Genomic DNA, 72089 nt, shown 5'->3' on the forward strand with positions numbered 1-72089 from the left:
TCAATAGCCCTAGCTCCATTGAGCGGCACCTGCAGCATGCGCATCATTGCCCTTCCTGAATCTGTGCCAACAACACCGAGCAGCAGTCAGCAGCATACCTATCTGTGATTAGGATACTTGGAGTGGACTGGGAGGGGGGGGGGGGGTGGCATCACAGACTAAATAGGTCTGGACTGTCCTCAGATTCCAGTAAAGTGGTAAATACAGTACACTGGAGTGGGAGGGTGGTGCAGCAGGTTGGCTGGAGGAGGTGGGTAAATCAGCACCTTGGTTGGAGGAGGTGGGCAGTGGAGCACTTTGGTAGGAGGCGGTGGGGGGAGCACTTTGGTAGGAGGAGTAGACCAGTTTGGTAGGAGGGGGTGGGTGTTGTAGCATGTTGGTAGGAGGAGGTTGGTGGGGGAGCTGGTTGGTAGGAGGTGGGTTGTGGTGCAGGTTGGTAGGAGGGGGTTGGGGGGGATCTGGTTGGTAGGGGGAGGTTGGGGGAGTAGGTTGGTAGGAGGTGGTGGGGGAGGAGATTGGTTGGCGGAAGTGGGTGAGGGAGCAGGCTGATAGGAGTGGGCTGGTTGGAAAGCTGGTTGGTAGGAGGTGGGTGTGTAGTCGGGCATTGGTGGTAAGTATGTCTAGAGGTATGCTTGGGTGGAATAGTAGGGGGGTGATGGGGCGAGTGATGGGGCGAGTAGTGGAGCTGGGGGAGGAACAGCGGGTTTGGATGTGATGCTTATCTCTATGGTCAGGAGACAGTTGCATACTTTAAAAATGCGTTTCGATGTGAGGCACTCAAATAGCAACCACTGTTGACTGTCCATGGCTCTATGAGCATTGCTCATATATAGACCAAAATAGTCACTTTCTAGTATCTAGTGCCCACTTTTGGCCATTAAGTGGGCACTAGATACCTTGAGATATTACCTCTTGGGTAGACAATTCAGACTAGTGACAGACCATGCCCCTTTAAAATGGATGTATGTAAATAGAGGCAAGAATGCTCGTGTAACTAGATGGTTTCTAGCATTGCAGGATTTTAAGTTTACTGTCGAACATAGACCGGGTACACAATTGGCCAACGCAGATGCATTGTCCCGCATCTTCTGTTTGGGGGCTACAAGTGTTCTGGCCCCTAGGTCGAAACAGGGGAGGGGGATATGTGACAAGAACACTGGAATAGTGTTTGAGGGCAGGTATGTTTGTCCCAGGTTCTTGTCTTACATGTATTAGGAAAATGTTTTGTTTTGTCAGAACCTTTTCAGTTTATTGGAAAAGCTGGATAAGGGCCCTGAAAGAGAGATAGGGCAAGTTCCAGACATTGGGTCCAGTTTGGGTCTTTGTCCTCACAGAGGGCTAATCAGGGTTTCAGCTGTGTAAGTGGGTTATAGGGCTGCTAGCCTGATTAGTGTGTGCAGACTGCCTGGGAAGACTACAGGATCTCTGTGAGAGAAATACGCTTCCTTACACAAGTGAGCCATACAGTGTTGGTTGGAAAACTCTGTGTTTTTGTTTAGAGACAGTTAGGAACGTCTTATGTTTAGTTAGTGCCGGACAGGCAAGGTATTTTCTTTTGATACAAAAAGTAGACTTAAGGTGATATATCCCTGCGCAAATAAATGGAGGCAGCCCTGTATAGCAAAGATCAAAAGAAGTGTCTCTTCAAACCGCTTATACAGTACAGGAAAATGTGTAGTACAACGGATTTATTACAGTAAATACAGATAAAATAACATAAAACATTGGAATGTCCCACAGCAATGCCCCTGAGGGACTGAACAATTACCAGAACAGGTGGAGAACTAATGGTAAGCAGTTCTCAAATGCGTTCTTATTACTTATCCAAAAAGAGCAAACCACCCGGGTAGGCAAACTCAGGATAAGGACCATACTGGTTTTCGCTCAGAATCCTCTGGGACAGCCACGGGAATTCAGGTCCGCTAACACAAACAGCCAACGCGTTTCAACCCTTCTAATGGGGTCTTTATCAAGGCAATGTGTTAGCACATCCTCCCAGAATCCTTTTAAAGTCTCCATTAGCCAATCACCAAACTCCGCTTGGCGCGTCACTTTCCCGCTTTTTTCCTCCGCTTACATCATATTAAGTTGTCCAGACTGGCTCCACCACGCGGTTCGTCACTTTTAGTCGTCCCCTCCAGGAACTGCATCATCAAACATGGCCGCTGATCTCAACCGGAAGTCGCTCACGGACTCCGCCGTCACGTACTTCCGCACTATGAATGTCCTGGCGGAAGTGCGTCTCACAACGGGATAGACGGCCGGGCGGAAGTGGTGAATGTAAACAACATTTTACACTTATAAGTAGGCACATTGAGTCCTTTAATATAAACCTGATAAAAACGTTAAAAACAAGTGACGATTAAGAACAATGTAATAGCAGCATAAATAAAAAGTGCAACAATACAAAATAGCAACATAACAAATAGGAGTTCACAGAAATGACTAAAGGAACCATTTCAGTTCGAAATCACTGTTCAAACCATATGGTTGTAAGGTGTTACATTCATATATTAGCTGCATCTCACTCTTAGCCAGACATGAGGCAATGTCTCGCTGGCGTAGATTACACTTTAACAGTTTGATTCCTGCAAACCTAATTATATGCTTAGTGGAACAGTTGTGGAATTTTTTGAAATGGGACAACAAGGCATGGGTATCGAGTCCCCTTTTTATATTGCGACAGTGTTCCCCTACTCTCACTTTAAGGGCTCGTGAAGTACGGCCGATATAAAATAAGTGGCATGTGCATTCGATACAGTAAACAATATTACTTGTATTACACGTAATAAAATCCTTGATCAAGATATTTTTATCATTGATCTGGATTTTCTCCAATTTCTTGGTGCCGTCACTTTTAATCTCCCCGCAACCAATGCACATACCACATCGATGGAATCCTTTTGTGATGATCCTTGGTTCCCGTCTTATAGGTGGTAAATAGCTATTTACTGGCGCATTTTTTAAGTTTGGGGCTTTTTTATAAATAAAAATGGGGCGTTCTGGAATCTTGTCCCCCAATACAGGATCTTTTTTTAAAATGTTCCAGTTTTTCCTAATTGATTTCTCCAAAAATTTGTGTTGAGAACTATAACTGGTAATAAAGGCCCACTCAAACTTGTCATTTTTAGTTTGTCCTAAGGGTTTATTGTCTAAAAGATCATTTCTGTTCACTTCATTGGCTCTTCATACTGCCGATTCTATAATCTCTTTCCTATACCCACATTTTTCAAATCTATTTTGAAGTTCACACGCTTGTTGTTTTTAGGTATCCTCATTGGTACAGTTCCTTTTAGTGCGTTTGAACTGACCAAGGGGGATGGAGTTAAGCCAATTTACATGATGGCAGCTACTATATTCAATATAAGACCTAGAATCTGTTTGGTGAATGTTTTCGTATGAATCTGGTTATTATCCACAAATACAGTTATATCTAAAAAGTCGATCTTCTGTGTATCAATATTAAATGTAAATTCATTATTTAAAACATTATCATTCAGATACAAACAGAATTGATCAAGAACTTCACGACTTCCCTTCCATATAAAAAACACGTCGTCGATATAGCGTTTCCAGGACACCAGGCTCGCTCCGAACGGATTGTTATGCCAAACAACCGACTCCTCCCATTGACCCATGAAAATATTGGCATAGCTCAGAGCGAACCTGGTGCCCATTGCCGTACCGACCTTTTGCAAATAATAGCTTCCATTACAGATAATGTTCCAGTTTTTCCTAATTGATTTCTCCAAAAATTTGTGTTGAGAACTATAACTGGTAATAAAGGCCCACTCAAACTTGTCATTTTTAGTTTGTCCTAAGGGTTTATTGTCTAAAAGATCATTTCTGTTCACTTCATTGGCTCTTCGTACTGCCGATTCTATAATCTCTTTCCTATACCCACATTTTTCAAATCTATTTTGAAGTTCACACGCTTGTTGTTTTTAGGTATCCTCATTGGTACAGTTCCTTTTAGTGCGTTTGAACTGACCAAGGAGGATGGAGTTAAGCCAATTTACATGATGGCAGCTACTATATTCAATATAAGACCTAGGGGTATATTTACTAAGGTCCCGATTTTGACCGAGATGCCGTTTTTTCATCAAAGTGTCATCTCGGTAATTTACTAAGCAAAAATCACGGCAGTGATGAGGGCATTCGTATTCTTATTACGGCTGTGTAGTAAAAGTACGAATGAATACACCATCGGTCAAACGCGGCTGATTAGATATAGAACTCGGTCATTTACTAAGCATTCGTATTTGTATTTTAGACCATGAAAATGGTTTTGCGGTCGTAAACTTTTACTATTCGTACAAAATTCCTAAAAAAAAGTAGACCTGGTTTTGAGAAGTGTGTTTACATGTGTTGTCAATTCTACATTACTCACACCTGACGTTTTTGACCTTTAAAAGGGGCTAAAACACATTTCTCAACACTCTCAATCTGAAATGGCTGCTACTGTGTGTAGTACTGCTGTCTTGTTTGCTGGGGGATACCTGACACTGCTCCATGAAGCTACAATAATCCCAGGCCAGGAAAAACAACAGGGTCAGCAGGTTGTACATGTTCTGCGTAGGCTGGCCATGCTTTTATTATTTATTGGCCGTTTAAACTATAACTAACTTGCTGATGCCCATGTTATACAGATGCTCAGACTAAATGTTTTAAGTTATTTTACTCTGTATGATTTGGTCAAGCTGACCCTAGACCCTGAGACAGCACGCTCTCGCCCTGTCTCAATACTTATCTGGCCCTATACACTAATGTTTTTTGTTTTTTTTTGTAAATTAAGCAATACACATATTTCTGGTTAACAATTTATTGTAAACAGACCAATGTAGTCATAACACATATGTTCAAATTTGAAATGGCCACCATATTGTGGACACTACATATTATTATTATTTTTTTTGGGTGCTGGGTGCAGAGGCTAGTGGTGGCTCGTGGGTGCGGCTTCGACTTGAACGTCGAACTGGTGATTGTACTGGGGTTTGGCTAGGGGTTGTTGTGCCTGAGCTTGAGGTCACATGGTGTTGGCCCATCACACTTAAATTTTGGCTCAAAATATTTTGACTTGCCGTAAGCTGTGTATATGCGGCAGTATTGTTGGCAATGATGCGAGAAAGATTGTCATTTATTACTTGATTGTGCTGGATCATCTGGATCAGTGTTTGGTGTTGCCGCTGTTGCTCATCCATGATGCGCTGAAGGTTCGCCTGCATTTGTGTGTTGTCTGCCCTCATCTGCTCCATAGTGTTTGCTATACGCACCACCTGCACTATGAGTCTGGCTGAGTTGCGACTCACTTTTGGCAAATGATGGGGCAGACTAGACAGGTGTTGTGTTTGGGTGGTGACTGTGAGGCACGCGGAGTGGTGTGCTTGTTGTGATGCCCAACCTGACCAAAACTCTTGGTCCGTTTGTATTTGCCCTGGTGTTGAGCTCATTTGTTGACTTTGAGAAGCTTGAGGTTGTTGTGGAATGTCCTGAGCCATGTTTGCCTGTGTTGTGTCGATGGGCTGCAGGTGGAGTGTAAATGTCTCCTGGGCACGGTCCTGCTGGCCATCGTCGCTCATGAAGGCTGGGTCTGTATGGGTTTGAACACAGGCAATAGGTAGTACATATGTTGCATTGGTCTTACAAGACTTTTTCAGCAACATGCATTACTTCATTATATTAATGTAATGGATAAATTGATTATTGCATACACTTAACTATGTTGGTTACCTTTTAGTTAATTGATGTGGCTCAAAACGTATAATACTCATTTGTGTTTTTCTTGTTCAAATTGTAGGATTCAGAGTCATAGTTACTGTATACACTCCATGTACTCTTAACAATTTGAACTACTACATTGTTATTTGGATTCGGAAGGTTCCTTTGGACCAACACACAAAATTTAAAAAATGTGTTCAACAATACAATCAGACATTGGTTATGGCAGTCAGTGGTGTTTTTTCAAAGTTTAATAATATAGTGGTATAAAATGTACACATTAACAATGTTAATTTATTTATTAATGTGCCCTATGTTTCGAAGTGGATTGTAGGAACATGTTTTGTAATGTATTTAAATTTTTAATTTTGTGGTTTTCAGTTTTGTTGGCCATAAATTTAATACGAAATGTGTGTATATGGACCTCCTCTAATTTTGCAAATAACATCATAACATTATGCTAACAGCATCTGCTTGCAGTAGATTATTTAAGCATGTTTGAGTGGTCATTTTTTCATTAGAATTTACAGTACTAACAGTGGTGCAGATGTATAAGCCTGGAGAAGGCATAAGTAAGTGATAAACCTGTGATATGTGCAAGGTGCTAAAGGCACAAGGCAAGCATCTCCAAAATGTGCAATATTATTTTTTCAAAATTTTGTACTGCTGCCTTTATCATCTTGTACATAACAGTGGGTTTGCACTTCCTTATGCCTTCACCTGGTTATTAAATGAACTACACTGGTTTTTTAAAATTAATTTAAATTACATAAAACATTACTCACCAGACAACTGTGGGGATTGCGGATTATCACTTTGGGGGCTCGACAAAAGTGCCAGTGGTGGCACGGCAGCCACTGCAGAGATGCGCCTTCGGGGGTGTGATGCTGGTGCAGGAGCAGGAGCAGAAGCCTGAACACGGGGCCTCTTGGGTGGCCTTGTAGCCACAGTAATGCTGCCCTGTGATGTGCGCCTTAGTGGACGCGGAACAGACGAAGAACCTGTGTGATAGTATCCTCATTAGATTTCATATGTAAAATGTGTTTGTCGAAGATGTGGTTACAGTAAAATCTTACCAGCATTCCCACCATCATCAGCTCTAGGCAGGGTTGGCTGTGGCCTGGATGTGCTGCTTCTCTGGAGTACTGTAGAAAGAAGAAGAATGTCGATATGAACATACTCTTTGGTTGTTAATTTTTTTTATTTTCATTTTTTTAGTTTTAATACATATGTGTTAGCTGCTGTGACTTAAAGTAAGCGATGCTTAGCCTTGCATGCATGACTACATTGGCTGTGTATACTTTCAATGTATTAAATTATTTTATTAAAAAAACATACTGAAATTATAATAATGAGCAAGATTATACTACTTAAAACACATACGTCGTTGCTTTACCAAGCCACAATATTGCATGCTCTTTTGAATTTTTTAAACACAAAAATAATAAAAAAAAAAACAAATATCTGCACATAAAAAAATAAAAATATTTTAAAAAATGCATGTCTTAAAAAAACAACCAAACCAATAACAAACCAAAACCCCAAAAAAATATATCCGTGGTAAATTATAAAAAAAAAAAAAAAACAGTCATCACACTTCATTAATAAACTCAAAATAACATTTACTTTGTAAAGCAGACAGCAGAAAATGACCAACACAAGAAAAAACAATCACAATACATAATGGCAAAAAAAGCATAATTAAGACACACAATACACCATCCCGGCACAACCTGTGTCTCTCCAGATGTAGTGCAACTACACATCCCAGCATGCCCACCAACACATTTGTCATTCACTAAGTCTAAAAATGTGGTAAGGCATGATGGGACTTGTAGTTTGACAACAGCTGGAGAACCACAGGGTGGCCTGGCCTGCACTACATCACCAACCCATTTGGGGTGCAACACAAAAAAATAAAAAAAAACTATGGACAAAGCACAGATGTTACAAATCAAGTCATAAATATAAAAAAACTCACCATCCGCCCTTGGGCGGTCCGAATCACGGACATGAAGGGCAGAAACCACCTCTGGCGGAATCAGCGAACGCATTGGCTCCTCCCAATCTTTATAAGACGCTCGGAAGGGGTGTCCACCCCCGGTTTGACGGGCAGATTTTGCCTCCTTAGCCATCTTTGCCTTCACACGGCGCTTGATGTCATAGAAGCGTTTCCTACAGGTGTCCTCGGTCCGCCTCACCACACCCTCACTGTTCACAGCAGCAACAACCTTCCCCCATAGGACAGTCTTCCTGCGGGTCGACACCTTTGCTGCATCAGACCCAAACAACTGGCGATGATGCCTCATCAGCTCCCGCACCAGAGCCATGTTTTCTGAGTAACTAAACTTAACATTGCGGCCCGTCTTTGTAGTGGTGCGTGGCTGCGGAGCCACAACACCATCACCATCACTATCACTTGAAAACGCAGCCGCAACCTCCCCCTCCTCCTCACTAACCTCCTCCCTCTCACTCACCTCCTCCCTCTCACTCACCTCCTCCCTCTCACTCACCTCCTCCCTCTCACTCACCTCCTCCACCACACTCACCTCTGACTGTGACATAATCAGAACAAACCACAAAAAACAGAGAAAAAAAAAACAAATAACACTCCTCCACTACCACTACACACCACACACACACACACTCACAAACAGTGACAATAGACTTAACTAAAAAACAAAATACAAAAAAATAGACAGACTTTTAAATAACACCACAACAAGTATAACAAGACTACTTACACACACAGTACAGCACTCAACAATCACAAAACTCCGCCTCAAAACCTCCACAAACTCCACAAAACTCACCAACTCCAAATACACCTTCCTCTCTCCTCACCACTAGCTAAACCCACGAGGTGCGGCCGGTTTGGGGCGTTTTTATAGTAATGTGCACAGACACTCCTCCATCACGAATCCAACCAATCACGGACGAGTGACAAAAACGAAACTTAGGAAAAAAACGCGCCATTGAACGGACAAACACTGCCGTAACCGAAATGTGACGCACATTCGTAACAAAACCACAGAACACGGCCGACAAACAGCAAAATCGGCCGCATTATACCTTCAAAAAGCACGAATGACATCGACATCGGAAAACAGAAAAAATACAAATACGAAAGCTTAGTAAATGAGGCGTAACAAATTCAAAAAGTTGCACAAATACACTTTCGATGTCATTCGTGATGATTCTCACACCAAATCGGTACTAACACGAATCTTAGTAAATTTACCCCCTAGAATCTGTTTGTTTGGTGAATGTTTTCGTATGAATCTGGTTATTATCCACAAATACAGTTATATCTAAAAAGTCGATCTTCTGTGTATCAATATTAAATGTAAATTCGATATTTAAAACATTATCATTCAGATACAAACAGAATTAATCAAGAACTTCACGACTTCCCTTCCATATAAAAAACACGTCGTCGATATAGCGTTTCCAGGACACCAGGCTCGCTCCGAACGGATTGTTATGCCAAACAACCGACTCCTCCCATTGACCCATGAAAATATTGGCATAGCTCAGAGCGAACCTGGTGCCCATTGCCGTACCGACCTTTTGCAAATAATAGCTTCCATTACAGATAAAATAATTATTAGATAAAATAAATAAAATGCCTTCTCTGATAAAATCCTTAACCTGTTACTCCAAGGCGCTTTTTCTTAAATGCGTTGTGACCGCCTGTAAACCTGCCTCGTGCTGAATGATAGAATACAAAGATTTGACATCCGCTGTAACTAAAAACATATTCTCCTCCCATTGTACTGTGGAGAGAAAATTTAAGAAATCTTTAGTGTCCTTTAGATGTGAAGAATTTTGTAACACTAATGGTTGCAGGAAGAAGTCGATATATTCCGACAGATTGGCAGTGGCAGAATCTACTCCAGACACAATAGGTTTTCCTGGGGGATGTGAAGCATTTTTATGAATCTTTGGGAGAAGATAAAGTGCTGGTGTAACAGGTTTGGCAGTGAACAAAAAGTTAGCTTCCCTTTCTTCTAAGACTCCTAAATCCTGGTATCTTTTAATTAGTGACTGTAATTCTGTAATTACTTTATCAGTTGGATCTGATTTAAGTCTGAGGTAGGTATCTTTATCGTTCACATGTTCCTCTATCTCTTTATTATACCAACCCTTATCCATCACTACAACCCCCCCACCCTGCCCTTATCGGCGGGTTTAATGACAAGTTCTGAGTTATTTTTCAAATCCTTCGGAGCTACTCGCTCTTTGAAAGTTAAATTAAAATTAATTCCTGAGAGCTTGATGTCTCTAAGATCTTCCTTGACAATTTCACAGAAAGTATCGATGAAATTGCCTTTTATATGGGCGGGGAAAAAGATAGACTTAGGTTTAAAAGGTGTCTTTTCAGGAATTGGTGGTTCATCATTTATAACTTAATCTCTACTCCAAAAGAATTTTTTTAAGCAGAGTTTCCGCTCAAATTTTGAGATATCTATGAACGTCTGAAATTTATTGATAGCCGTGGACGGGGCATATTTTAATCCCTTTTCTAATACCTTCTTTTCATCTATAGTCAATATGTGGGAGCTAATATTGAAGATTTTCACCCCTTCCTCAATTATATCTTTGCTGTCTTCACTTATAATCATATTTTTCTTTCTCTTTTTCTTTACTCTTGTTTTCTTCTTTCTTTTCGGAACCTTTTTAGACAGTCCGCCTCTTTTTCCCCTTCTGGTGCAGAGTTTTATCTCCGCCTCATATTCTGTCTCCCCCCTCCTAAAAAACGAGTGGTATCCTCTCTGCCGTTGAAAACCTCAAACCTATTTCTTGTCTCCAAAGGGGTGTGATCCCTATTTCTACGCACTTTTTTCGTTCCCAGTCATTCCATTCTTCCTCCCTTCTATTGTTCATATATTCTCTATCTCTCTTATTACCTTCATTCCTCCAGCCCCATTGTCTATATTCTCTATCTTCCTTTCTGTCATCATTCCTCCAACCCCATTGTCTAGAACCTCTTAGATTGAAATTATCCTGCTCTCTATACCTATGGTTAGTTTTATTGTTATACTGCCCACTCTGAAATGTTCTTTGGGGGGATATTTGACTTCTATTTTGATCCTCCCTATAGTTTTTAGATTTGTCTAATTGAAATGTCTGTTTTCTTTCTTTCCCACCATCTCTAATAACTTCTTTTTTTGGAGTTTCCCTAATCTCATCACATGTTTCTCCTGACTCTTTTTTATCTCTAATACATTTTCTCATCTTTCTTTCAACTAGCACTTTTTCATTCTTTTTAATATTCATCTCTATTCTTTCCTCCAACATTTTGTAATCAGATATATCCGCAAACGGAACAATTAAATCTTTACATTTCTTTACCTCATCATCCAAATGTGTGAGTTCTCTTCTTCTTTCATTAACAATGAGATTCATCAGTGAGAATGAACATTCACTAATGATTCGCTCCAATTCGTCCTTGAAAGAGTCAGATGCTGAATCAAATGAGGGTTTTTTATTTTTATTTTGAGCCCACGTGGGATGATCTCATGTGTTATGTACTTTTCTAAAGTAACCATTTCCCACCATATTTTGTTCTCTTTTAGTAAGGTATTTTCTAATTTTTTCATTATATTCTCTAAGCTGACATCGAGTAATTCTATATGCTCCCCCTCATCTTTGAATAAGTTTTCCAATATTGTTTTCCTTTGGTCTCTGTATTTGAACATATTTAATGCAGCAATTAATCAACCACCAAAAGAAAGAAGAGATGGGTGAACAAGTACACAAAAAGTAGACTTAAGGTGATATATCCCTGCGCAAATAAATGGAGGCAGCCCTGTATAGCAAAGATCAAAAGAAGTGTCTCTTCAAACCACTTATACAGTACAGGAAAATGTGAGGGTATGATCCCATTAGTGTTACAAAATTCTTCACATCTAAAGGACACTAAAGATTTCTTAAATTTTCTCTCCACAGTACAATGGGAGGAGAATATGTTTTTAGTTACAGCGGATGTCAAATCTTTGTATTCTATCATTCAGCATGAAGCAGGTTTACAGGCGGTCACAACGCATTTAAGAAAAGCACCTTGGAGGAACAGGTTCAGGATTTTATCAGAGGAGGCATTTTATTAATTTTATCTAATAATTATTTATCTGTAATGGAAGCTATTATTTGCAAAAGGTCGGTACGGCAATGGGCACCAGGTTCGCTCCGAGCTATGCCAATATTTTCATGGGTCAATGGGAGGAGTCGGTTGTTTGGCATAACAATCCGTTCGGAGCGAGCCTGGTGTCCTGGAAACGCTATATCGATGACGTGTTTTTTATATGGAAGGGAAGTCGTGAAGTTCTTGATCACTTCTGTTTGTATCTGAATGATAATGTTTTAAATATCAAATTTACATTTAATATTGATACACAGAAGATCGACTTTTTAGATATAACTGTATTTGTGGATAATAACCAGATTCTAGGTCTTATATTGAATATAGTAGCTGCCATCATGTAAATTGTCTTAACTCCATCCCCCTTGGTCAGTTCAAACACACTAAAAGGAACTGTACCAATGAGGATACCTACAAACAACAAGCGTGTGAACTTCAAAATAGATTTGAAAAATGTGGGTATAGGAAAGAGATTATAGAATCGGCAGTACGAAGAGCCAATGAAGTGAACAGAAATGATCTTTTAGACAATAAACCCTTAGGACAAACTAAAAATGACAAGTTTGAGTGGGCCTTTATTACCAGTTATAGTTCTCAACACAAATTTTTGGAGAAATCAATTAGGAAAAACTGGAACATTTAAAAAAAAGATCCTGTATTGGGGGACAAGATTCCAGAACGCCCCATTTTTATTTATAAAAAAGCCCCAAACTTAAAAAATGCAGTCTAAAGCGCATGTGCAGGTCTCTGGAAAAATGGCCACCGCACCATTTTCCCGGACACCTGGGCAAGCGCTGCTGTCTCTGGCACTATGCCAGAGTCTCTCGAAGGCTCAGTGCACTAACTGCGCTGCCGGCTACGGAGGAGGAGAGGGCCCACACGCGGAGACTGCACACGGGTCCCATCCTCCGTAGATACGCCCCTGGAGCAGCCCTTGCTTGTATAAGCAGTGGGTCCCCTTCTTGTGTGTTTTTCTTTTTCTGGCGCTGCTTCTTGGGCGGGGGGGAAGTTAAAGTCATTGAGGGACTCAGTTCAGGCATGCTGGGAATGATAGGTGTCTGTTAAAAGAGAAAAAACACAAATGCATGCATTAATATATATTTTTTTCTTGTCTCTTACGTCCTAGAGGATGGTGGGGTCCACATTAGTACCATGGGGTATATAGACGGGTCCACCAGGAGCCATTGGCACTTTAAGAGTTTTAGAGTGTGGGCTGGCTGCTCCCTCTATGCCCCTCCTACCAGACTCAGTTTGGAAAATGTGCCCGGAGGAGCCGGTCACAGCTAGGGGAGCTCTCCAGAGTTTCCTTATTAAAAGTTATTTTTTAGAGTTTATTGTTTTACAGGGAGGCTGCTGGCAACAGCCTCCCTGTAGCGAGGGACTTAGGGGGGGAGCAATGTCCACCCTGCGGGGTCTGAGCCACTGTCTCCGCTGACTGGACACTGAGCTCCAGAGGGGATAGATCGTTCCCCGCCACAGGGGATCGCTCACCCCAGCAGCATGCCGCCACCCCCTTGCAGAGCTGAAGATTGTGGCGAGTGAGACACCGACCCCCCTAGCAAGCGGGGGGTCGGTGTGAAGATAGCGGCATCAGGGTAGGAGCGCAGTATTAACTGCGCTCCAGGAAGCTCAGCGGTACACTGTGCGGCACTGTGAGGGGCGCCCTGAGCCAGCGCGACACCCTACACTGGTCACACAGCCTGTCGGGGCCCCAGGATCTCAGCCAGCATCAAACCTCAGGCCAGTATAATCTTATGAAGAGCAGGAAGACAGCGCCATTATGGGGGCGGAGCTTCTCCTCAGAGTGGACCCAGCAGCGTTCAGCGCCATCTTCCTGCCTGCACAGCGCTGTCCAGGAAGAAGCAAGTCCCTCCACAGCAACTCCAGCTATCTCTCACGGTACCAGGGGGTTGTAGAAGGGGGGGAGGCTGCAAAACGACTGTGTAACCTATTAAGGTGCACAGTCAGCGCTGACAAGGGGTCTCCCTTTGTGTTAAAAGCGCTGTGTGTGGGTTGGCTCCATTCTCTGTGTCTCCCTTGCCATTCTTGGGGGTGAAACTCTGTCTGCCCTTGTGTGTGTGTGTGTGTGTGTGTGTGTGTGTGTGGAGTGTCTGTGGTCTCCATTAAGCAATGTCCAGGGTCTCTGTGTAATATGCTGCAGAGGATTTGTCCTCTCCGGATGATCCCATTCTATGTAATCAGGATGGCACTGGTTTAGCATAGATACCAGCAAGGGAGCCTGAGTGTTTTTTCCTCTATCGAATTTGTGATTTCTCAGACTTCTAATAGAGCTGCACAATCTGAATTTGCACCTCAGGCTTTACAGGACTCTTTGTCAATCTGGCCCAGTTCTGTCGCCTCAGGGCCCTCCTCTGTATGTTCCCAAACACGTGTTCTTGCACAGATTAGGCAGGTTGACACAGGTACCGTTTCTGACACTGCGGACGGTGATGGGGATATGTTTGGGGGACTGCATATCTTACACAAGTGCAGTTAATGATAGAGGCCATTAGAGATATGTTTAATATTTCTGATACAACGCCTGAGCAGGATGAGGAGGCTTCCTTTACTGATAAGGGAACCTCGCTAACCTTCCCTGCGTCAAAGGCTTTATATACTATGTTTGAAAAAGCATGGATTAATCCTGCGGAAAATTCCAGATCCCTAAGAGGATCCAGGTGGTTTTTCCTTTCACTGTGGAGGAAAGGACTGAGTGGGAAACCCGACCAGTGTTGCGGCCGGCTGACCGTAAGATTGATAATACGCTCAGATCAGTGTGCACGGCTTCAGGGGCAATGTCAAGTCCCACTATTGCCAGTACATGTATTGCCAAGTCCTTGGTAAAGTGGTCAGGCACATTACTTGAGGATTTGGATAAAATGGACAAAAATTATGTTAAATTGTTTTTGCGTAACATTCAGGGTTCGGCAGGTTTTCTGGCTGAATCCATGAAGGACCTGGGTTCCATGTCTGCAGGAATTTCTTCCATGTTTGTCTCAGCTCGTCGTGGACTGTGGCTACGTCAGTGATCTGCCGATGCAGAATCTTGGAGAAGTGTACCCTACACAGGTCAGGCTCTCTTTGGGGAAGCGCTAGATGCGTGGATCTCCACGGCTACAGCAGGTAAGTCACCTTTTCTTCCCTCAGATACGCCTGCCCTGAAGAAACCCTTTTCTTCAACTGCATCACAGCCCTGTGGGGCTGCCAAACCAGAGAAGCCAGGCCATCCAACGCCTCCTTTCGGGGAGGTAGGCCCAAGTCCAGAAAACCTGCTGCTGCAGTTTCCCGGGAACAGAAGACTGCTTCAGGTGCACTAAAGTCCTCCGCATGACAGTTTACTGCGTGCCCCGGTGGAGGGGCTGGTGGGAGCGCAGCTCAGACGTTTCAGTCATGTCTGGGTGTCGTCCGGCCTGGATCCCTGGGTGCAATATACTGTGTCCCAGGGATACAGGCTGGTATTTCATTTCTCTCCTCACCGATTTTCAATTCAGACAGGACTGTCCGGCAGGACGCCGTCCAGGCATTGGTGGAGGCACAGGTTCTTGTGCCAGTATCACCTTAAATGCAAAACAAAGGTTTCTATTCGAACCTTTTCGTATACCGAAACCGGATGGTTCGGTCAGACCCATTCTAAACTTAAAAAAAAAAAAAAAAATTTTCTTCTGAGGGAGTGCAAGTTCAAAATGGAATCTCTCAGGGTGGTAATATCGGGAGAAGGGGTTTTCCTGGTATCCCTGGATATCGAGGATGCATAACCCCACATTCCATTTTGGCCGCCGCATCAAGCAATTCTCTGATTTGCTCTGTTGAACTGTCGTTTCCAGTTCCAGCACCTGCAATTCGGCATCTCCACAGCACCGAGGGTATTCACCAAGGTGATGGCAAAGATGATGGTTCTCCTCCGCACACAAGGGGTGAACATGATTCCATATCTGGACGTTCTGCTGATAAAGGCATCGTCCAAGGAGAAGCTGTTGTGGTCCATGGCTCTCACGACCCATCTACTCACAGTCCACGTTTGGATTCTGAACATTCCAAAATCACTTTGGAACCATCCAGGAGGTTGTCCTTTCTGGGATTGATCCTCGACATGGAAATGTTGAGGGTGTTTCTTCCATGAGAAACAGCATTGGTAATGCAAACATCAATCCAATATGTCCTGAAGACTGCCCGGGTGTCGGTTCGTCACAGCAATTGCCTTCTGGGGAAGATGGTGGCCTCTTACGAGGCCCTCCAGTACGGAAGTTTTCATGCTAGGTTTTTCCTGCTGGATCTCCTGGACAAGTGGTCAGGATCTCATCTGCATGCACCTGCGAATTCGTCTGTCGCCAAAAGCCAGGATTTCACTCATCTGGTGGCACCGATTAAGTCACCTTCTGGAGGGCAGCAGGTTTGGGATTCAGGACTGGATCCTTCTAACCACGGATGCAAGCCTCCGGGGCTGGGGTGCAGTCACTCAAGGGGAGACCTTCTAAGGAAGGTTGTCAATTCTGGAAGTCGGCCTACCGATCAACATTCTGGAATTAGAAGCTGTTTACAACGGTCTTCTTCAGGCGACCCATCTTCTAAAAATCAAGCCATTCAAGTGCAGTCGGACAATGTAACAACAGTGTCTTACGTGAACAGACAGGGCGGAATGAAGAACAGAGCTGCAATGTTAGAGGTGGCAAGAATCCTCCTCTGGACAGAAGAACATGCGTTGGCGTGGTCAGCAATCTTCATTCCAGGAGTGGACAACTGGGAGCAGACTTCCTCAGCAGACACGATCTCCATCCAGGGGAGTGGGGTCTCCATCCGGAGGTGTTCAAAGAAATAACAGACCTTTGGAGATTACCCCAAATAGACATGATGGCCTCTCGTTTCAACAAGAAGCTTCAGCGTTATTGTTCCAGGTCGAGGGACCCACAGGCAGTGGCAGTGGATGCCCTGGTGTCTCCGTGGGTGTTCCAGTCAGTTTACATGTTTCCACCACTCCCACTCATCCCAAGAATCCTAGAGCTCATAAAGAGAACAAGGGTTCAAGCGATCCTCATTGCTCTAGACTGGCCGAGAAGGGCTTGGTACGCGGACCTTCTGGATCTACTACGAGAAGGACCTTCTGCAGCAGGGGCCATTCACCTATCAAGACTTACCACGGCTACGTTTGACGGCATGGAGGTTGAACGCCTGATACTAGCTCGGAATTCCGAACAAGGTTATTCCTACCATGATACAGGCTAGGAAAGGAGTAACTTCTAAACATTACCATTGTATTTGGAAAAAATATGTGTCTTGGTTTGAGTCCAAGAAGTTTCCTAAAGTGGAGTTTCAACTGGGACGGTTTCTCCTCTTCCTGCAAGCAGGTGTGGATATGAACCCGAGGTTGGGATCAGTAAAGGTCCAGATTTCGTCACTATGCATTTTCTTCCAGGAACAATTGGCTTCCCTCCCTGAGGTTCAGACCTTTTTGAAAGGAGTCCTGCACATCCAGCCTCCCTTTGTACCGCCTACGGCACCATGGGATCTTAACGTGGTGTTGCAGTTTCTCCAATCTGATTGGTTTGAACCTCTACAAGAGGTAGAGGTCAAGTTTCTTACGTGGAAGGCTGTCCCTTTGTTGGCCTTAGCTTCTATTAGACGTGTGTCGGAGTTGGGGGCTTTCTCATGTAAAAGCCCATACTTGATCTTCCATGAAGATAGAGCTGAGCTTCGGACGCGTCAGCAGTTACTTCCGAAGCTTGTGTTGGCATTTCATGTCAACCAACCTATCGTGGTGCCAGTTGCTACTGACTCCTCAAATTCTTCAAAGTCCTTGGATGTTGTAAGGGCTCTGAAGATCTATGTGATGAGGACTACTTGTCACAGAATATCAGATCCCAAGAAAATTGGGTGTCCTGCTTCTAAGCAGGCGATCTCTCCCTGGATCAGATTCACTATTCAGCATGCTTATTCTATGGCTGGATTGCCGTGTCCAAAATCTGTTAAGGCCCACTCTACTCGTAAGGTGGGGTCTTCCTGGGTGGCTGCCCGGGGTGTCTCGGCGTTACAACTTTGCCGAGCGGCAACTTGGTCTGGGTCGAACACGTTTGCGAAGTTCTACAAGTTCGATACTTTGGCCTCTGATTATCTGAAGTTCAGTCAATCAGTTCTGCAGGAGCCTCCACACTCTCCCTTTCATTCTGGGTGCTTTCGTACATCCCCATGGTACTGATGTGGACCCCAGCATCCTCTAGGACACATGTTCTCAAACTCGGTCCTCAGGACCCCACACAGTGCATGTTTTGCAGGTAACCCAGCAGGTGCACAGGTGTATTAATTACTCACTGACACATTGTAAAAGGTCCACAGGTGGAGCTAATTATTTCACTTGCGATTCTGTGAGGAGACCTGCAAAACATGCACCGTGTGGGGTCCTGAGGACCGAGTTTAAGAACCTATGCTCTAGGACGTAAGAGAAAATAGGATTTTGGTTACCTACCGGTTAATCCTTTTCTCGTAGTCTGTAGAGGATGCTGGGCGCTCGCCCAGTGCTTCGTTTTCCTGCAATCGTTATCTGGTTAAGTACAACTTTGTTTAGTTATGTACTGCATTGTTACTTGGTAAGTAATGTTTCAGCAGTTGCTGAGTTTTTCAAGCTAGTTAGCTTGATGTGCCTTGTATGTGTGAGCTGGTGTGAATCTCGAAAGAAGGTTGGTAGAGTCTGCACAGGATCACTCTATCTAAATGTTTAATGTTTACAATAATATAATTAAAGCTATAGCTCTAGTATAAACCAACATCTGGCCAAGTTTATAAAACAAATAATTGGTATTAGGCGCTGGGTTGGTGGTGCTCCCAGAAATAGTTCAGTAAACTATTTGTAAAAATGGTTCCCGTATAGTACCGGAGCCAAGGAGAAAAAAGAGAAAGACTATGTGTCTCTTCTGGGGCACACTTTTATTGAAAATTATGTAATGTGTTCTGTTTAAAATATAACTTTTATTTGCAACCCTCTTAAAATAATGGCTATGAGGCAAAAAGAAAAAAAGAAGAAATACTAACAATTAAAGATAACATTATCAATCCAGGTAAACATCACATGATATAATCTAAGTTTGGCTTAATGGCTCTGTGAACGAAAATATGTATGTGTCTCCAATATTGAAAATTATATATATTTTATATGTATGTATAATGTCTTCTTCCTGAAATTGTGACAGTATAACCTATAATAGGGATATACCAGGAAGAAGAAAAATCTACAGTATGATATGTACCGGGCTCCACCCTAATCCCTGAATGGATATAAATTACACAAAAATATAGATATGAAATTATGAGTGGTTCTAGGTCCTGTGTCCTTGGTTCGGAGAAAAATACTTGCAGTACCCGGTATTCCCTGGTGGTCTCCCAACCAGGTACTGACCTGGCCCACAGTGATTGGCTTCCAAGATCAGACGAGGTTGGGCATACTCAGTATGGTTTGACCGCAGGTAGATATATCACACCTGATGACACCAGGAACCTTGTGTTGTGGACTCTGAGAGAAATCCCAAAAGTTTCTTGTAGAAATCCAAAGTTTCTTGTAGGATTATTGATTGCTCCCAAATTAAGAAACCAGTGATGCTTGGTATTCTCTGATGGTCTCCCAGACCTGGTACTGAAATGGCCCACTTGGTCTTGGCTTCAAAAAATCTGATGAAGTGAGGCCTCTTTCGTGTTGTAGACCTTGGGTGGATAAATCACATCTAATAATTGCTGGAAGTCCTATAGAAACCAAGACAGTAGGGGGCTATAATCTGGAGGTGTGTGATGGGGCTCCCCAGGTTTGTAGAAGTCCTGAAGGAATGATGGTGTGACCCTGCTGTGATATAGGTGAGTTATAAAGTAAAAAGGGGGGAGATATAGAAAAAGTATCAGAAAAAAAAGAGGGAGGAAAAAGGGGATCAGGTTTTGTTGCTCACCACTTCTGCTTTTTAATCATCTGCCTGGGCATCGAATGAAAAAATGAGAGGGTGGTGAGAGACAACACTGATACCGAAGAAAGATAGGTAAACACTTCTACTGTCCTGTTTTATAACATGATAGTGCTCTGTTTACATATTGCCTTGCAGAGCCACCCAAATTGTTTAAACAGAATGAGAGGGTGTTCCAGAAATTTCATATGATTTGAAAAAGTGTTGCTTTATAGGAAAATACTCAGGTAATAATCTGTGGTGAATCACATGTTTGATCCAAAATAATTAGATGATAATCTCTGATAAATCACGTGCAATCCACAACTGCTCAAAACAGTCCGCAACCTATTTCAAATTCGCAGTTTATCCAAAAATCCCCTATTAAGAACCATAAAATTGGTAATTGGTAGGTATTAACAAATTAATAGTATATCCTGGACAATGATGCGGCTTGCTGAAAAATGTAGTATATTCCCATTATTAAACATATTTCCCTGGTTAATGTAAGAGATATGTATATCTCCCTTTTACTTATCAATTTATCAAAAAGGATGTATCAAAAAAAAATATATATATACATGTGATCCCACAAGTGGTTAATGAAGCTGTCAATGAATGAAACAAAAAACAGATTACCAGGGAAAACTGAGTCCGATGTAAAGTCAGGAATGCCCAGAGACCTACTATTCAGTGGAGGAGTAGAATACCCCCACAGGTTGCTGGACGCCGCTCCTGAATGTCCGTTGAGAGGGGTGAGCCTGGCAGGGAGACGCCGGTGTCCGCGGTCCGCCGACCGGAAGTTCGGAACACTGGAACCGGAAGTGACATGTGTTTCGCTCAGGAGAGCTTGTTCACTGGATGCCTGTTCCCCGGCTCCCTTGCGCTGGCTTATAAAGACATAGTGGGTCCAATTAATTGGTAGTAAATTGGTAATAAACTAGTTGAATCATTAATCAAGTCCCCTATATTGAACTGAAACACTAATAGACGTAGAGAATATGTAGATTACGGCATTAAATAGGAATTAGGCTATATTTGAAAATATATATAGATTTAGACTGGATCCAATTGATTGGAAAATACACTTACTGGGACCCGATAGATAATTAGTTTAAATTGAACACAGAATAATGGAACTTACTATTTGTTGGAGGGAGTGGATATGACAGAAAGGGATGGAATTGAATATAATTGGAGAAGAACTTAATTGTAGTAAAGGTGTATAAAAATTGTCAAAAAATGAATGAAAAGAATTGATTAGGGGTGGGAATCGGAGGGATTAATATTGCTGAATCGATATATTAGTGCAATGAATAATAAATGAATAAAATATAATGAAAAATGAATAATGAGTAATGAAAATAAAATAAAATAAATGAAAAAATGATAAAAATGATAAAATATAAATCTAAAAATAAATATAAATAATAAATATATAAAAAAAAATGAAAATAATAAATATAAAAAAAAAAAAATAAGTGTAAATATAAAAATAAATCAATAAATATAATAATAAATAAATAGAGAACAAAAAGAAGAGAAGAGAGGACTGAGGTGTGGGGGAGGGCTAGGATAATCAATGTGTCAGAGTGAAACGGGGATAAAGAAGCGATGAGTGACAGTGAAGAAGGAAAAAATGGGGGGGAAACTTGAAGTTCAGATAGAACCTCTGAGAAAATGAATGACCGTGAGAAAACAATTAGTGTGAGAATAATATAAACTGTGACCAAAATGCATTGGTTCTAGGATAAGAAAAAGCTTATTATAAAAAAGGTTGATTGTGAAAGTGTGTGATTATGCAAATGTGGGATAGTGAGACCAAGTGGAGGTTCCTGGCAATAGAAATGAATAAAAATAAATAAATAAAGGGGGTCTGGGACCTATAATAAATGAGTGAAATTTGGACTCTAAGAGGTACCTAGAAGTTTCTTAAAATTAATTATTTCTGGGTGTGATGGTATTTATAAAAAGACATTGTAACTGATGTATTGGTTGAATCCATTGGAGGCTAATGTATCTAATCTGAAAGTCCATTTGCTTTCATTTTTAAGGAGTGTAGCCATAATGTCTCCCCCTCTGATTTCCATTTTAACTTGTTCCAAACCGCATATTTTTAAATCCTGTGAGGAACAGGAATGTTTCTGTAAAAAGTGTCTGGAGACCGTGGTTAATTGCTTCATTCTTTGTTGGTCCCTGCTTGCATTCCTGATGTTACTCATATGCTCAAGGGCCCTGTGCTTCAACATGCGTGTAGTAATTCCTATATATTTAAGATTGCATGGGCATGAGATGCAGTAAACTACATTGGTACTCTTGCAATTAAAGAAATCCTTGATTTTAATGGTGTCCCCATATTTGTCCATCGTTGCTTGCAGATTAACTATATGCTCACAGATTTTGCCACTTCCACATGGGTAACTTCCTATTAGGACAGGGTCTCGTGCCGGTCTTGATATAAAGTGACTTTTGACAAAATGGTCTCTCAGATTTGGAGAGCGTCTCCAGCTGAGATCTATTGTGTTGTTGAGTTTTTGTGATAAGTCATTATCAGACAGCAAAATGGACCAATGTCGTTGTAGGATGGATTTAATTTCTTTCCACTCTTCACAGAAATCACCCACGAATCAAATTGTCATATTGTCATTAGTGGTCTTTGGTTCCTGGAAAATTAATGACTCTCTCGAGGTCTGGAAAACGATCTTTTTAGCTTTTTTGATGGACCTGGAGCTATAACCTCATTCTTTTAATCTGTGTACCAGTTCTTTGCTACGAGTAGCAAATATTTCATCATTGGAACAATTTCTTCGTAGGCATAAAAATTCCCCTTTGGGAATGTTGGTAATTGTAGGGGGAAAATGCGAGCTAGTTTGATGTAGTAGAGTGTTAGTAGAGGTGCTCTTGCGAAAAATATCAGTTGAAAGCAGATTTTGTTCATCTCTGTAGATTTGAAGATCCAGAAAGGAAATACTATTTGCGTTGCATTCAAAAGTAAACTTAATATTTAAGTCATTGTTGTTCAGATGATTGATGAAAATCCCAAGTTCCTCAGTTGTTCCACTCCAAATCAAAAGGATATCGTCAATATAGCGGGTCCACAACGTGACATGTTTGATATGTTCCTCCATTCTGTCCGTGAATACAAACTCCCTCTCCCACCACCCCAGGAAGAGGTTCACATATGTGGGGGCACAAGCTGCCCCCATTGCTGTAACCCTCTTCTGGGTGTAGAAGAGGTTGTTAAAAGTAAAATAGTTATGATGTAATACAAATTGTAAGAGTTGGAGCAAAAAAAGATGGAATTCGGTCATTTCTTACATTTTAAGAAAATATTCAACCGCCCGTATACCCAATTCATGTCGGATACATATGTATAGAGCCTCCACATCTAAGCTGACGAAAAGATGAGTTTCTTCCAATTCTATGGTGTTAATTTTCCGAAGGACATCGGTAGTGTCCTTGGTATAGGATGGAAGGCTCATTACATGATCTCTCAAATGTGTATCTAAGAAGATACAGGCTTTCTCAAATAATCCTCCATTGACTGATACAATTGGCCATCCTGGAGGATTAAGCAGGTTTTTATGTACCTTCGGTAGGAGGTAAAACATTGGAATTCTGGAGTTAGTGACAGACAGATATTCATGTTCTATTTTGGTTATGGTACCTGATTGGAAAGCTTGATCTACAATTCACATATACTGTTGCGTATAGTTAGCTGTGGGATCAAACAAACATTTTTTGTAGCAGGATTGATCGTCAAGTTGTTTGTTTGCTTCTATCAAATACATTTCCACTGGCCAAATCACCACATTCTCCCCTTTATCCGAGGGTTTAATCAGAATGCGATTCCATGCTTGGATTTCTCTGATAGCTTTCCTTTCATTTTTGGATAAGTTACCTACTGGCTTGGAAAATTTTCTTTTTCGGTATAGTTTATCCAGATCCCGGGAGACCAGGTTGGTGAATACCTTAACCTCCGGGCAAGTGTTTTCATTAGGAAAAAAAGTAGATTTTTTCTTTAATGTAGTCCTTTTTGATTGTATAGGTATTGTGGTATCCATAAGTTCTTCCAAGGCTTCCAAAGCTTCTTGTTCCTGAGATGACATCATGGCCGTAGGTGACTGGTCAGAATCAGACTCCCCTAAGAATGGTTGTTTGGAAAAATATTTAGCCAGTAATAATTTACGACCAAAGAGTTACAGATTCACCTGCCATTGGAATCTGTTGAATTTGGCTGTGGGTGAAAAACTGAGGCCTTTCCCAAGTACCCTTTTTTGATCTTCCATCAGGAACTGTTTGGATAAATTAACAATCTGCAATTGAATCGGATCATAGTTTATTTCTGATTCCTGCGGTTTGGGTATCTGTTGGGAGATGGGGACCCCCATTTTTCCCGGCTTCTTCTTCTTACTCCGCCTTGTTTTTCTCTGACGTCCTAAGTGGATGCTGGGACTCTGTAAGGACCATGGGGAATAGCGGCTCCGCAGGAGACTGGGCACAACTAAAGAAAGCTTTAGGACTACCTGGTGTGCACTGGCTCCTCCCTCTATGACCCTCCTCCAGACCTTAGTTAGAATCTTGTGCCCGGCTGAGCTGGATGCACACTAGGGGCTCTCCTGAGCTCCTAGAAAAAGAAAGTTTAATTTAGTTTTTTATTTTCAGTGAGATCTGCTGGCAACAGACTCACTGCTACGAGGGACTAAGGGGAGAAGAAGCGAACCTACCTGCTTGCAGCTAGCTTGGGCTTCTTAGGCTACTGGACACCATTAGCTCCAGAGGGATCGAACACAGGGCCCGACCTCGATCGTCCGGTCCCGGAGCCGCGCCGCCTTCCCCCTTACAGAGCCAGAAGCAAGAAGACGGTCCTGGAAATCGGCGGCAGAAGACTTCGGTCTTCATCAAGGTAGCGCACAGCACTGCAGTTGTGCGCCATTGCTTCCCATGCACACCTCACACTCCGGTCACTGATGGGTGCAGGGCGCTGGGGGGGGGGGGGGCGCCCTGGGCTGCAATATTAAGTACCTTGGCTGGCAAAACTACACATAATATAGTCATAGAGACTATATATGTGTAAAATCCCCTGCCAGATATACCTACAAAAAAGCGGGAGAAGTCTGCCGAAAAAGGGGCGGGGCTATCTCCCTCAGCACACTGGCGCCATTTTCCCTCACAGCTCCGCTGGAAGGATCGCTCCCAGGCTCTCCCCTGCAGTTTCCAGACTACATAGGGTAAAAAAGAGAGGGGGGGCACTAAATTTAGGCGCAATATTGTGTATACAAGCAGCTATTGGGAAAATCACTCAGTTACAGTGTTAATCCCTGTGTATATATAGCGCTCTGGTGTGTGCTGGCATACTCTCTCTCTGTCTCCCCAAAGGGCTTTGTGGGGTCCTGTCCTCAGTCAGAGCATTCCCTGTGTGTGTGCGGTGTGTCGGTACAGCTGTGTCGACATGTTTGATGAGGAGGCTTATGTGGAGGCGGAGCAGATGCCGATAAATGTGATGTCACCCCCTGTGGGGCCGACACCTGAGTGGATGGATAGGTGGAAGGTATTAACCGACAGTGTCAACTCCTTACATAAAAGGCTGGATGACGTAACAGCTGTGGGACAGCCAGCTTCTCAGCCCGCGCCTGCCCAGGCGTCTCAAAGGCCATCAGGGGCTCAAAAACGCCCGCTACCTCAGATGGCAGACACAGATGTCGACACGGAGTCTGACTCCAGTGTCGACGAGGTTGAGACATATACACAATCCACTAGGTACATCTGTTGCATGATCTCGGCAATGAAAAATGTGTTACACAGTTCTGACATTAACCCAAGTACCACAAAAAAGGGGTTTTATGTTTGGGGAGAAAAAGCAGCCAGTGTTTTGTTCCCCCATCAGATGAGTGAATGAAGTGTGTGAAGAAGCGTGGGTTCCCCCGATAAGAAACTGGTAATTTCTAAAAAGTTACTGATGGCGTACCCTTTCCCGCCAGAGGATAGGTCACGTTGGGAGATATCCCCTAGGGTGGATAAGGCGCTCACACATTTGTCAAAAAAGGTGGCACTGCCGTCTTAGGATACGGCCACTTTGAAGGAGCCTGCTGATAAAAAGCAGGAGGCTATCCTGAAGTCTGTATATACACACTCAGGTACTATATTGAGACCTGCAATTGCCTCAGCATGGATAGTGCTGCTACAGCATGGTCTATTACCCTGTCAGGACAGGGATACTATTTTGCTAACCATAGAGCATATTAAAGACGTCGTCTTATATATGGTGGATGCACAGAGGGATATTTGTCGGCTGGCATCCAGAATTAATGCAATGTCCATTCTGCCAGGAGGGTATTAGGGACCCGGCAGTTGACAGGCGATGCTGACTTTAGAAGGCACATGAAGATTCTGCCTTATAAGGGTGAGGAATTGTTTGGGGATGGTCTCTGGGACCTCGTATCCACAGCAACAGCTGGGAAAGAATTTTTTTTACCTCAGGTTTCCTCACAGCCTAAGAAAGCACCGTATTATCAGGTACAGTCCTTTCGGCTTCAGAAAAGCAAGCGGGTTAAAGGCGCTTCCTTTCTGCACAGAGACAAGGGAAGAGGGAAAAAGCTGCACCAGACAGCCAGTTCCCAGGATCAAAAATCTTCCCCCGCTTCCTCTGAGTCCACCACATGACGCTGGGGCTCCACAGGTGGAGCCAGGTGCAGTGGGGGCGCGTCTCGGGAACTTCAGCGACCAGTGGGCTTGCTCACAGGTGGATCCCTGGGTTCTGCAAGTAGTATCACTGGGATACAAGCTGGAGTTCGAGGCGACTCCCCCTCGCCGTTACCTCAAATCAGCCTTGCCTGCTGCCCTCGAGGGGAGGTAGCACTGGCGGCAATTCACAAGCTGTACTCCAGCAGGTGATAATCAAGGTACCCCTCCTTCAACAAGGCCGGGTTTACTATTCCACAATGGTTGTGGTACCGAAACCAGACGGTTCGGTGAGACCCATTCTAAAATTGAAATCCTTGAACACTTATATACGAAGGTTCAAGTTCAAAATGGAATCGCTCAGGGCGGTTATTGCAAGCCTGGACGAAGGGGATTACATGGTATCACTGGACATCAAGGATGCTTACCTGCATGTCCCCATTTACCCTCCTCACCAGGAGTACCTCAAAATTGTGGTACAGGACTGTCATTACCAATTCCAGACGTTGCCGTTGGTCTGTCCCCGGCACCGAGGGTATTTACCAAAGTAATGGCCGAAATGATGATACTCCTTCGAAAAAGGGAGTTATAATTATCCCGTACTTGGACGATCTCCTTATAAAGGCGAGGTCCAGGGAGCAGTTGTTGGTCGGAGTAGCACTATCTCATGAAGTGCTACAACAGCACGGCTGGATTCTGAATATTCCAAAGTCGCAGCTGGTTCCTACGACGCGTCTACTGTTCCTGGGTATGGTTCTGGACACAGAACAGGAAAAAGTGTTTCTCCCGGAGAAGGCCAAGGAGTTGTCATCTCTAGTCAGAGACCTCCTAAAACAAATACAGGTGTCGGTGCATCAATGCACGCGAGTCCTGGGGAAGATGGTAGCTTCTTACGAAGAAATTCCATTCGGCAGGTTCCATGCAAGGATCTTCCAGTGGGATCTGTTGGACAAGTGGTCCGGGTCGCATCTTCAGATGCATCGGCTGATAACCCTGTCTCCAAGGGCCAGGGTGTCGCTGTTGTGGTGGCTGCAGAGTGCTCATCTTCTAGAGACTGGGTCCTGGTGACCACGGATGCCAGCCTTCAAGGCTGGGAGGCAGTCACACAGGGAAGAAACTTCCAAGGACTATGGTCGAGTCAGGAGACTTCCCTACACATAAATATTCTGGAACTAAGGGCCATTCACAATGCCCTAAGTCAGGCTAGACCCCTGCTTCAACACCAGCTGGTGCTGATCCAGTCAGACAACATCACGGCGGTCGCCCATGTAAACCAACAGGGCAGCACAAGAAGCAGGATGGCGATGGCAGAAGCCACAAGGATTTTCCGATGGGCGGAAAATCATGTGTTAGCACTGTCAGCAGTGTTCATTCCCGGAGTGGACAACTGGGAAGCAGACTTTCTCAGCAGGCACGACCTCCACCCGGGAGAGGGGGGACTTCATCCAGAAGTCTTCCAAATGATTGTACACCATTGGGAAAGGCCACAGGTGGACATGATGGCGTCCCGCCTCAACAAAAAGCTAAAAAGATATTGCGCCAGGTCAAGGGACCCTCAGGCGATAGCTGTGGACGCTCTGGTAACACAGTGGGGGTACCAGTCGGTGTATGTGTTCCCTCCTCTGCCTCTCATACCCGAGGTACTGAGAATAATAAGAAGGAGAGGAGTAAGAACTATTCTCGTGGTTCCGGATTGGCCAAGAAGAGCTTGGTACCCAGAACTTTAAAAAAAAATGATCTCAGAGGACCCATGGCCTCTGCCGCTCAGACAGGACCTGCTGCAGCAGGGGCCCTGTCTGTTCCAAGACTTACTGCGGCTGCGTTTGACGGCATGGCGGTTGAACGCCGGATCCTGAAGGAAAAGGGCATTCCGGAGGAAGTCATCCCTACGCTGATTAAAGCTAGGAAAGAAGTGACCGCAAACCATTATCATCGCATATGGCGAAAATATGTTGCGTGGTGTGAGGCCAGGAAGGCCCAACGGAGGAATTTCAGTTGGGCCGTTTTCTGCACTTCCTACAGTCAGGGGTGACTATGGGCCTAAAATTGGGTTCCATTAAGGTCCAGATTTCGGCTCTGTCGATTTTCTTCCAGAAAGAACTGGCTTCACTGCCTGATGTTCAGACATTTGTTAAGGGAGTGCTGCATATTCAGCCCCCTTTTGTGCCTCCAGTGGCACCTTGGGATCACAACGTGGTGTTGGATTTCCTAAAGTCACATTGGTTTGAGCCACTAAAAACTGTGGATTTGAAATATCTCACGTGGAAAGTGGTCATGCTGTTGGCCTTGGCTTCGGCCAGGCGTGTGTCAGAATTGGCGGCTTTGTCATATAAAAGCCCTTATCTGATTTTCCATATGGATAGGGCAGAATTGAGGACTCGTCCCCAGTTTATCCCGAAGGTGGTATCAGCTTTTCATTTGAACCAACCTATTGTAGTGCCTGCGGCTACTAAAGACTTGGAGGATTCCAAGTTGTTGGACGTAGTCAGGACCCTGAAAATTTATGTTTCCAGGGCAGCTAGTGTCAGGAAAACTGACTCGCTATTTATCCTGTATGCACCCAACAAGCTGGGTGCTCCTGCTTCAAAGCAGACTATTGCTCGCTGGATTTGTAGTACGATTCAGCTTGCACATTCTGCGGCTGGACTGCCGCATCCTAGATCAGTGAAAGCCCATTCCACGAGGAAGGTGGGCTCTTCTTGGGCGGCTGCCCGAGGGGTCTCGGCTTTACAACTTTGCCGAGCAGCTACTTGGTCGGGGTCAAACACATTTGCTAAATTTTACAAGTTTGATACCCTGGCTGAGGAGGACCTAGAGTTTGCTCATTCAGTGCTGCAGAGTCATCCGCACTCTCCCGCCCGTTTGGGAGCTTTGGTATAATCCCCATGGTCCTTACGGAGTCCCAGCATCCACTTAGGACGTCAGAGAAAATAAGATTTTACTCACCGGTAAATCTATTTCTCGTAGTCCGTAGTGGATGCTGGGCGCCCATCCCAAGTGCGGATTGTCTGCAATACTTGTATATAGTTATGGTTAACTAAAGGGTTATTGTTGAGCCATCCGTTGAGAGGCTCAGTTATATTTCATACTGTTAACTGGGTATAGTATCACGAGTTATACGGTGTGATTGGTGTGGCTGGTATGAGTCTTACCCGGGATTCAAAATCCTTCCTTATTGTGTCAGCTCTTCCGGGCACAGTATCCTAACTGAGGTCTGGAGGAGGGTCATAGAGGGAGGAGCCAGTGCACACCAGGTAGTCCTAAAGCTTTCTTTAGTTGTGCCCAGTCTCCTGCGGAGCCGCTATTCCCCATGGTCCTTACGGAGTCCCAGCATCCACTACGGACTACGAGAAATAGATTTACCGGTGAGTAAAATCTTATTTTCTTTTCTTTTTGTGTTGAAATCCTGTGCACCTCGGGTTTGTTCTAAAAAACCGGATACTGTACTGTTTTCTCGTCTGAAGGTCATGTTAATCCTGGAGTCCCGCACCTGGTTATCGTATTCGTCTATACTTGAGAGTTCCGTTTCCGAAGATGATGGAGTATGAGGATATCCTGAAAAACACCCTTTCCTGGTGGGTCTGGTCCAATAAAAGACCCTGTTGTTAATGAAATCCCTTTTGTCCCTTGAAAACTTGCTCTTTTTACGATCTTTTATGGTCTGCTCATAGACCTGCAAGTCTTTCTTGATGTTCTCAAATTTACTCTGGAACTTGGAGTTTTGTTCTGTTCCAAATTCTTGCCTAATTTATCAATTTCTTTTGAGCAGTCGTCTAGGACAAAATTATTATGTTTAATTAGGATACAAATCAAATCTTGTGAACATTTCAACAATGTTGTTTCCCACTCCTGTTTCAAATTGTCTGTAAATAATTCATATGAAGGGAAGAGTTTTGGTCTAAGACCTCTTGGTACTAATTTCTGTTTGTGGTAATTTTCCAGGCTCATTAGATCCCAATTGACTCTGGTTTGGCGTTGTAATAAGTATTTAAGTTTTTGACAATCTTCCTCCCAGTTCTGATCTACAGTGTCAGAATTAATGTCAGTAGGAAAAATATTTTCTAAATCTTCCGTTCTACGTCTAGTGCTAAGTTCATTTTTGAGACTGAAGCTGGTCATATTAAGCAAGGGAGTTGCAGAGAGTAAAAAAGAAAGAAGGGGATTTATGATCACAATGGATCCGTGTCAGACTCAAGAAAACTGAGATCAAACTGAGTATACAAAGTACACCGAAAGAAGGTTGGTAGAGTCTGCACAGGATCACTCTATCTAAATGTTTAATGTTTAAGATAATATCATTAAAGCTATAGCTCTAGTATAAACCAACATCTGGCCAAGTATATAAAACAAATAATTGGTATTAGGCACTGGGTTGGTGGTGCTCCCAGAAATAGTTCAGTAAACTATTTGTAAAGAATGGTTCCCATATAGTACCGGAGCCAAGGAGAAAAAAGAGAAAGACTATGTGTCTCTTCTGGGGCACACTTTTATTGAAAATTATGTAATGTGTTCTGTTTAAAATATAACTTTTATTTGCAACCCTCTTAAAATAAATGCTATGAGGCAAAAAGAAAAAAAGAAGAAATACTAACAATTAAAGATAACATTATCATTCCAGGTAAACATCACATGATGTAATTTAAGTTTGGCTTAATGGCTCTGTGAACGAAAATATGTATGTGTCTCCAATATTGAAAATTATATATATTTTATATGTATGTATAATGTCTTCTTCCTGAAATTGTGACAGTATAACCTATAATAGGGATATACCAGGAAGAAGAAAAATCTACAGTATGACATGTACCGGGCTCCACCCTAATCCCTGAATGGATATAAATTACACAAAAATATGGATATGAAATTATGAGTGGTTCTAGGTCCTGTGTCCTTGGTTCGAATAAAAATACCTGCAGTACCCGGTATTCCCTGGTGGTCTCCCAACCAGGTACTGACCTGGCCCACAGTGCTTGGCTTCCAAGATCAGACGAGTTTGGGCATACTCTGTATGGTTTGACCGCAGGTAGATATATCACACCTGATGACACCAGGGACCTTGTGTTGTGGACTCTGAGAGAAATCCCAAAAGTTTCTTGTAGAAATCCAAAGTTTCTTGTAGGATTATTGATTGCTCCCAAATCAAGAAACCAGAGATGCCTGGTATTCTCTGATGGTCTCCCAGACCTGGTACTGAAATGGCCCACTTGGTCTTGGCTTCAAAAAATCTGATGAAGTGAGGCCTCTTTCGTGTTGTAGACCTTGGGTGGATAAATCACATCTAATAATTGCTGGAAGTCCTATAGAAACCAAGACAGTAGGGGGCTATAATCTGGAGGTGTGTGATGGGGCTCCCCAGCTTTGTAGAAGTCCTGAAGGAATGATGGTGTGACCCTGCTGTGATATAGGTGAGGTATAAAGGAAAAAGGGGAGAGATATAGAAAAAGTATCAGAAAGAAAAAGAGGGAGGAAAAGGGGGATCAGGTTTTGTTTCTCACCACTTCTGCTTTTTAATCATCTGCCTGGGCATCGAATGAAAAAATGAGAGGGTGGTGAGAGACAACACTGATACCGAAGAAAGATAGGGAAACACTTCTACTGTCCTGTTTTATAATATGATGGTGCTCTGTTTACATATTGCCTTGCAGAGCCACCCAAATTGTTTAAACAGAATGAGAGGGTGTTCCAGAAATTTCATATGATTTGAAAAAGTGTTGCTTTATAGGAAAATACTCAGGTAATAATCTGTGGTGAATCACGTGTTTGATCCAAAATAATTAGATAATAATCTCTGATAAATCACGTGCAATCCACAACTGCTCAAAACAGTCCGCAACCTATTTCAAATTCGCAGTGTATCCAAAAATCCCCTATTAAGAACCATAAAATTGGTAATTGGTAGGTATTAACAAATTAATAGTATATCCTGGACAATGATGCGGCTTGTTGAAAAATGTAGTATATTCCCATTATTAAACATATTTCCCTGGTTAATGTAAGAGATGTGTATATCTCCCTATTACTGATAAATTTATCAAAAAGGATGTATCAAAAAAATATATATATACATGTGATCCCACAAGTGGTTAATGAAGCTGTCAATGAATGAAACAAAAAACAGATTACCAGGGAAAACTGAGTCCGATGTAAAGTCAGGAATGCCCAGAGACCTACTATTCAGTGGAGGAGTAGAATACCCCCACAGGTCGCTGGATGCCGCTCCTGAACGTCCTAAGTGGATGCTGGGGACTCCGTAAGGACCATGGGGAATAGCGGCTCCGCAGGAGACTGGGCACAAAAGTAAAGCTTTAGAACTACCTGGTGTGCACTGGCTCCTCCCCCTATGACCCTCCTCCAAGCCCCAGTTAGATTTTTTTGCCCGAACGAGAAGGGTGCACACTAGGTGGCTCTCCTGAGCTGCTTAGTGAAAAGTTTAGTTTTAGGTTTTTTATTTTCAGTGAGACCTGCTGGCAACAGGCTCACTGCATCGAGGGACTAAGGGGAGAAGAAGCGAACTCACCTGCGTGCAGAGTGGATTGGGCTTCTTAGGCTACTGGACATTAGCTCCAGAGGGACGATCACAGGCCCAGCCATGGATGGGTCCCAGAGCCGCGCCGCCGGCCCCCTTACAGAGCCAGAAGACAGAAGAGGTCCGGAAAATCGGCGGCAGAAGACGTCCTGTCTTCAACAAGGTAGCGCACAGCACTGCAGCTGTGCGCCATTGCTCTCAGCACACTTCACACTCCGGTCACTGAGGGTGCAGGGCGCTGGGGGGGGGGGCGCCCTGAGACGCAATAAAAACACCTTGGATGGCAAAAAATGCATCACATATAGCTCCTGGGCTATATGGATGAATTTAACCCCTGCCAGAATACATAGAAAAACGGGAGATAAGGCCGCCGATAAGGGGGCGGAGCCTATCTCCTTAGCACACTGGCGCCATTTTCCCTCACAGCTCCGTTGGAGGGAAGCTCCCTGGCTCTCCCCTGCAGTCACTACACTACAGAAAGGGTTAAAAAAAGAGAGGGGGGCACTAATTACGCGCAGTATTAAAAGATACAGCAGCTATAAGGGGAAAAACACTTATATAAGGTTATCCCTGTATATATATATAGCGCTCTGGTGTGTGCTGGCAAACTCTCCCTCTGTCTCCCCAAAGGGCTAGTGGGGTCCTGTCCTCTATCAGAGCATTCCCTGTGTGTGTGCTGTATGTCGGTACGTTTGTGTCGACATGTATGAGGAGAAAAATGATGAGGAGACGGAGCAGATTGCCTGTAATAGTGATGTCACCCCCTAGGGGGTCGACACCTGAGTGGATGAACTGTTGGAAGGAATTACGTGACAGTGTCAGCTCTGTATAAAAGACAGTGGTTGACATGAGACAGCCGGCTACTCAGCTTGTGCCTGTCCAGACGTCTCATAGGCCGTCAGGGGCTCTAAAACGCCCGTTACCTCAGATGGCAGATATAGACGCCGACACGGATACTGACTCCAGTGTCGACGGTGAAGAGACAAATGTGACTTCCAGTAGGGCCACACGTTACATGATTGAGGCAATGAAAAATGTTTTACACATTTCTGATAATACGAGTACCACCAAAAAGGGGTATTATGTTCGGTGAGGAAAAACTACCTGTAGTTTTCCTGAATCTGAGAAATTAAATGAGGTGTGTGATGAAGCGTGGGTTTCCCCTGATAACAACTGATAATTTCTAAAATGTTATTGGCATTATATCCTTTCCCGCCAGAGGTTAGGGTGCGTTGGGAAACACCCCCTAGGGTGGATAAAGCGCTCACACGCTTGTAAGAATAAGGGCTCTACCCTCTCCTGAGATGGCCGCCCTTAAGGTTCCTGCTGATAGAAAGCAGGAGGGTATCCTAAAATGTATTTACACACATACTGGTGTTATACTGCGACCAGCAATCGCCTCAGCCTGGATGTGCAGTGCTGGGTTGGCGTGGTCGGATTCCCTGACTGAAAATATTGATATATCATTGCCTATAGAGCATTTAATAGATGCATTTCTATATATGCGTGATGCACAGCGGAATATTTGCCGACTGGCATCAAGTCTAAGTGCGTTGTCCATTTCTGCCAGTAGAGGGTTATGGACACGACAATGGTCAGGTGATGCGGATTCCAAACGGCATTTGGAAGTATTGCCTTATTAAGGGGAGGAGTTATTTGGGGTCGGTCTTTCAGACCTGGTGGCCACGGCAACAGCTGGGAAATCCACGTTTGTACCCCAGGTCGCCTCTCAACATAAGAAGACGCCGTATTATCAGGCGCAGTCTTTTCGTGGGCAAGCGGGCGAAAGGTTCCTCATTTCTGCCCCGTGACAGAGGGAGAGGAAAAAGGCTGCAGAAATCAGCCAGTTCCCAGGAACAGAAGCCCTCTCCCGCCTCTGCCAAGCCCTCAGTATGACGCTGGGGCTTTACAAGCAGAACCAGGCACGGTGGGGGCCCGTCTCAATGAATTTCAGCGCGCAGTGGGCTCACTCGCAAGTAGACCCCTGGATCCTTCAGGTGATATCTCAGGGGTACAAATTGGAATTCGAGACGTCTCCCCCTCGCCGTTTCCTAAAGTCGGCTTTACCGATGTCTCCTTCTGACAGGGAGGCAGTTTTGGAAGCCATTCACAAGCTGTATTCCCAGCAGGTGATAATCAAGATACCCCTCCTGCAACAGGGAACGGGGTATTATTCCACACGGTTGTGGTACCGAAGCCAGACGGCTCGGTGAGACCGATTCTAAATCTAAAATCTTGAACACTTACATACGGAGGTTCAAATTCAAGATTGAGTCACTCAGAGCAGTGATTGCGAACCTGGAAGAAGGGGACTACATGATGTCTCGGGACATCAAGGATGCTTACCTTCATGTCCCAATTTACCCTTCTCACCAAGGGTACCTCAGGTTTATGGTACAGAACTGTCACTATCAGTTTCAGACGCTGCCGTATGGATGGTCCACGGCACCCCGGGTCTTTACCAAGGTAATGGCCGAAATGATACTCCTTCGAAGGAAGGGAATTTTAGTTATCCCTTACTTGGACGATTCCCTGATAAGGGTAAGATCCAGGGAACACTTGGAGGTCGGTGTAGCACTATCTCAGGTAGTGTTGCGGCAGCACGATTGGATTCTCAATATTCCAAAATCGCAGCTGATTCCGACGACTCGTCATCTGTTCCTAGGGATGATCCTGGACACAGTCCAGAAAAAGGTGTTTCTCCCGGAGGAGAAAGTCAGGGAGTTATCCGAGCTAGTCGGGAACCTCCTATAACCGAGCCAAGTCTCAGTACATCAATGAAATGGTTCTGGGAAAAATGGTGGCTTCCTATGAAGCAATCCCATTCGGCAGATTCCACGCAAGAACTTTCCAGTGGGACCAGCTAGACAAATGGTCCGGGTCGCATCTTCAAATGCATCAGCGGATAACCCTGGCACCAAGCACAAGGGTGTCTCTCCTGTGGTGGTTGCAGAGTGCTCATCTTCTAGAGGGCCGCACATTCAGGACTGGGTCCTGGTGACCACGGATGCCAGCCTGCGAGGCTGGGGAGCAGTCACACAGGGAAGGAATTTCCAGAGCTTATGATCAAGCCTGGAGACATCACTTCACATAAATATCCTGAAGCTAAGGGCCATTTACAATGCTCTAAGCTCAGCAAGACCTCTGCTTCAAGGTCACCCGGAGTTGATCCATTCGGACAACATCACGGCAGTCACCCACGTAAACAGACAGGGTGACACAAGAAGCAGGAGGGCAATGGCAGAAGCTGCAAGGATTCTTCGCTGGGCGAAAAATCATGTGATAGCACTGTCAGCAATATTCATTCCGGGAGTGGACATCTGGGAAGCAGACTTCCTCAGCAGATACGACCTCCACCCGGGAGAGTGGGGACTTCACCCAGAAGTCTTCCACATGTTTATAAAACTCGACAAGTATTGCGCCAGGTCAAGGGACCCTCAGGCAATAGCTGTAGACGCTCTGGTAACACAGTGGGTGTACCGGTCAGTGTATGTGTTCCCTCCTCTGCCTCTCATACCCAAGGTACTGAGAATTATAAGATGGAGAGGAGTAAGCACTATATTCGTGGTTCCGAATTGGCCAAGATGGACTTGGTAACCGGAACTTCAAGAGATGCTCACGAAAGATCCGTGGCCTCTGCCTCTAAGAAGGGACCTGCTCCAGCAAGGACCCTGTCTGTTCCAAGACTTACCGCGGCTGCGTTTGACGGCATGGCGGTTGAATGCCGGATCCTGAAGGAGAAAGGCATTCCGGATGAAGTCATTCCTATCCTGATCAAAGCCAGGAAAGATATAACCGCAAAACATTACCACCGCATTTGGCGAAAATATGTTGCGTGGTGCGAGGCCAGTAAGGCCCCGACGGAGGAATTTTCAACTAGGTCGATTCCTACATTTCCTGCAAACAGGAGTGTCTATGGGCCTGAAATGGGGGTCCATTAAGGTTCAAATTTCGGCCCTGTCAATTTTCTTCCAAAAAGAACTAGCTTCAGTCCCTGAAGTTCAGACGTTGTGAAAGGGGTACTGTATATACAGCCTCCTTTTGTGCCTCCAGTGGCACCTTGGGATCTAAATGTAGTTTTTGGGTTCCAAAAGTCACATTGGTTTGAACCACTTAAATATGTGGAGTTAAAATATCTCACATGGAAAGTGGTCATGCTGTTGGCCCTGGCCTGGGCCAGGTGCGTGTCAAAATTGGCGGCTTTATCCTGTAAAAGCCCTCATCTGATTTTCCATTCGGACAGGGCGGAATTGAGGACTTGTCCTCAGTTTCTCCCTAAGGTGGTTTTCAGCGTTTCACCTGAATCAACCTATTGTGGTGCCTGCGGCTACTAGGGACTTGGAGGACTCCAAGTTGCTAGACGTTGTCAGAGCCCTGGAAATATAGGTTTCCAGGACGGCTGGAGTCAGAAAATCTGACTCGTTGTTTATTCTGTATGCGCCCAACAAGCTGGGTGCTCCTGCTTCTAAGCAGACTATTGCTCGTTGGATTTGTAGTACAATTCAGCTTGCACATTCTGTGGCAGGCCTGCCACAGCCAAAATCTGTAAAAGCCCATTCCACAAGGAAGGTGGGCTTATCTTGGGCGGCTGCCCGAGGGGTCTCGGCTTTACAACTTTGCCGAGCAGCTACTTGGTCAGGAGCAAATACGTTTGTAAAATTCTACAAATTTGATACCCTGGCTGAGGAGGACCTGGAGTTCTCTCATTTGGTGCTGCAGAGTCATCCGCACTCTCCCGCCCGTTTGGGAGCTTTGGTATAAACCCCATGGTCCTTACGGAGTCCCCAGCATCCACTTAGGACGTTAGAGAAAATAAGAATTTACTTACCGATAATTCTATTTCTCGTAGTCCGTAGTGGATGCTGGGCGCCCATCCCAAGTGCGGATTGTCTGCAATACTGGTACATAGTTATTGTTACCAAAAAAATCGGGTTATTGCTGTAGTGAGCCATCTTTTCTAGAGGCTCCTCTGTTATCATGCTGTTAACTGGGTTTAGATCACAAGTTATATGGTGTGATTGGTGTGGCTGGTATGAGTCTTACCCGGGATTCAAAATCCTTCCTTATTGTGTACGCTCGTCCGGGCACAGTATCCTAACTGAGGCTTGGAGGAGGGTCATAGGGGGAGGAGCCAGTGCACACCAGGTAGTTCTAAAGCTTTACTTTTGTGCCCAGTCTCCTGCGGAGCCGCTATTCCCCATGGTCCTTACGGAGTCCCCAGCATCCACTACGGACTACGAGAAATAGAATTATCGGTAAGTAAATTCTTATTTTTCCTATAAAGCAACACTTTTTCAAATCATATGAAATTTCTGGAACACCCTCTCATTCTGTTTAAACAATTTGGGTGGCTCTGCAAGGCAATATGTAAACAGAGCACCATCATGTTATAAAACAGGACAGTAGAAGTGTTTCCCTATCTTTCTTCAGTATCAGTGTTGTCTCTCACCACCCTCTCATTTTTTCATTCGATGCCCAGGCAGATGATTAAAAGTCAGAAGTGGTGAGCAACAAAACCTGATCCCCTTTTTCCTCCCTCTTTTTCTTTCTGATACTTTTTCTATATCTCCCCCCTTTTTCCTTTATACCTCACCTATATCACAGCAGGATCACACCATCAGTATATCTGTAACTTCAGCCATGCACAGCTGTGCATGTCAGCTGTGCGTTCCAATACTCAAAGCGTTCCTTCTCTAAGCGTCTTGAAAATGAACAGTTAAAAAAACAGTTCCTGCATTGGACTGAACTTAACCATCTTCCTTTTTCTTCTCATCCTCAGGTATGTTCATATCTCCCCATGTAATCTGGCTATTGCTATCTGCACCTATGCAAAACATCCATATTCCAAATGTATGTTCATATCTCCCCATGTAATCTGGCTATTGCTATCTGCACCTATGCAAAACATCCATATTCCAAATGTATGTTCATATCTCCCCATGTAATCTGGCTATTGCTATCTGCACCTATGCAAAACATCCATTTTCCAAATGTATGTTCATATCTCCCCATGTAATCTGGCTATTGCTATCTGCACCTATGCAAAACATCCATATTCCAAATGTATGTTCATATCTCCCCATGTAATCTGGCTATTGCTATCTGCACCTATGCAAAACATCCATATTCCAAATGTATGTTCAAATCATTTGTTAGACAGTTTTGTGATTTTTGCTTTGGTTTGTAATGTAAAATACCTGCGTTTCAAAGCTTGGTCAGTGCCGCATATTTAATTAAGGCTCACTGGGCTGGTGTTTGTTTAGTCAATCACTGTGTAATGTAACACCTTTGATTAGTGGAACATTTGCCTCAGCTGTAGTTGGGTCAATTTCCCATAGTATATCTGTAACTTCAACCATGCACAGCTGTGCATGTCAGCTGTGCGTTCCAATACTCAAAGCGTTCCTTCTCTAAGCGTCTTGAAAATGAACAGTTAAAAAAACAGTTCCTGCATTGGACTGAACTTAACCATCTTCCTTTTTCTTCTCATCCTCAGGTATGTTCATATCTCCCCATGTAATCTGGCTATTGCTATCTGCACCTATGCAAAACATCCATATTCCAAATGTATGTTCATATCTCCCCATGTAATCTGGCTATTGCTATCTGCACCTATGCAAAACATCCATATTCCAAATGTATGTTCATATCTCCCCATGTAATCTGGCTATTGCTATCTGCACCTATGCAAAACATCCATATTCCAAATGTATGTTCATATCTCCCCATGTAATCTGGCTATTGCTATCTGCACCTATGCAAAACATCCATATTCCAAATGTATGTTCATATCTCCCCATGTAATCTGGCTATTGCTATCTGCACCTATGCAAAACATCCATATTCCAAATGTATGTTCAAATCATTTGTTAGACAGTTTTGTGATTTTTGCTTTTGTTTGTAATGTAAAATACCTGCGTTTCAAAGCTTGGTCAGTGCCGCATATTTAATTAAGGCTCACTGGGCTGGTGTTTGTTTAGTCAATCACTGTGTAATGTAACACCTTTGATTAGTGGAACATTTGCCTCAGCTGTAGTTGGGTCAATTTCCCATAGTATATCTGTAACTTCAACCATGCACAGCTGTGCATGTCAGCTGTGCGTTCCAATACTCAAAGCGTTCCTTCTCTAAGCGTCTTGAAAATGAACAGTTAAAAAAACAGTTCCTGCATTGGACTGAACTTAACCATCTTCCTTTTTCTTCTCATCCTCAGGTATGTTCATATCTCCCCATGTAATCTGGCTATTGCTATCTGCACCTATGCAAAACATCCATATTCCAAATGTATGTTCATATCTCCCCATGTAATCTGGCTATTGCTATCTGCACCTATGCAAAACATCCATATTCCAAATGTATGTTCATATCTCCCCATGTAATCTGGCTATTGCTATCTGCACCTATGCAAAACATCCATATTCCAAATGTATGTTCATATCTCCCCATGTAATCTGGCTATTGCTATCTGCACCTATGCAAAACATGCATATTCCAAATGTATGTTCATATCTCCCCATGTAATCTGGCTATTGCTATCTGCACCTATGCAAAACATCCATATTCCAAATGTATGTTCATATCTCCCCATGTAATCTGGCTATTGCTATCTGCACCTATGCAAAACATCCATATTCCAAATGTATGTTCAAATCATTTGTTAGACAGTTTTGTGATTTTTGCTTTTGTTTGTAATGTAAAATACCTGCGTTTCAAAGCTTGGTCAGTGCCGCATATTTAATTAAGGCTCACTGGGCTGGTGTTTGTTTAGTCAATCACTGTGTAATGTAACACCTTTGATTAGTGGAACATTTGCCTCAGCTGTAGTTGGGTCAATTTCCCATAGTATATCTGTAACTTCAACCATGCACAGCTGTGCATGTCAGCTGTGCGTTCCAATACTCAAAGCGTTCCTTCTCTAAGCGTCTTGAAAATGAACAGTTAAAAAAACAGTTCCTGCATTGGACTGAACTTAACCATCTTCCTTTTTCTTCTCATCCTCAGGTATGTTCATATCTCCCCATGTAATCTGGCTATTGCTATCTGCACCTATGCAAAACATCCATATTCCAAATGTATGTTCATATCTCCCCATGTAATCTGGCTATTGCTATCTGCACCTATGCAAAACATCCATATTCCAAATGTATGTTCATATCTCCCCATGTAATCTGGCTATTGCTATCTGCACCTATGCAAAACATCCATATTCCAAATGTATGTTCAAATCATTTGTTAGACAGTTTTGTGATTTTTGCTTTTGTTTGTAATGTAAAATACCTGCGTTTCAAAGCTTGGCCAGTGCCGCATATTTAATTAAGGCTCACTGGGCTGGTGTTTGTTTAGTCAATCACTGTGTAATGTAACACCTTTGATTAGTGGAACATTTGCCTCAGCTGTAGTTGGGTCAATTTCCCATAGTATATCTGTAACTTCAACCATGCACAGCTGTGCATGTCAGCTGTGCGTTCCAATACTCAAAGCGTTCCTTCTCTAAGCGTCTTGAAAATGAACAGTTAAAAAAACAGTTCCTGCATTGGACTGAACTTAACCATCTTCCTTTTTCTTCTCATCCTCAGGTATGTTCATATCTCCCCATGTAATCTGGCTATTGCTATCTGCACCTATGCAAAACATCCATATTCCAAATGTATGTTCATATCTCCCCATGTAATCTGGCTATTGCTATCTGCACCTATGCAAAACATCCATATTCCAAATGTATGTTCAAATCATTTGTTAGACAGTTTTGTGATTTTTGCTTTTGTTTGTAATGTAAAATACCTGCGTTTCAAAGCTTGGTCAGTGCCGCATATTTAATTAAGGCTCACTGGGCTGGTGTTTGTTTAGTCAATCACTGTGTAATGTAACACCTTTGATTAGTGGAACATTTGCCTCAGCTGTAGTTGGGTCAATTTCCCATAGTATATCTGTAACTTCAACCATGCACAGCTGTGCATGTCAGCTGTGCGTTCCAATACTCAAAGCGTTCCTTCTCTAAGCGTCTTGAAAATGAACAGTTAAAAAAACAGTTCCTGCATTGGACTGAACTTAACCATCTTCCTTTTTCTTCTCATCCTCAGGTATGTTCATATCTCCCCATGTAATCTGGCTATTGCTATCTGCACCTATGCAAAACATCCATATTCCAAATGTATGTTCATATCTCCCCATGTAATCTGGCTATTGCTATCTGCACCTATGCAAAACATCCATATTCCAAATGTATGTTCATATCTCCCCATGTAATCTGGCTATTGCTATCTGCACCTATGCAAAACATCCATATTCCAAATGTATGTTCATATCTCCCCATGTAATCTGGCTATTGCTATCTGCACCTATGCAAAACATCCATTTTCCAAATGTATGTTCATATCTCCCCATGTAATCTGGCTATTGCTATCTGCACCTATGCAAAACATCCATATTCCAAATGTATGTTCATATCTCCCCATGTAATCTGGCTATTGCTATCTGCACCTATGCAAAACATCCATATTCCAAATGTATGTTCAAATCATTTGTTAGACAGTTTTGTGATTTTTGCTTTTGTTTGTAATGTAAAATACCTGCGTTTCAAAGCTTGGTCAGTGCCGCATATTTAATTAAGGCTCACTGGGCTGGTGTTTGTTTAGTCAATCACTGTGTAATGTAACACCTTTGATTAGTGGAACATTTGCCTCAGCTGTAGTTGGGTCAATTTCCCATAGTATATCTGTAACTTCAACCATGCACAGCTGTGCATGTCAGCTGTGCGTTCCAATACTCAAAGCGTTCCTTCTCTAAGCGTCTTGAAAATGAACAGTTAAAAAAACAGTTCCTGCATTGGACTGAACTTAACCATCTTCCTTTTTCTTCTCATCCTCAGGTATGTTCATATCTCCCCATGTAATCTGGCTATTGCTATCTGCACCTATGCAAAACATCCATATTCCAAATGTATGTTCATATCTCCCCATGTAATCTGGCTATTGCTATCTGCACCTATGCAAAACATCCATATTCCAAATGTATGTTCATATCTCCCCATGTAATCTGGCTATTGCTATCTGCACCTATGCAAAACATCCATATTCCAAATGTATGTTCAAATCATTTGTTAGACAGTTTTGTGATTTTTGCTTTTGTTTGTAATGTAAAATACCTGCGTTTCAAAGCTTGGTCAGTGCCGCATATTTAATTAAGGCTCACTGGGCTGGTGTTTGTTTAGTCAATCACTGTGTAATGTAACACCTTTGATTAGTGGAACATTTGCCTCAGCTGTAGTTGGGTCAATTTCCCATAGTATATCTGTAACTTCAACCATGCACAGCTGTGCATGTCAGCTGTGCGTTCCAATACTCAAAGCGTTCCTTCTCTAAGCGTCTTGAAAATGAACAGTTAAAAAAACAGTTCCTGCATTGGACTGAACTTAACCATCTTCCTTTTTCTTCTCATCCTCAGGTATGTTCATATCTCCCCATGTAATCTGGCTATTGCTATCTGCACCTATGCAAAACATCCATATTCCAAATGTATGTTCATATCTCCCCATGTAATCTGGCTATTGCTATCTGCACCTATGCAAAACATCCATATTCCAAATGTATGTTCATATCTCCCCATGTAATCTGGCTATTGCTATCTGCACCTATGCAAAACATCCATATTCCAAATGTATGTTCATATCTCCCCATGTAATCTGGCTATTGCTATCTGCACCTATGCAAAACATCCATATTCCAAATGTATGTTCAAATCATTTGTTAGACAGTTTTGTGATTTTTGCTTTTGTTTGTAATGTAAAATACCTGCGTTTCAAAGCTTGGTCAGTGCCGCATATTTAATTAAGGCTCACTGGGCTGGTGTTTGTTTAGTCAATCACTGTGTAATGTAACACCTTTGATTAGTGGAACATTTGCCTCAGCTGTAGTTGGGTCAATTTCCCATAGTATATCTGTAACTTCAACCATGCACAGCTGTGCATGTCAGCTGTGCGTTCCAATACTCAAAGCGTTCCTTCTCTAAGCGTCTTGAAAATGAACAGTTAAAAAAACAGTTCCTGCATTGGACTGAACTTAACCATCTTCCTTTTTCTTCTCATCCTCAGGTATGTTCATATCTCCCCATGTAATCTGGCTATTGCTATCTGCACCTATGCAAAACATCCATATTCCAAATGTATGTTCATATCTCCCCATGTAATCTGGCTATTGCTATCTGCACCTATGCAAAACATCCATATTCCAAATGTATGTTCATATCTCCCCATGTAATCTGGCTATTGCTATCTGCACCTATGCAAAACATCCATATTCCAAATGTATGTTCAAATCATTTGTTAGACAGTTTTGTGATTTTTGCTTTTGTTTGTAATGTAAAATACCTGCGTTTCAAAGCTTGGTCAGTGCCGCATATTTAATTAAGGCTCACTGGGCTGGTGTTTGTTTAGTCAATCACTGTGTAATGTAACACCTTTGATTAGTGGAACATTTGCCTCAGCTGTAGTTGGGTCAATTTCCCATAGTATATCTGTAACTTCAACCATGCACAGCTGTGCATGTCAGCTGTGCGTTCCAATACTCAAAGCGTTCCTTCTCTAAGCGTCTTGAAAATGAACAGTTAAAAAAACAGTTCCTGCATTGGACTGAACTTAACCATCTTCCTTTTTCTTCTCATCCTCAGGTATGTTCATATCTCCCCATGTAATCTGGCTATTGCTATCTGCACCTATGCAAAACATCCATATTCCAAATGTATGTTCATATCTCCCCATGTAATCTGGCTATTGCTATCTGCACCTATGCAAAACATCCATATTCCAAATGTATGTTCATATCTCCCCATGTAATCTGGCTATTGCTATCTGCACCTATGCAAAACATCCATATTCCAAATGTATGTTCATATCTCCCCATGTAATCTGGCTATTGCTATCTGCACCTATGCAAAACATCCATATTCCAAATGTATGTTCAAATCATTTGTTAGACAGTTTTGTGATTTTTGCTTTTGTTTGTAATGTAAAATACCTGCGTTTCAAAGCTTGGTCAGTGCCGCATATTTAATTAAGGCTCACTGGGCTGGTGTTTGTTTAGTCAATCACTGTGTAATGTAACACCTTTGATTAGTGGAACATTTGATTCAGCTGTAGTTGGGTCAATTTCCCATAGTATATCTGTAACTTCAACCATGCACAGCTGTGCATGTCAGCTGTGCGTTCCAATACTCAAAGCGTTCCTTCTCTAAGCGTCTTGAAAATGAACAGTTAAAAAAACAGTTCCTGCATTGGACTGAACTTAACCATCTTCCTTTTTCTTCTCATCCTCAGGTATGTTCATATCTCCCCATGTAATCTGGCTATTGCTATCTGCACCTATGCAAAACATCCATATTCCAAATGTATGTTCATATCTCCCCATGTAATCTGGCTATTGCTATCTGCACCTATGCAAAACATCCATATTCCAAATGTATGTTCATATCTCCCCATGTAATCTGGCTATTGCTATCTGCACCTATGCAAAACATCCATATTCCAAATGTATGTTCAAATCATTTGTTAGACAGTTTTGTGATTTTTGCTTTTGTTTGTAATGTAAAATACCTGCGTTTCAAAGCTTGGTCAGTGCCGCATATTTAATTAAGGCTCACTGGGCTGGTGTTTGTTTAGTCAATCACTGTGTAATGTAACACCTTTGATTAGTGGAACATTTGCCTCAGCTGTAGTTGGGTCAATTTCCCATAGTATATCTGTAACTTCAACCATGCAAAGCTGTGCATGTCAGCTGTGCGTTCCAATACTCAAAGCGTTCCTTCTCTAAGCGTCTTGAAAATGAACAGTTAAAAAAACAGTTCCTGCATTGGACTGAACTTAACCATCTTCCTTTTTCTTCTCATCCTCAGGTATGTTCATATCTCCCCATGTAATCTGGCTATTGCTATCTGCACCTATGCAAAACATCCATATTCCAAATGTATGTTCATATCTCCCCATGTAATCTGGCTATTGCTATCTGCACCTATGCAAAACATCCATATTCCAAATGTATGTTCATATCTCCCCATGTAATCTGGCTATTGCTATCTGCACCTATGCAAAACATCCATATTCCAAATGTATGTTCATATCTCCCCATGTAATCTGGCTATTGCTATCTGCACCTATGCAAAACATCCATATTCCAAATGTATGTTCAAATCATTTGTTAGACAGTTTTGTGATTTTTGCTTTTGTTTGTAATGTAAAATACCTGCGTTTCAAAGCTTGGTCAGTGCCGCATATTTAATTAAGGCTCACTGGGCTGGTGTTTGTTTAGTCAATCACTGTGTAATGTAACACCTTTGATTAGTGGAACATTTGCCTCAGCTGTAGTTGGGTCAATTTCCCATAGTATATCTGTAACTTCAACCATGCACAGCTGTGCATGTCAGCTGTGCGTTCCAATACTCAAAGCGTTCCTTCTCTAAGCGTCTTGAAAATGAACAGTTAAAAAAACAGTTCCTGCATTGGACTGAACTTAACCATCTTCCTTTTTCTTCTCATCCTCAGGTATGTTCATATCTCCCCATGTAATCTGGCTATTGCTATCTGCACCTATGCAAAACATCCATATTCCAAATGTATGTTCATATCTCCCCATGTAATCTGGCTATTGCTATCTGCACCTATGCAAAACATCCATATTCCAAATGTATGTTCATATCTCCCCATGTAATCTGGCTATTGCTATCTGCACCTATGCAAAACATCCATATTCCAAATGTATGTTCATATCTCCCCATGTAATCTGGCTATTGCTATCTGCACCTATGCAAAACATCCATATTCCAAATGTATGTTCATATCTCCCCATGTAATCTGGCTATTGCTATCTGCACCTATGCAAAACATCCATATTCCAAATGTATGTTCATATCTCCCCATGTAATCTGGCTATTGCTATCTGCACCTATGCAAAACATCCATATTCCAAATGTATGTTCAAATCATTTGTTAGACAGTTTTGTGATTTTTTGCTTTTGTTTGTAATGTAAAATACCTGCGTTTCAAAGCTTGGTCAGTGCCGCATATTTAATTAAGGCTCACTGGGCTGGTGTTTGTTTAGTCAATCACTGTGTAATGTAACACCTTTGATTAGTGGAACATTTGCCTCAGCTGTAGTTGGGTCAATTTCCCATAGTATATCTGTAACTTCAACCATGCACAGCTGTGCATGTCAGCTGTGCGTTCCAATACTCAAAGCGTTCCTTCTCTAAGCGTCTTGAAAATGAACAGTTAAAAAAACAGTTCCTGCATTGGACTGAACTTAACCATCTTCCTTTTTCTTCTCATCCTCAGGTATGTTCATATCTCCCCATGTAATCTGGCTATTGCTATCTGCACCTATGCAAAACATCCATATTCCAAATGTATGTTCATATCTCCCCATGTAATCTGGCTATTGCTATCTGCACCTATGCAAAACATCCATATTCCAAATGTATGTTCATATCTCCCCATGTAATCTGGCTATTGCTATCTGCACCTATGCAAAACATCCATATTCCAAATGTATGTTCATATCTCCCCATGTAATCTGGCTATTGCTATCTGCACCTATGCAAAACATCCATATTCCAAATGTATGTTCATATCTCCCCATGTAATCTGGCTATTGCTATCTGCACCTATGCAAAACATCCATATTCCAAATGTATGTTCATATCTCCCCATGTAATCTGGCTATTGCTATCTGCACCTATGCAAAACATCCATATTCCAAATGTATGTTCAAATCATTTGTTAGACAGTTTTGTGATTTTTGCTTTTGTTTGTAATGTAAAATACCTGCGTTTCAAAGCTTGGTCAGTGCCGCATATTTAATTAAGGCTCACTGGGCTGGTGTTTGTTTAGTCAATCACTGTGTAATGTAACACCTTTGATTAGTGGAACATTTGCCTCAGCTGTAGTTGGGTCAATTTCCCATAGTATATCTGTAACTTCAACCATGCACAGCTGTGCATGTCAGCTGTGCGTTCCAATACTCAAAGCGTTCCTTCTCTAAGCGTCTTGAAAATGAACAGTTAAAAAAACAGTTCCTGCATTGGACTGAACTTAACCATCTTCCTTTTTCTTCTCATCCTCAGGTATGTTCATATCTCCCCATGTAATCTGGCTATTGCTATCTGCACCTATGCAAAACATCCATATTCCAAATGTATGTTCATATCTCCCCATGTAATCTGGCTATTGCTATCTGCACCTATGCAAAACATCCATATTCCAAATGTATGTTCAAATCATTTGTTAGACAGTTTTGTGATTTTTGCTTTGGTTTGTAATGTAAAATACCTGCGTTTCAAAGCTTGGTCAGTGCCGCATATTTAATTAAGGCTCACTGGGCTGGTGTTTGTTTAGTCAATCACTGTGTAATGTAACACCTTTGATTAGTGGAACATTTGCCTCAGCTGTAGTTGGGTCAATTTCCCATAGTATATCTGTAACTTCAACCATGCACAGCTGTGCATGTCAGCTGTGCGTTCCAATACTCAAAGCGTTCCTTCTCTAAGCGTCTTGAAAATGAACAGTTAAAAAAACAGTTCAACAAACATTAAACAGCATCAAGAAAGAAATCTGGAACATTATGTGGCCTCTCCTCACCTCTGCCATGAGAACACCAGGACCAATGCCTACTACTTCTGTGTCCAAGAACATCATGACTGCCCCCGGGACTACCCCTCAAGCTCAGCAGGGAACTGAGGGACGTGCGCATCAGGACCAGACTTTGCTGGGTCAGTTCCATTGGACATTAGTGTGCACCCCACATTCTCACACCCACCCGCACTGCTCTCATGAGACCAGGACATTTATCTTTTTCACAAAATAATGTTAGTACAGTTTTTTCCTGCAAATGTGTCTTTCTCTTCTCTTTCTTCTTACACTGTACTTCCACCCCACTGTGTGCTATTCCCGTAATGTATACCTCCATTGGTTGCACACCCTGCCAGCAGTAACCTATGCAGTGCGCCCCACATGGCTGCCTTGGATGGTTCCCCTGTGGGCGGGGTGTGCTTCATTTGGATCTTTCCATGCAGGGTATAGCATACTCCTACACACGTGTCAGTTCTGCCATACATGCATTTGGCCCCTGTATGGCTCATCTCCCACTGTGTAACCGTGTAGTGCACCCAACATGGCTGCCTTATCTGGTGCGCTTGTGGATGGGATGAAAAATGCGTGGACCTGATGTTTTTATTGGAACCCTACTCTGAACTTAAGGACTCTGCAATCTCCCCATTTTGTGTTCTCTTCTAGGGGTGGACTATTCCACCGTGGGTAATCCTATGCAGTGTGCCTAAGATGGCTGCCGCACCTGGTGCCTTGTGATGGTGGAATACACAACCCCTGGAGGTTATTACTCAAAATGCCTACACCAATCATGCACCAATCATTCTTTCTGTGTCTTTGTCTGTGTGGTTTATCTTTTGATGTAATGCTTAAATCTTCTGTATTATGTGCATTGTGTGAGTTCTAGTTGGTGCCGCGGATGGCTGCCTCGGTGCTGCTCTGCCAAGCAGCCTTTGTGTTTAGTCTTAAATGTATAATATGTCTACTGTACAGTTGCATATGTGATGTATGAACTCATATGTGTAATGTTTGTAATGTATGCTACGTTTCTCTGACGTCCTAGTGGATGCTGGGAACTCCGTAAGGACCATGGGGAATAGCGGCTCCGCAGGAGACAGGGCACATCTAAAGAAAGCTTTAGGATCACCTGGTGTGCACTGGCTCCTCCCCCTATGACCCTCCTCCAAGCCTCAGTTAGATTTTCTGTGCCCGACGAGAAGGGTGCACACTAGGGGCTCTCCTGAGCTCTTTGTGAAAGTTTTAGTTTAGGTTTATTATTTTCAGTGAGACCTGCTGGCAACAGGCTCACTGCATCGAGGGACTAAGGGGAGAAGAAGCGAACTCACCTGCGTGCAGAGTGGATTGGGCTTCTTAGGCTACTGGACATTAGCTCCAGAGGGACGATCACAGGTTCAGCCTGGATGGGTCACCGGAGCCGCGCCGCCGGCCCCCTTACAGAGCCAGAAGAGCGAAGATGTCCGGAAAAATCGGCGGCAGAAGACTTTCCTGTCTTCAGATAAAGGTAGGCGCACAGCACCGCAGCTGTGCGCCATTGCTCTCAGCACACTTCACACTCCGGTCACTGAGGGTGCAGGGCGCTGGGGGGGCAGCGCCCTGAGACGCAATAAATCGTTAGAAAACCTTTTATGGCTAAAATAAATGCATCACATATAACTCCTGGGCTATATGGATGCATTTAACCCCTGCCAAAACACACAAGAAAACGGATGATAAGGACGCCGAGAAAGGGGCGGAGCCTATCTCCTCAGCACACTGGCGCCATTTTCCCTCACAGCTCAGTTGGAGGGAAGCTCCCTGGCTCTCCCCTGCAGTCACTACACTACAGAAAGGGGTTAAAAAAGAGAGGGGGGCACAAATTAGGCGCAGTATAAACAATACAGCAGCTATAAAGGGAAAAACACTTATATAAGGTTATCCCTGTATATATATAGCGCTCTGGTGTGTGCTGGCAAACTCTCCCTCTGTCTCCCCAAAGGGCTAGTGGGGTCCTGTCCTCTATCAGAGCATTCCCTGTGTGTGTGCTGTGTGTCGGTACGTTTGTGTCGACATGTATGAGGAGAAAAATGATGAGGAGACGGAGTAGAGTGTCTGTAATAGTGTTGTCACCCCCTGGGGGGTCGACACCTGAGTGGATGTACTGTGGAAATTGCGTGACAGTGTCAGCTTTGTATAAAAGACAGTGGTTGACATGAGACAGCCGGCTACTCAGCTTGTGCATGTCCAGACGTCTCATATAGGGGCTCTAAAGCGCCCGTTACCTCAGATACAGACGCCGACACGGATACTGACTCCTGTGTCGACGGTGAAGAGACAACCGTGATTTCCAAATAGGGCCACACATTGCATGATTGAGGCAATGAAAAAAGTTTACACTTTTCTGATAATATGAATACCACCAAAAAAAAGGGGTATTATGTTGGTGAGGAAAAACTTCCTGTAGTTTTCCGGAATCTGAGAAATAAAATGCGTGGGTTTCCCCCCGATAACAATTGATCATTTCTAAAAAGTTATTGGCAGTATACCTTTTTCCCGCCAGAGGTTAGGGTGCGTTGGGAAACACCCCCTAGGGGGGATAAGGCGCTCACACGCTTGTAAGAACAAGGGCTCTACCCTCTCTTGAGATGGCCGCCCTTAAGGATCCTGCTGATAGAAAGCAGGAGGGTATCCTAAAATGTATTTACACACATACTGGTGTTATACTGCGACCAGCAATCGCCTCAGCCTGGATGTGCAGTGCTGGGTTGGCGTGGTCGGATTCCCTGACTGGAAATATGATATCCTAGATAAGGACAGTATATTATTGCCTATAGAGCAATTAAAAGATGCATTTCTATATATGCATGATGCACAGCGGAATATTTGCCGACTGGCATCAAGTATAAGTGCGTTGTCCAATTATACCAGTAAAGTGGTCAGGTGATGCGGATTCCAAACGGCATTTGGAAGTATTGCCTTAAAAGATGTACCCCAGGTCGCCTCTCAAAATAAGACGCCGTATTATCAGGCGCAGGCCTGGTTGGCAAGCGGACAAAAGGGTTCCTCTTTTCTGCTCGTGACAGAGGGAGAGGAAAATGGCTGCAGAGATCAGCCAGTTCCAAGGAACAGAAACTCTTTTCCGCCTCTGCCAAGCCCTCAGTATGACGCTAGGGCTTTACAAGTTCAGGCACGGTGGGGTCCCGTTCTCAATGAATTTCAGTGCGCAGTGGGCTCACTCGCAAGTAGACCCCTGGATCCTTCTGGTAATATTTCAGGGGTACAAATTGGAATTCGAGACGTATCCCCCTCGCCGTTTCCAAAGGTCTGTTTTACCGACGTCTCCCGCTGACAGGGAGGCAGTTTTGGAAACCATTCACAAGCTGTATTCCCAGCAGGTGATAATCAAGGTACCCCTCCTGCAACAGGGAACGGGGTATTATTCCACACTATTGTGGTACCGAAGCCAGACGGCTCGGTGAGACCGATTTTAAAATCTAAAATCTAAAATCTTTGAACACTTGCATACAGAGGTTCAAATTCAAAATTGAGTCACTCAGAGCAGTGATTGCAAACCTGGAAGAAGGGGACTACATGATGTCTCGGGACATCAAGGATGCTTACCTTCATGTCAAAATTTACCCTTCTCACCAAGGGTATTTCAGGTTATGGTACAGAACTGTCACTATCAGTTCGGACGCTGCCGTAGGGATGGTCCACGGCACCCCGGGTCTTTACTGAAGTAATGACCGTAATGATGATATTCCTTCGAAGGAAGGGAATTTTAGTTATCCGTTACTTGGACGATTCCCTGATAAGGGTAAGATCCAGGGAACAGTTGGAGATCGGTGTAGCACTATATCAGGTAGTGTTGCGGCAGCACGATTGGATTCTCAATATTCCAAAATCGCAGCTGGTTCCGACGACTTGTCTTCTGTTCCTAGGGATGATCCTGGACACAGTCCAGAAAGAAGGTGTTTCTCCCGGAGGAGAAAGCCAGGGAGTTATCCGAGCTAGTCAGGAACCTCCTAAAACCGAACCAAGTCTCAGTGCATCAATACACAAGGGTTCTGGGTAAAAATGGTGGCTTCCTACGAAGCAATCCCATTCGGCAGATTCCACGCAAGACTTTCCAGTGGAACCTACTGGACAAATGGTCCGGGTCGCATCTTCAGATGCTTCAGCGGATAACCCTGTCACCGGGGACAAGGGTATCCCTCCTGTGGTGGTTGCAGAGTGCTCATCTTCTAGAGGGCCGCAGATTCGGCATTCGGGACTGGGTCCTGGTGGCCACGGATGCCAGCCTGCGAGGCTGGGGAGCAGTCACACAGGGAAGGAATTTCCAGGGCTTATGGTCAAGCCTGGAGACATCTCTTCATATAAACATTCTGGAACTAAGGGCCATTTACAATGCCCTAAGTCAAGCAAAACCCCTGCTTCAGGGTCAGGCGGTATTGATCCAATCGGACAACATGACGTCAGTCGCCCACGTAAACAGACAGGGCGGCACGGGAAGCAGGGGGGCAATGGCAGAAGCTGCAAGGATTCTTCGCTGGGCGGAGAATCATGTGATAGCACTGTCAGCAGTGTTCATTCCGGGAGTGGACAACTGGGAAGCAGACTTCCTCAGCAGACACGACCTTCACCCGGGAGAGTGGGGACTTCACCCAGAAGTCTTCCACCTGATTGTAAACCGTTGGGAAAAACCAAAGGTGGACATAATGGCGTCCCGTCTAAACAAAAAACTAGACAGATATTGCGCCAGGTCAGGGGACCCTCAGGCAATAGCGGTGGACGCTCTGGTAACACCGTGGGTGTACCAGTCAGTGTATGTGTTCCCTCCTCTGCCTCTCATACCAAAAGTACTGAGAATCATAAGAAGGAGAGGAGTAAGAACTATACTCGTGGTTCCGGATTGGCCAAGAAGGACTTGGTATCCGGAACTTCAAGAGATGCTCACGGACGAACCGTGGCCTCTACCTCTAAGAAAGGACCTGCTCCAGCAGGGGCCTTGTCTGTTCCAAGACTTACCGCGGCTGCGTTTGACGGCTTGGCGGTTGAACGCCGGATCCTGAAGGAAAAAGGCATTCCAGATGAAGTCATCCCTACCCTGGTCAAGGCCAGGAAGGACGTAACCGCAAAACATTATCACCGCATTTGGCGAAAATATGTTGCGTGGTGGGAGGCCAAGAAGGCCCTACAGAGGAATTTCAACTGGGTCGTTTCCTCCATTTCCTGCAAACAGGACTGTCTATGGGCCTAAAATTAGGGTCCATTAAGGTTCAAATTTCGGCCCTGTCGATTTTCTTCCAAAAGGAACTGGCTTCAGTGCCTGAAGTTCAGACATTTGTAAAAGGGGTACTGCATATACAGCCTCCTTTTGTGCCTCCAGTGGCACCTTGGGATCTCAATGTTGTGTTGAGTTTCCTAAAGTCACATTGGTTTGAACCACTCACCACTGTGGACTTAAAATATCTCACATGGAAGGTGACGATGCTGTTAGCCCTGGCTTCAGCCAGGCGTGTGTCAGAACTGGCGGCTTTATCATATAAAAGCCCTTATTTAATATTTCATTCTGACAGGGCAGAATTGAGGACTTGTCCTCAATTTCTACCTAAGGTGGTTTCTGCATTTCACATGAAGCAACCTATTGTGGTACCTGCGGCTACTAAGGACTTGGAGGATTCCAAGTTGCTTGACGTGGTCAGGGCCCTGAAAATATATGTTTCCAGGACGGCTGGAGTCAGAAAATCTGACTCGCTGTTTATCCTGTATGCACCCAACAAACTGGGTGCTCCTGCTTCTAAGCAGACGATTGCTCGTTGGATTTGTAGTACAATTCAGCTTGCACATTCTGTGGCAGGCCTGCCACAGCCAAAAATCTTAAAATGCCCACTCCACAAGGAAGGTGGGCTCATCTTGGGCAGCTGCCCGAGGGGTCTCGGCTTTACAACTTTGCCGAGCAGTTACTTGGTCAGGAGCAAATACGTTTGTAAACTTCTACAAATTTGATACCCTGGCTGAGGAGGACCTGGAGTTCTCTCATTCGGTGCTGCAGAGTCATCCGCACTCTCCCGCCCGTTTGGGAGCTTTGGTATAATCCCCATGGTCCTTACGGAGTTCCCAGCATCCACTAGGACGTTAGAGAAAATAAGAATTTACTTACCGATAATTCTATTTCTCGTAGTCCGTAGTGGATGCTGGGCGCCCATCCCAAGTGCGGATTGTCTGCAATACTGGTACATAATTATTGTTACCAAAAAATTCGGGTTATTGTTGTAGTGAGCCATCTTTTATAGAGGCTTCTCTATTATCATGCTGTTAACTGGGTTCAGATCACAAGTTGTACAGTGTGATTGGTGTGGCTGGTATGAGTCTTACCCGGGATTCAAAATCCTTCCTTATTGTGTACGCTCGTCCGGGCACAGTATCCTAACTGAGGCTTGGAGGAGGGTCATAGGGGGAGGAGCCAGTGCACACCAGGTGATCCTAAAGCTTTCTTTAGATGTGCCCTGTCTCCTGCGGAGCCGCTATTCCCCATGGTCCTTACGGAGTTCCCAGCATCCACTACGGACTACGAGAAATAGAATTATCGGTAAGTAAATTCTTATTTTTTTCCTCCATGTTGCTGCTTGGCGATGCATTGTACCACAAAGAATTCCTAGTGTACGTGAGTACACCTGGCCAATAAAGCTGATTCTGATTCTGATCATTCCTTCAGGACTTCTACAAACCTGGGGAGCCCCATCACACACCTCCAGATTATAGCCCCCTACTGTCTTGGTTTCTATAGGACTTCCAGCAATTATTAGATGTGATTTATCCACCCAAGGTCTACAACACGGAAGAGGCCTCACTTCATCAGATTTTTTGAAGCCAAGACCAAGTGGGCCATTTCAGTACCAGGTCTGGGAGACCATCAGAGAATACCAGGCATCACTGGTTTCTTGATTTGGGAGCATTTAATAATCCTACAAGAAACTTTGGATTTCTACAAGAAACTTTTGGGATTTCTCTCAGAGTCCACAACACAAGGTTCCTGGTGTCATTAGGTGTGATATATCTACCTGCGGTCAAACCATACTGAGTATGCCCAACCTCATCTGATCTTGGAAGCCAAGCACTGTGGGCCAGGTCAGTACCTGGTTGGGAGACCACCAGGGAATACCGGGTACTGCAGGTATTTTTATCCGAACCAAGGACACAGGACCTAGAACCACTCATAATTTCATATCCATATTTTTGTGTAATTTATATCCAGTCAGGTATTAGGGTGGAGCCCGGTACATATCATACTGTAGATTTTTCTTCTTCCTGGTATATCCCTATTATAGGTTATACTGTCACAATTTCAGGAAGAAGACATTATACATACATATAAAATATATATAATTTTCAATATTGGAGACACATACATATTTTTGTTCACAGAGCCATTAAGCCAAACTTAGATTACATCATGTGATGTTTACCTGGATTGATAATGTTATCTTTAATTGTTAGTATTTCTTCTTTTTTTCTTTTTGCCTCATAGCCATTAGTTTAAGAGGGTAGCAAATAAAAGTTATATTTTAAACAGAACACATTACATAATTTTCAATAGAAGTGTGCCCCAGAAGAGACATATAGTCTTTCTCTTTTTTCTCCTTGGCTCCGGTACTATACGGGAACCATTCTTTACAAATAGTTTACTGGTGTGAATCTCGCCACTATCTGTGTTGAATCCTTCTCTCGAAGATGTCCATCTCCTCGAGTCTGGTAGGGGGGGCATAGAGGGAGAAGCCAGCCCACACTCTCAAACTCTTAAAGTGCCAATGGCTCCTTGTGGACCCGACTATACCCCATGGTACTAATGTGGACTCCAGCATCCTCTACGGACTACGAGAAAAGGATTTTCCGGTAGGTAACCAAAATCCTATTTTCTTTTACAGTTCCCTACAAGCACGGAAGAGTGGATAGATATTGCAGATTAATTTGAGATTTATTGGCAGTTCCCTAGCTGTGGAGGAGCTATCGATAAAAAGCACATTTGCATTACCCCTCCTGCCAACATCGGGTCATTCTACTATAATTGCAAGCGGTACTTCAGTGTGGTCCTAATGGAAGTGGTGAACGCTAACTATGAGTTTCTGTACATGGATTTGGGGGAAAATGGCCATGCCTCTGATGGTGGCTCTTTTAAGATCACGGCATTCTACGACTGGCTCACCAAAAAGACCCTGCATTTATATATATATGTAGATGCTCAATTAGCTTAGTGATATCATTCAGGTGCTCGAAAGGGAGGGGTATTTCTAAGCAAGAAAAAAATGCATTTGTTTCCCCCAGCACCCTGAATGATAACCGTAACCAAATATAAATTCCACATAATAATAGAATTCAGAGATCTTCGTTACACATATTTGCGCAAATGTGTGAATAAGCCCCAAAGCCGCATCAAGGCGTCTCTGTATATTTGGGGTCCCTAGCGCTATATCTAGGTGCAGGGTGTGGCACCCCAAAACACCAGCATAAGCCAGAAAGCCCAGCGTAGCATACCAGTGAAAAAACTATAGTGTTAATAAATTAGTATTTAGGAAGCCGAAGCTATAGAGAAAGTGCTACAAAAATGAAATGCAATTAAAATAGAGAAATAGTGTTAAAAAATTAATAAGTGAAAAGTGTTAATAGAATGTAAAGGTATGCCACACTAAGGCCATCCAGCTCAGCCAGTCCAGAGGCCCTGCATTTGCTATCTAGAGAGGCAATGAAACACGGCCTAAACAACGTCTTCATTGCCGACGAGGCCTTTGACCTCCATGACAATGTCATGAAGCCATTCCCGCAAAGGGCCCTCAATAAAGAAAAATGGGTCTTCAATTACCGTCTGTCTCAGGCGATTGTCGAGAACGGCTTTGGGATCCTGAGCAACCGATTCCGGATCTTCCATATGGCAATTAATTTAAAAGTGGAGAAGATTGGGTCGTCATTGCATGCTGTGTCCTGCCAGGGCTGGTTCTTGGGCGCTGTGCGCCCTGGGCGGGGCGTCATCGCACACCGCACAGTAAAGGACCGCACAGTAAAGGACCTCTCCACGAAAGGACCTCTCCACGAATGAAAACTAGATGCGTACGCGTCTAGTTTCCCTTCACAGCGGCAGCGGGGGGCAGGCGGGCAGCGGGGGGCAGGCGGGCAGCGGGGGGCACAGCAGCAGCAGATCTTGCCCTGGTGCGGCGCCCTCCGGATGGCGCCCTGCGCCCTCCGGAAGGTGGCGCCCCGGGCAAAAGTCCTGCTTGCCCGTGGCAAGATCCGCTACTGTGTCCTGCACAACTTCCTGCACAAGAAAGCCACCCAACAAAGGACAGTGGGCGCAGCTGTGTTGGAAGACCCTTAACTTCCGGAAGAAGTTGCTCAGTTCCCCCTCAGTGCTGTGGCCAAAAAAGGCCAGAGAGTAATATAGGTCCTACTTCAACGTGGATGGTGCAGTGCCGTGGCAGATGGAGTACATACGATATAGATCAGGGGAAGTGGAGGGGACTGTGGAACAATTGTCTGGCATATGAGTTTGCTGGAACTCTACTTACTGAAGAGGCATCAGGCGATTCACCAATATCCTCTTCCTCTGCACCACCCTCCTCACTCTTGGCCATGATGACCAAAGATCTCCGGACTGGTTCCTGTTGGACAGTGAACAATAGCTGGTAATAGTTCCATAAATTCATTTGACAGATGTCCTCAGTCCCCACTCCCGACCTCTTGGACTCTTCTATCTTATTATGTTCCTTCAGAAACACAGCCCGGAGATTTTGTATCTTCTTCCTGACCCATAGGACCGATGCCGCTTTGTGAAAGGGCTTGCTGCATGCAGAGAGCTCCTCGTATGCTTGTGTGTGCTTGATCTTGTTGGCGTATTCTCTTGACTTTACAAGCCACATGCATTCATGTTGCTTGTAGAGGTACATAAAACCATAAATAAATAAAATTGTGCTTGTTATCAAGTGACATATCTAGGAAAAAAAAGAGAGACATATTATATTATGGACAACAGTGGGGGTGGCCAAAGGATTACAAAATTGTGGGCCCCAAATACTGGGGCTATAAAAAGACTTGTATTCTAGCCAACTCAACAGTGGGGGTGGCCAGAGGATTAGACTATTGTGGCCCCTAAATAACGGGGGCCTAGCTTGACCAAATTTTAAATTGTATTATAGTTTATTTTTTTTGTAAATAACGTTGTATTGTTTTTTACAGGTGTCAATTTTAAATGTATATGATTGCCTATGTGGAAAAACATATCACTGACACAAAGGACAAATAAAAAATTTCATAAAAATTAACATACAGTGCCCTTTGTGTAAATGGAATCCATATGTGATCATTTAAATGTCATACAGGTTGAGTATCCCTTATCCAAAATGCTTGGGACCAGAGGTATTTTGGATATCGGATTTTTCCGTATTTTGGAATAATTGCATACCATAATGAGATATCAAGGTGAAGGGACCTAAGTCTAAGCACAGAATGCTATGTTACATATACACCTTATACACACATCCTGAAGGTCATTTTAGACAATATTTTTTATAACTTTGTGCATTAAACAAAGCGTGTGTACATTCACACAATTCATTTATGTTTCATATACACCTTATACACACAGCCTGGGGGTAATTTAATAAAATATTTTTAATAACTTTGTGTATTAAACAAAGTTTGTGTACATTGAGCCATCAAAAAACAAAGGTTTCACTATCTCACTCTCACTCAAAAAAGTCCGTATTTCGGAATATTCCATATTTCGGAATATTTGGATATGGGATACTCAACCTGTATAGTGCACTTATATGTACTTGACTAGTATGGGGTACAGTATCTGTAAAATCACCTGTGCACCACATTAGCATAGAAAACCACATGAGAATATGGTAACGGTAATTTAGCATTTGGGGTACAGTTGCAAAATGACAACCCCATGATAAGACAGTAGGAAATAATATGCCCTTGGGGTACAGCTGCAAAATCACATTTGAAAAGAAAACATCAGCATAGAAATAAAACAATCAGGAAATTACTAGAAAAAAAAATCTGGGGTACAGCATCTGCATGGCCCTGAAAAACAAGGGTGGACACTAGCAGTATATGTAAATAAATTATGTATGTATATATATGTATGTATATATAGCAGTTGAAGAAAGAGGCGGCACTCGGAGACTATACAATCAATGTGTATTGAAAAAAATGTGCAATCAACGTTTCGGGGACCAGTTCCTCTTCTTCAGGATAAAGTGACAGTGCATAAAACAGTGTTTAAATAACATTCCCCGTACTCACCACCCTCCACGTGCATACAATCCTCCCAGCGTTTCCAGCTGGTCACCTCGTCGGAGCTTCCGCCCGGCGCCTCCGCTCGCGTCAGCGTAACCAGGAAGTGACGTCACGGGAAGCCCTCGATGCGGCCATGGAAACGCTATAAACAAAGACAACAGATTATCTGTACATGCGGTGCCTGTGCAACGTAAATAAATATAAGATGACCAATCGGTCAATAAAGTGCTGTGTGCCATTATTTCATCAATATTGGAGCCTGCATCAATCATATAAATATTGTTTATAAACATAAGCTGGAAACATATCACCATTAAAAACATGAAAATCAAACTGCATCATAAAACTCGCGGTGACCCTATTGATTAAGTTTGGTGACACCCTTTAACATGCCAAGTCCCTCAGACGGACCTATGCTCATATCGCCTCACATGCCGCGGACTACAACTAACGGAGTACCTAACATGAATAACCGCCCGGGGTGACAATTTACTCTAAGTCCTATGAGGTCTAAAAGAAAAAATGGTTGTTACTTACTGCATAACATAGATATTCCCGGGCTGCTAGCAATTTATGGGATGCAGCCTACAATTATAAAAAATTAATAAGACCTAAATTATCATTTAGACCCCCTGGTTTCAAAGTGTTTAATCTGTGGATCCAAACGGACTCTAATTGTAGGAGTTTTTTGCCCCTGTTCCCCCCTCGAGCTGATTCTGGAACATGGTCAATAATACGCTGTTTTAAGGTGGCCATGCTGTGTCGATGTTCCACGAAATGCTTGGCCACCGGCTGTTCTCCGCTACCTGAAGACAGGGCATTTCTGATGGCCTGCCTATGCTGCGCCATTCTCACCTTAAATTGGCATTCGGTCTTGCCAATATAGTAACGCCCACAGGGGCACATGATGGCATATATCACGAATTTCGAACTACAGGTGATAGGCCATTTGATCTTAAAGCTCTTACCTGGAAACGGGTGCGAAATAGTGTCGCCTGGTGACATATATGAACAGGTCGTGCACCCTGTGCACTTAAAACACCCATTCTTTCTAGTCATGAAATGGGTGGGTGTCACTTTAAATTTGGCCATATCGGTTTTGACCACCATGTCTTTGATACTTCTTCCTTTTGTATAACTGGGCATGACACGTGTGTCACGAAAAATTCTTAAATCAGGGTCACTTGACACCATAGGCCATAAAACCCGTAATTTTTGTTGCACTTGCCTACTATTTGTTCTATGTTCACATACCCAGGGAATTATCTTGGACATGTCTTTGTACTTTGCTGGTTTGAGTAAATCCTCCCTCTTGACTGCTACCGCTTTTGTGTGTGCTGTCGACAACAATTTCTGGGGGTAACCTCTGTCTAGGAACTTGCGTTCCATTTCATCCAGCTGTAGGTTCCTAATCTGTTCTTGACTGTTGGTCCTGCATACTCGGAGAAACTGCGAGTATGGCAGTCCCTTAATGGTGGCAGGTGGATGGAAGCTGTCGTGACGTAATATTGTATTACGGTCTGTAGGTTTTTTATATAGACATGTGTCTATTCTGCTATCTTGTATTTTAATCAAGATGTCCAGATAGCAGATTTCATGCGGACTGCTATCCATGGTGAGTTTAACCGGGCTCCCTGACTGGTTGTGCATATTTACCAGATTGATCAAATCCTGTACATCGCCTTGCCACATAACCAACATGTCATCTATGTAGCGATAATATAAAAATAGACGTTCGGCTACCATCGGATTGGCTAAAAATAACTCACGTTCCACCTCCCACATGAAGGCGTTTGCGAACGAGGGTGCCACGGAAGACCCCATGGCACACCCCGTTCGCTGTCTATAGAATTTGCCATCAAAAATAAAGAAATTGTGTGACAGAGTAAACTGTAACAAATTCATAAAGAAATCAATGTCAGGACCTGTGTACAGAGTGTTACCAGTAATTAATCTCCTGACTGCCTGTAGACCTGCTTGATGTGGTATGCAGGTTTACAGGCTGGTGACATCGATGGTGGCCAAGGAGACGTCTGCTGGCACCTGTTTAATGGTTGCCAATTTGTTTAGCAGGGTGCTGGAATCTTTCAAATGTTTACTGGTGCCCTGTACACATGGTTGTAGGTATGCATGAAGATACACAGCCACCGGCTCACATAGAGACTCCCGGACAGAAATAATTGGTCTGCCCGGGGGTTTCCGTTTGTCCTTGTGGATCTTTGGTATAGTATAGAAAAGGGAAGGCACAGGGAATTCAGAAAACAATTTTACAAACACCTCAGAAGAAATAATGCCTTCTGCCCGGGCTTGCTCAAGCAGCAGCCTTAGCTCTTCTTTATAGTCCTGTGATGGGTCTTTGCTTAAAATAATATAAGTGTCTTGATCATTCAGCAGTGTCAGGCATTCGGCAGTATAATCTGCGGTGTCTTGAACCACGATAGATCCGCCCTTGTCCGGCCCACGTATTATTATGTCTTTTCTGTTACTTAATGACTTTAATGCTAGTCTCTCATCCTGTTGTAAATTGTGGTATGTGAGGGGCTTCTCATCACTAGAGGACTCTAGCATCCTGTGAAACGTGTTGATAGAGGCGTTATAGGACACTGGGTCAAATCTTGACTTGGGGCCCAGTTTCTGAATCCTATGTGGCAATGGGGTCTTAACTGGCATTGCCGGCTGTTTACTAAAGTGCTCCTTCAATTTTAAAGTGCGGTGCAGTTTATACGTGTTGACTTTCCATCTAAAATCATCTCCAAAATTAGTGGGTACGTAAGATAACCCCTTATTGAGCACACTTTCTTCAGCCTGTGTCAGCGGTGTAGACGAGAGGTTGAAAATTAACGTTTCTTTCCTTTCTGGGGTTTTGCCTTGTTTTTGCCTTTTGTTTTGTCCACCTCTTCTGGTGCTTCGCGTTTCCTCCCCATGCCGCAATCCCAGCACGGGTTCTTGCCACTAAAGGGGTCCCCTGTTGTGAGACAGCCAATGAGGACTCGCGGACATCATCAGAGTCACTGGCTGAAGTGTTATTATCTCCCGTTCCCCTCCGGGGCCTATACTTGTAGGGCGGTCGGGACCTGGCACTGGAATTCGAGGTGTTGCCCAACCACGGGTACACCCTGTGGTGTGCGTAATCCATTTGTACTTTGTTGAATTTTTCTTTTTTGAATTTTAACAAATTAATCCTGTACTGTTCCACCTGAACTTTCAGTTTCTCCATCAGGTCCTTCGACTGTTCGGATGCCAGCAATGCACCATGTTCAGACTCAAGGTTGTTAATGCGCACTTTTGTTTTCTCAACTTCTCTGGTGGACTCCTCTATCACCAAGAGAATTAAGTCCATGGAGCACTTGTTGAGTACCTGGATCCATCTTTTGCAAAATTCCATGTTATAACGCCCAATAGTGGGTACATTGTGGACCCTGAAGCCCCTCGGCAATTGTTTGGCCCTGAAATAGTCCGATAGAGTCCGACTGTGATAGATGTAATCTATCTCACGTTTCTTGAGGCGTAAGAGTTCCTTAACTGCCTCTGAACTAGTGGTAACGACTCCTTCTGTGAAGGCTGGTTCCTTATGCAAAATAGCTTCTGCTTCAAGGTCTGAGAAGCTTAACGTCTCATGGGTGTCACAGTGCAAAAGAAATGATGAAACGTCATTGTGGTCGGATACCGCAGATGCCATGTTGCAGATATATAAAGTGCTAGTGCTTGATTCAGTGCAACAATATTGTTTGGAGCTTGCCTGGCTGACAAGCTCTCCGTGTTGTGCTCGTGTACCGTGAGTGAAGATGAATCCTGGAGAAATGAGGAAATACTTGGTCCAAATGGACCCGGTGAGGTGCCTTGAGCTAGGGGCCTTTGTGCAAAAGGCAATGCAACAGTCAAGAACAGATTAGGAACCTACAGCTGGATGAAATGGAACGCAAGTTCCTAGACAGAGGTTACCCCCAGAAATTGTTGTCGACAGCACGCATAAAAGCGGTAGCAGTCAAGAGGGAGGATTTACTCAAACCAGCAAAGTACAAAGACATGTCCAAGATAATTCCCTGGGTATGTGAACATAGAACAAATAGTAGGCAAGTGCAACAAAAATTACGGGTTCTATGGCCTATGGTGTCAAGTGACCCTGATTTAAGAATTTTTCGTGACACACGTGTCATGCCCAGTTATACAAAAGGAAGAAGTATCAAGGACATGGTGGTCAAAACCGATATGGCCAAATTTAAAGTGACACCCACCCATTTCATGACTAGAAAGAATGGGTGTTTTAAGTGCACAGGGTGCACGACCTGTTCATATATGTCACCAGGCGACACTATTTCGCACCCGTTTTCAGGTAAGAGCTTTAAGATCAAATGGCCTCTCACCTGTAGTTCGAAATTCGTGATATATGCCATCATGTGCCCCTGTGGGCGTTACTATATTGGCAAGACCGAATGCCAATTTAAGGTGAGAATGGCGCAGCATAGGCAGGCCATCAGAAATGCCCTGTCTTCAGGTAGTGGAGAACAGCCGGTGGCCAAGCATTTCGTGGAACATCGACACAGCATGGCCACCTTAAAACAGCGTATTATTGACCATGTTCCAGAATCAGCTCGAGGGGGGAACAGGGGCAAAAAACTCCTACAATTAGAGTCCGTTTGGATCCACAGATTAAACACTTTGAAACCAGGGGGTCTAAATGATAATTTAGGTCTTATTAATTTTTTATAATTGTAGGCTGCATCCCATAAGTTGCTAGCAGCCCGGGAATATCTATGTTATGCAGTAAGTAACAACCATTTTTTCTTTTAGACCTCATAGGACTTAGAGTAAATTGTCACCCCGGGCGGTTATTCATGTTAGGTACTCCGTTAGTTGTAGTCCGCGGCATGTGAGGCGATATGAGCATAGGTCCGTCTGAGGGACTTGGCATGTTAAAGGGTGTCACCAAACTTAATCAATAGGGTCACCGCGAGTTTTATGATGCAGTTTGATTTTCATGTTTTTAATGGTGATATGTTTCCAGCTTATGTTTATAAACAATATTTATATGATTGATGCAGGCTCCAATATTGATGAAATAATGGCACACAGCACTTTATTGACCGATTGGTCATCTTATATTTATTTACGTTGCACAGGCACCGCATGTACTGATAATCTGTTGTCTTTGTTTATAGCGTTTCCATGGCCGCATCGAGGGCTTCCCGTGACGTCACTTCCTGGTTACGCTGACGCGAGCGGAGGCGCCGGGCGGAAGCTCCGACGAGGTGACCAGCTGGAAACGCTGGGAGGATTGTATGCACGTGGAGGGTGGTGAGTACGGGGAATGTTATTTAAACACTGTTTTATGCACTGTCACTTTATCCTGAAGAAGGGGAACTGGTCCCCGAAACGTTGATTGCACATTTTTTTCAATACACATTGATTGTATAGTCTCCGAGTGCCGCCTCTTTCTTCAACTGCTGTCCATACCGGAGGGAGACCCCCGGAGGGGGAGGGCACCAGAGCAAGACGTATCCCGCAGTGGATAATGGGAGTGCCGGAGTAACTGTCCAGGAATGTATGTATATATATATATATATATATATACAGTGGATATGCTTTGCAAGCCAGCATGGACTTCATGGACCAGCTATGACCCAATACCTGTAGATGTAAAGGACATTGCTGTTTCCTGAACCCCTAAAGAAAACAATTGTTAGATCTCTTCTTAAAAAAAAAAACTATTTAGAGCCTGACTGCGTGACAAACTACAGACCGATATCAAACCTTCCTTTTCTGGGAAAGGTTATTGAGAAAGCGGTTGCAAATCAACTGGAAAGCCGCCTGACAACCTATGATATTTATGATCCATTCCAATCAGTATTCAGGAGAAGACATAGCACTGAAACAGCCCTGGTGTGTGTGTTAAATGATCTTCTGATGACAATAGACAGAGGTGACTGATCAATCTTAATCGTTCTGGATCTCTCTGCAGCATTTGATACCGTGGACCCTGGGCTTCTGATTGAGCACCTGATAAATATCTGTGGACTGGATGGCACAGTACTAAGCTGGTTCAAATAATTTTTCACAGGCAGGTCACAGAGTTTCATCTGGAGTATACTCATCACCACCAGTGCCATTGCCATGTGGTGTCCTTCAAGGTTATATACTATCCCCCATGCCTTTTGCAGTATACATGCTACCACTGGGTGAAATAATAAGGCGCCATGGCCTGGTCTACCACTGCTATGCAGATGATACACAGTTGTACTTGTCCTTTGCTCCGGGATCTGAGAACCCAATAACAACCCTACATGATGTCTAGATGAGCTCCAGGAGTGGATGAGTGCCAGTTGGCTGCGACTGAATCTGGTATAAAACAGAGGTCCTTATGATAGGACCACAACATCATAGGACAAGACTGCAGCATAGCCAACCAACTGGACTTACAATTGGGGATTCAGAATTATAAACCACTGACCATGTGCCTAAACGTGGCGTTGTTCTGGATGGTGGCTTGACACATAAACATCAGATATCAGCCACAATCAAATCCTCATTCTTTCATCTGAGGAACATAGCCAGAATCATGCACTTAATTCACTCAGATGATCTGCCAAAAGTCATACATGCATTTGTATTATCTCTACTGTAATACCCTCTACCTTGGTCTCCCAGCAAAAGCATTGCACCACTTACAGTTGGTGCAAAACACAGTGGCCAGGCTGTTAACCAACCAACCCCGTTCTAGCCACATAACACCCATCCTCTACTCCCTTCACTGGTTGCCTGTAAAATTGCGAAAAATCTTCAAGAACTCTTACTGAGTTTCAAAGCATTACATGACCAGGACCCAAGGTACCTGAAGCGGCTTTTGATTCCATACTGCCCCACTCGATTACTGCGATCTGTAGATGAAGGACTTTTAGCCGTACTTAGAATCTCTAAGCTTTTAGCCATGCGGCTCCGACTCTATGGAACTCACTTTCCCGCACAGTTCAAGAGGCCCCCACTATAAAATTCTTCAAAAATAGACTCAAGTCTTTCCTGTTTACTCAAGCATTTCCATAATGTCCCTTTAGTATCTACATGCTTCTGTATTTTCTGAAAAGCTGTTCTGTACCTCATTGTTTCTGTACTATATTATGCTATGTATCTGTTAAGCACCTTGAGTCCTATTGGAGAAAGAGCACTATATAAATAAAATAATTATTATTACTATATATCAGGGTGTGTCAGTACTGCAACAAAACATTTGTGGAAAGTGTGTGGGTGATCAGAGTGTGCTGAGCCAAAAATACATCCTGATCAAACATTGGTGGACAGTGTGCATTAAAAACAAATTCATACCGCTTTAGTAGAAGATACAGAGCCTGATGCTGTATCCACGCTCTTCATCTCTCCTCAGCGGCGCTGCAGCAAGATGGAGGGTGGGAGTGTCTGGGAAATGCCACTCAAATGACACTGATCGTATGTTCCATGTACATGTGCAAAAACAAGGTACGATGTGCATATGATTACGACAGATAATATGGGCTGCGCATATGATCTGAGGATGCGACAGTTGACCCATGGGGCGCATCGCATCTTAATCGTATCCAAAACACGTACGATGTACGCCAGTGCTCGAAGTGGGGTGGTATACAATGGTATGGCATACCGCCACTTCGAGCACTGAGCAGGGGTGACGGAATGTGCCGAGCGCATGGTCCCCTGTATGCCCTGCTCAGGGAGCAGGCTAGCCCGGTCCCCCTGTGTGCAGCACACTCGGGTGCCTCAGCACGTCTGTCCTCTTCCCGACGCCGCACCGGAAGCCATTGCTCCCTCCACCACTGGTGCACCAGGCTCTCCTCTCCTGCCGACTTGTGTGGCTGGGGTGCTTTGAACAGTCCCCAGCGCTCGGCACTGAGTGCTGTAGCCAGCGACTGCTTTCCTGGCTGCAGTAGCTTCTCACCCACCCTGTTCCTGCACCGCACCAGAGTGGCAGTGTCACAATCCTGACTGTAGGTTTCATATTTGGTGACTTACCCCTGCCATCTGTCCCGGATCCTGTGTCTTTTTACTCACTGAGTTAAACAGCTTGTCAGCACTGAGTTTTCCTGAGTTCTCTGCCTGAAAGGTAATAGTTAATTAGCTCCACCTGTGGTGAGCTCCTGTGTGAGGCTGAATTCAGTAATCTGTAGTTTAGGCCTAAAAGCCAGCATCTTATGTTTTGCAGAAGTTCAGGCTTCAGTGTTCTCTCGGCCTGCTAGGCCTCATTCTACATCACAGCCTAGTCTAGAGTAGTCACATGACAGTGACTGTTCACCTGAGCCAGAGTTGTCCAATCTTCTGCCAGCCTGAGACTCTCTGCATCACCTAATCCTGCTCACCAATCACCAAGGACCAGGAAGTATAAGTCAGGAGGCTGAGTTGGAAACTGGGCCAGTTCCTCGTGTCACACACAGCTCTGTGTGAGTCTTAAAGCTGAGCTCACTAAAGGTAACCTTTGTACCTAAGTTCCTGTGGAAACTGTTCCCTTGTTACCCTGTTTGGTTTACTTTTGTGTTGCCACTGATTTCACTGTTTCCATGAGTCTCAATGTAAAGGCACAGCTGTAGTGGTTTATCTTAAAGGCACAGTACTGTATTCCATAGTCTCCATTGAAAACCACAGCTGCCGTGTTTCATTTTTACTGCTGTTGTAGTTGTGATCTCCAGAGCTCCCGTATCCCTGTGGCTTCCGTGCCTCCAAGAACCTCCGTGCCTCAGCATCTCCATGCCTCAGCATCTCCGTGTCTCAGCACTTCCGTGCCTCCAAGAACCTCCGTGCCTCAGCATCTCCGTGCCTCAGCATCTCCGTGCCTCAGCATCCCCATGCTTCAGCACCTCCGTGCCTCAGCACTTCCGTGCCTCCAAGAACCTCCGTGCCTCCGCACTTCAGTGCCTCCAAGCACCTCAGTGCCTCCAGGCACCTCTGCACCTCAGTGCCTCCAAGCACCTCTGCACCTCAGTGCCTCCAAGCACCTCTGCACCTCAGTGCCTCCAAGCACCTCTGCACCTCAGTGCCTCCAAGCACCTCCGTGCCTCCAGGCACTTCTGCACCTCAGTGCCTCCAAGCACCTCAGTGCCTCCAAGCACTTCAGTGCCTCCAGGCACTTCTGCACCTCAGTGCCTCCAAGTACCTCAGTGCCTCCAAGCACTTCTGCACCTCAGTGCCTCCTAGCACCTCAGTGCCTCCAAAAACCCAGTGCTCACAAGCGTAGTTGGTGTCTCCAGCATCCGGTACTCCTTAATTCTTTCCTCAGCACCTTTTTCAAGTTCTGTCTTTCAGGAGACCTCCAGCATCCATACCTGCTTCCTGTCTGCCTACCAAATCCTGCATGAGGAAAACCTAGATTCAGTCATCTCTGCTGCGGTCCCTCTTCCTGGTCACCGGAAGAAACCCCGAGCCCACAACACCTCCAAACCAGGTCAGTGAAAGTATTCACATAGTCCTCCAGTCGCCCGAACAGACTTCACTAACACCGGGTTCACAAAACCTCAGTCATGACAGTAGGAACTGGCCACATGGACCCGGCCGAAAGTGTTTGTCTGACGCAGGACCTCCTAAGCAATATTGCAGGACGCTTGGAAGGTCTGGAGTCGACTCAGCATCAATTAGCACAGTGTCTGCAGCGGAATTCTTTCTCCAGAGATTCTCTGACCTTCTGCATTAAGACTCCTGACCAACTGCAGTTTTTCTACCAGATGTTATTACAGTTACAAGAACTTTTGTCTAGTATTCTTTCTGTGATGCCTGATCTCTTCAGGAATACTACCAACGTTGTTTATCCTGTTTTGTCCCATCCAGTTAATAGAGTCTCTTCCTCTGTGCGAGGAAAAGTTGTTCATCAGAGCTATCCACGGCCCAAACTCTCTGAAGCTGAACGTCAGCGGCGTAGGGAGCTACACCTCTGTCTTTACTGTGGAAATTCCAGTCACTTTGTTAAAGTAAGCCAGGGAATGGTGACAAATCTCAGTATCACAGTGCTCATGTCTACAAGTCATCCACAGTAGCTGATCCTGCTACTGCTGATGGGGGTATCAAGATGGCTACTCTGAAAGAGACTCAAATTTATGACTGGGGTCCGGTGATTAAAAGACCTTATCCCAAGTTAGGTGTCCAGAGAAGAATGTTTAAGCCATTTAGAGTCACAGAGGCGTCCGTGTCTTCAGCCCAAGGAGGGGCGTCCGTGTCTTCAGCCCAAGGAGGGGCGTCCGTGTCTTCAGCCCAAGGAGGGGCGTCCGTGTCTTCAGTCTTCAGCCCAAGGAGGGGCGTCCGTGCCTTCAGCCCAAGGAGGGGCGTCCGCGTATTCAGCCCCAGTGAGGGGTTCAGAGGGTCCAGCCCCAGAGAGACTACAGAGCGCTGCCCAGCCAGAGAGACTACAGAGCGCTGCCCAGCCAGAGAGACTACAGAGCACTGCCCAGCCAGAGAGACTACAGAGTGCTGCCCAGCCAGAGAGACTACAGAGCGCTGCCCAGCCAGAGAGACTACAGAGCGCTGCCCAGCCAAAGAGACTACAGAGCGCTGCCCAGCCAGAGAGTCTACAGAGTGCTGCCCAGCCAGGGAGTCTACAGAGTGCTGCCCAGCCAGGGAGTCTACAGAGTGCTGAGTCTACAGAGTGCTGCCCAGCCAGGGAGTCTACAGAGTGCTGCCCAGCCAGGGAGTCTACAGAGTGCTGCCCAGCCAGGGAGTCTACAGAGTGCTGAGTCTACAGAGTGCTGCCCAGCCAGGGAGTCTACAGAGTGCTGCCCAGCCAGGGAGTCTACAGAGTGCTGCCCAGCCAGGGAGTCTACAGAGTGCTGCCCAGCCAGGGAGTCTACAGAGTGCTGCCCAGCCAGGGAGTCTACAGAGTGCTGCCCAGCCAGGAAGTCTACAGAGTGCTGAGTCTACAGAGTGCTGCCCAGCCAGGGAGTCTACAGAGTGCTGCCCAGCCAGGGAGTCTACAGAGTGCTGCCCAGCCAGGGAGTCTACAGAGTGCTGCCCAGCCAGGGAGTCTACAGAGTGCTGCCCAGCCAGGGAGTCTACAGAGTGCTGCCCAGCCCCGTGAAGTGGGGGCTCTTGCCTCAGCCCAGCCCCGTGAAGTGGGGTCTCTTGCCTCAGCCCAGCCCCGTGAAGTGGGGGCTCTTGCCTCAGCCCAGCCCCGTGAAGTGGGGGCTCTTGCCTCAGCCCAGCCCCGTGAAGTGGGGGCTCTTGCCTCAGCCCAGCCCCGTGAAGTGGGGGCTCTTGCCTCAGCCCAGCCCCGTGAAGTGGGGGCTCTTGCCTCAGCCCAGCCCCGTGAAGTGGGGGCTCTTGCCTCAGCCCAGCCACGTGAAGAGGGGGCTCTTGCCTCAGCCCAGCCCCGTGAAGAGGGGGCTCCTGCCGGTCCAGCAATACTCCAGGACCAGCCTGGTCAGTCTCCGTTGGCTCCAGCCAATTCGAGTATCCTCGGATCCAATCCAGTCCTACTCGTCCAGCCAAAGTTTTCTCCAGTTTCAGCCTCTAAGCTTTCGTCTGATGGTTTACCACCTATTTACTTTGATGGAGATTTATAGCAATATGCCGCTCTGGTTGAACAATTTCTCTCTCGGATGGAGTCTGATCCTTCAGGTGCAGTAACTCCTTCCAACGTTACTCGATATCTGTTCCTGGCATTCAGAGGAAGAGCTTTGGAGTGGGCCAACATGCTTTTTGAGAGTAATGATCCGGTGTTCCATGACTTACAGACTTTTAGTAATGCTGTGGTTAAAGAATTTGGTCCTAAACCTTTGGAATCTGACTCGGTAAAAAAATCATGCTCTAAAGGGAATGCAGAAGGAAGTTTGTGCTGTCCTCCCAGGGATAATTTAAGAATCTCCTTCGGTAAGAATCCGACCATTAAAATTGCTCATGTTGGAGTCTCTCCTAGCCCAGAGAATTTAAAACTCCAGTGCACCTCCTTTTCATCTGCAAACTGTGTATCTAAGGGAGATTCATATCTTCCATTAGACTTGGACTCAGACTCTGAATTTGATCCAGTTCATGATGCTACTCCTTTTATGGGAGGCCCCATGTTTTCTAAGGAAGGTTTTTTTTTACAGGAGATTCCGCTGTCCTTGGTCAAAACCAAATGTTCCCGTAAGAAGAAGAAGAGGCATCAACGAAGGTCCTAAATTTTTCTGTATGAATTTCTCAAGTTCCTCTAAGATTCAAGATGGGTGTCCGGAGTCCACCCTTGAAGAGGGGGATACTGTCACAATCCTGACTGTAGATTTC

General features: G+C 44.2%; 3 pseudogenes; 1 reads left to right on the forward strand and 2 right to left on the reverse strand.

Moving 5' to 3' along the window:
• Positions 1–19195: 19195 nt before the first annotated feature.
• LOC135052606 (5S ribosomal RNA) lies at positions 19196–19313 on the reverse strand (annotated as a pseudogene).
• Positions 19314–31361: 12048 nt separating this feature from the next.
• LOC135052172 (5S ribosomal RNA) lies at positions 31362–31479 on the reverse strand (annotated as a pseudogene).
• A 24149-nt stretch (positions 31480–55628) lies between these two features.
• Positions 55629–55746, forward strand: LOC135051730 (5S ribosomal RNA; annotated as a pseudogene).
• The last annotated feature ends 16343 nt before the right edge of the window (positions 55747–72089 follow it).

The sequence above is a fragment of the Pseudophryne corroboree genome, chromosome 2 (genome assembly GCF_028390025.1).
Source record: "Pseudophryne corroboree isolate aPseCor3 chromosome 2, aPseCor3.hap2, whole genome shotgun sequence".
NCBI classification, from domain to species: Eukaryota; Metazoa; Chordata; class Amphibia; order Anura; family Myobatrachidae; genus Pseudophryne; species Pseudophryne corroboree.